This window comes from Lepidochelys kempii, chromosome 1 (assembly GCF_965140265.1).
Source record: "Lepidochelys kempii isolate rLepKem1 chromosome 1, rLepKem1.hap2, whole genome shotgun sequence".
Lineage (NCBI taxonomy): Eukaryota > Metazoa > Chordata > Testudines > Cheloniidae > Lepidochelys > Lepidochelys kempii.
The window spans coordinates 152,681,776-152,753,372 of NC_133256.1; the positions used below are offsets into that span (position 1 = coordinate 152,681,776).

Sequence of the window (71,597 nt, forward strand, 5' to 3'; positions counted from 1 at the left end):
TTTCATCTCATGGCGATTCAGTCCTGATGGCAGTCCTACTGCACCGTCTTCTAATGAGCAGCAAGGAGACGATGATGGCCAGCAGTCATACTGCACCGTCTTCTGCCGAGCACCAAGGAGATGACGATGGCCAGCAGTTGTACTGCACCGTCTGCTGCCAGCAAGATGTATAAAGATAGATGAAGTGGATCAAAACAATAAATAGACCAGATTTGTTTTGTATTCATTTTCTCCTCCCTTCCTCTCTCCCTCCGTGAAATCAATGGCCTGCTCAACCCAGGGTTTTGAGTTCTATCCTTCTGTTTCTCCTTGATGCAAAGCCACCCCCTTTGTTGATTTTAGTTCCCTGTAAGCCAACCCTGTAAGCCATGTTGTCAGTCGCCCCTCCCTCCATCAGAGCAATGGAAGACAGTCGTTTCGCGCCTTTTTTCAGCGCAGACGCCATAGCACTGGGAACATGGAGAGCCGATTAGATCACTGCGGCAGCTATGAGCATTATAAACACCGTGCGCATTACCCAGCAGGATATGCAGAACCATAACCTCCAAGAAAAGCAAAACCAGGTGAAGAGGAGGTGACTGCAGTGCAGTGATGAGAGTGATGAGGACATGGACATAGACGTCTCACAAAGTACGGGCCCCTGCAATGTGCACATCATGGTGTCAATTGGGCAGGTTCATGGCGTGGAATGCCGATTCTGGGCCCAGGAAACAACCACAGAGTGGTGGTACCGCATAGTGTTGCAGGTCTGGACAATTCCCAGTGGCTTCGAAACTTTCGCATGCGTAAGGGCACTTTCATGGAACTTTCTGACTTGCTTTCCCCTGCCCTGAAGCACAAGAATACCAAGATGAGAGCAGCCCTTACAGTTGAGAAGCGAGTGGCAATAGCCCTGTGGAAGCTTGCAATGCCAGACAGCTACCGGTCAGTTGGGAATCAATTTAGAGTGGGCAAATCTACTGTGGGGGCTGCTGTGATCCAAGTAGCCAATGCTATCACTGAGCTGCTGATATCAAGGGTAGTGATTCTGGGAAATGTGCAGGTCATAGTGGATGGCTTTGCTGCAATGGGATTCCCTAACTGTGGTGGGACCATAGACGGAACCCATATCCCTATCTTGGCACCGGAGCACCAAGGCAGTGAGTACATAAACCGCAAGGGGTACTTTTCAATAATGCTGCAAGCAGTGGTGGATCACAAGGAATGTTTCATGAACATCAACATGGGATTGCCAGGAAAGGTACATGACACTTGCATCTTCAGGAACTCTGGTCTGTTTCAACAGCTGCAGTAAGGGACTTTCTTCCCAGACCAGAAAATAACCGTTGGGTATGTTGAAATGCCTATAGTTATCCTTGGGGACCCAGCCTACCCCTTAATGCCATGGCTCATGAAGCCATACACAGGCACCCTGGACAGTAGTCAGGAGCTGTTCAACTATAGGCTGAGCAAGTGCAGAATGGTGATAGAATGTGCATTTGGGCATTTAAAAGCACACTGGCGCAGTTTACTGACTTGGTTAGACCTCAGCGAAACCAAATTCCCATTGTTATTACTGCTTGCTGTGCACTCCACAATATCTGTGAGAGTAAGGGGGAGACATTTATGGGGGGTGGGAGGTTGAGGCAAATTGCTTGGACGCTGATTACGCGCAGCCAGACACCAGGGTCATTAGAAGAGTACAGGAGGGCACGGTGCGCATCAGAGAAGCTTTGAAAACCAGTTTCAGGAATGGCCAGGTTATGGTGTGAAAGTTCTGTTTGTTTCTCCTTGACAGAAACCCCTCTCCCCACCCCCACCCCGGTTTCACTCTACTTTCCTGTAAGCCAAGCCCCCTCCGCTCCCCCCTTCGATCACTGCTTGCAGAGGCAATAAAGTCATTGTTGCTTCACATTCATGCATTCTTTATTTATTCATCACACAAATAGGGGGATAACTGCCAAGGTAGCCCGGGAGGGGTAGTGGAGGAGGGAAGGACAAGGCCACATCACTTTAAAACTTTAAAACTTATTGAATGCCAGCCTTCTGTTGCTTGGGCAATCATCTGGGATGGAGTGGCTGCGTAGCCAGAGACCCCCCACTGCATCCTTGAGCGTCTGGGTGAGGAGGCTATGGAACTTGGGGAGGAGGGCGGTTGGTTACACAGGGGCTGTAGTGGCAGTCTGTGCTCCTGCTGCCTTTCCTGCAGCTCAACCATACACTGGAGCATATTAGTTTGATCCTCCAGCAGCCTGAGCATTGACTCCTGCCTTCTTTCAGCAAGCTGATGCCACCTACCATCTTCTCTCCTCATGGTCATATTGTGTTTTCCTGCACTCTGAGATTGTCTGCCTCCACATATTTTGTTGTGCTCCGTCAGTGTGGGAGGACAGCATGAGGTCAGAGACCATTTCATCATGAGTGCATTTTTTTCGCCTTCTGATCTTCGCTAGCCTCTGGGAAGGAGAAACATATGCAGCTGGTGGAGGAAAAAAAAAGAGAGAGTGGTAGTTAAAAAGACACATTTTATAGAACAATGGGTAGTCTCTTTCACGGTAAACCTTGCTGTTAACATTACATAGTGCATGTGCTTTCATTACAAGGTCGCATTTTGCCTCTTATTGAGGGTATGCTGGTTTGGTGTGAGAGATCACTCACGCAGGGCCAGGCAGCAGAATTCAGCTTGCAGGCAGCCATGGTAAGCCACAGTCTTTTGACTTCTTTAACCTTCATAACATGTGGGAATGGTTTCAAACAGCAGCGCCCCCATTTCCCATACGAAGTAGCCATTGGGTTGGCCATTAAAAATAGGTTGGCCATTTAAAAGGAGGGTCTGTAGTTTCCGGGTTCACATGCTGCAAAAACCCAACTAACCCCCTCCCCCACACCACACACACACACGCTCAATTCTCTGGGATTATGGCTTTACCCCTCCCCCCACCACGTGGCTAACAGCGGGGAAGATTTCTGTTCAGCCACAGGCAAACAGCCCAGCAGGAACGGGCACCTCTGAATGTCCGCTTACTAAAACCACCCTATTTCAACCAGGTGACCATGAATGATATCACTCTCCTGAGGGTATCACAGAGAGATAAAGAACGGATGTTGTTTGAATGCCAGCAAACACCAGGACCATACACTGCAATGCTTTGTTCTGCAATGATTCACGACCACGTGCTACTGGCCTGGCGTGGTAAAGTGTCCTACCATGGAGGACGGAATAAGGCTGCCCTCCCCAGAAACCTTTTGCAAAGGCTTTGGGAGTTCCTCCAGGAGAGCTTCACTGAGATGTCCCTGGAGGATTTCCACTCCATCCCCAGACACGTGAACAGACTTATCTAGTAGCTGTACTGGCCGCGAATGCCAGGGAATATTAATCATTAAACACGCTTGCTTTTAAACCATATATAATATTTTCAAAGGTACACTCACCAGAGGTCTCTTCTCCGCCTTCAGGGTCCGGGAGCCCGCCTTGGGTGGGTTCGGGGGGTACTGGGTCCAGGGTGATAAACAGATCCTGGCTGTTTGGGAAACTGGTTTCACTGCTTCCTTGCTGTGAGCTATCTACAACCTCCTCCTCCTCATGATCTTCCTCACCCCCAAAACCCGCTTCTGTGTTGCCTCCCACTCCTTGGACAGAGTCAAAGCACAGGTTTGGGGTAGTGGTGGCTGCACCCCCTAGAACAGCATGCAGCTCATCATAGAAGCGGCATATCTGGGGCTCTGAACCGGAGCGGCCGTTTGCTCTCTGTTTTTTTTGGTAGGTTTGCCTGAGCGCCTTAATTTTCACGTGGCACTACTGCGGGTCCCTGTTATAGCCTCTGTCCTTCATGCCATTGGAGATCTTTTCAAATATTTTGGCATTTCGTTTTTTCGAACAGAGTTCTACCAGCATGGATTCATCTCCCCATACAGCGATCAGATCCCGTACCTCCTGTTTGGTCCATGCTGGAGCTTTTCGGCGTTTCTGGGACTGCATAGTCTCCTGTGATGATGAGCCCTGCATGGTGACCTGTGCAGGTGAGCTTGTCTAGCTGGCCAAACAGGAAATGAGATTCAAAAGTTCGTGGGCCTTTTCCTGTATACCTGGCCAGTGCATCTGAGTTGAGAGTGCTGTCCAGAGCGGTCACAACTGAGCACTCTGGGATAGCTCCCGGAGGCCAATACCGGTGAATTGCATCCAAAGTACCCCAAATTCGACCCGGCAAGGCCGATTTCAGCCCTAATCCCCTCATCGGGGGTGGAGTAAAGAAACTGATTTTAAGTCGGAAAAAAAGATCTTCGACATGTGGAGGGGTACAGCATTAAATCAAGATAACGCTGCTAAATTCGACCTCAACTCCTAGTGTAGACCAGGCCCAAGGTACCACCTCTCAGAGGGGTGGGTTAACTACATTGATGTAAAAACCCCTTCCGTCAATGTAGGAGGTGTCTATACTGTGGTGCTACAGCATGTCTATATGACAGCCACTTAAGTGGCACAGTTATGGCACTGCAGTGCCATAGCATAAACACTTCTTAGAACAATGGAAGGGGTTTTTCCATCGATGTAGTTAATCCACCTTTCCAAAAGGCAGTAGCTAGGTCAACGGAAGAATTCTTCCATCAACCTAGCTGCATCTACCCTGGGGGGGTTGATTGACCACATTGCTGTGCTCAAGGCACAAAATGTTTCACAGCCAGGACTTGCGACACAGCTCAGATCCATCTCATTTTTAAGTGTAGACCAAACCTTAGTGTATGTGTAGGGCCCATCATTTTCGGTTTTTATTTTATTTAATTTTTCCAGGAGTTTATCAATGGTTATTACAACAACAACAAAAACAGGTGAAAATGGGTGCAAAAAAAACTATTAATTTTTCTGGGTAAATATGAGGGTTTATTTTGATGGATGGAAGGATGGGTAGAAAGTATTCAGTGGATTAATGCTTTGATGAATGGAATTCAGTGTGGTTTGCTGCAGAACTAAAACAGAACTCAAAACACAATGCCACCTCTGAGTTTAAGAAAACAATACATCGCTAATCCCCAAATAAAACTTTTCATTTTAATAAACAGTTTGCTGTTGTAGCCTTAGAACTAATCGCCTATAAATATTTACATTTAATAATTGGACCACAGTATTTGCAGCGCATATACTCAACTTCATCCTTTGCTCCTGTTTGTTTGTTTTTTTAAACTTTTGAATACTTCCTTGTGTTCTGAAACGTATTCCAATACAGATTTTTGTTTTCTTGCCATTTTAGTGTGTCAAATCTTTAAACCATTATCTGCTGATAGTTTGAAGTGTGTATGTGGTGGGAGTGAGATTCATCAGTATGTTCAGATGTGAATGCACTTCAGAGCAGTCATATGTGTGTGCCTGTTTGTTTACTGTGTGTATCTTCTAGACTAATACATAACCTTACTTCAACAGGCAGGTTTGCATATACAGACAGACTTGTGTATTATCGTAATACATATATCTCATATACTGTATTTTCCTAATAAAACAAGTTATTTTTTATATATTTGAATGATATAAAAGTAGGGTGAAAATCGGAAAAAAACAAATAATACTTTTAGTAAAACCTGGGATTTTTTCAGTAAAAATCAGTTTAAACTGAAAATGAAGGGGTATATGTATATGCAGATACACTGGCAAAAAGCTGCTTTTACCTGTATAGCTTATTTCATTCATGGAACCAGTATAAGCTATATCAGCAAAAGCACTATTGTCAGTATAAACTGTGTCTACACTATGAGAGTTTACCTGTATAGCTACAGCTATATAGAAAACCTTTTCTAATGTAGACTCTAATCCCTGATTCTGCAAAGATTTAAGCAGAAGTGTAACTTCACACATGTGAGTAGTCCCATTATTCACATGTGCCACGTCTTTCCAGAATTGGGACCATTGGGGACTGGACCTTGCTCATGGAGTGTGCTGGAATGCCTCACCAGTTCTACTGGATTGTATTTGATCCACTTTCTTCTCTGAAAAGTCTTTTTAGGAGGCTGAGAATGACAAGAACAAAACAACAAAAACCCAACATACTCAGGGACAAGCCAAATGTATTTGAGAAAAGCAGTGGTGACAATGTGAACAATATTTTTAAAAATAAAATAAGCTTTGAAAAAAATAATTGCATGAAGAAATAACTAATGAATGCCTGGATAATAGGTTCTGGATTTTTTTCAGTTGTATATATTCCTTGATTTTTTTAATAAATAAGTGCAAGGGTAGCTCAGTGAGCAGAGAGAAAGTGTTTGGGTGATTGTTGCTGAGAAAGAAATCTTTGAGTGGATAGCTGAGTGAGAGACATTTACTAAGCTAATTTTCTTTTCTTTAGAGCAGCTGAGACATAGGATTGAAATGGTATTGGAGGGGCTGAGAGAATTGGAGCTGCAAAAGAAGAAAGAGTTGAGGAAGAGGCCTGGAGTGGCACAGGGGAGTTAGTTGACAGAGAGCTTTAGAGCCATGGAGAAGCTTAGCAAGACAAGCACAGAAAAGCTGGAAGAGGTGAAACAGATACCCAGAGCAACGCGTAAGCTTAAAAAACAGTGCAGACCCATTGGCTTTAGCAAATATATAATGCTACAGTGACCTCACAGAGACCTTTGCAAATGTGTCTCTTTAATGTTGCTTGATTCTTTCACTGAATTCATTTTTTTACTTGCCTTGTTTTTCCATTCTGCATTTCCTACTGGGCCTCCTAACAACCAATTAATGACAAGGTTTGTTTGGTGGCAGTATCCCTGGTGGTTAGAGTCAGGGCAGCCTGTGCGTGCAGTCTTAGAAACCAAGAGCAGTCTGAAAAGATTCCCTCTTTCATAAAGATGACCTGACAAAGGAAAACGAATTTTGGTTTTGGCTTTTTTTGGTTTTGTTATGACAAGTCTGGGTGATGGGCTTTTTTTCCTTCTTGTTTTTACCTTAGAAATTTTAAGTTTCACCTGCTTTGTTTTTGATGTTTTTGCTCTATAGATAACTAGGGAACTAGTGGGATTATGGACTCACAGGAGACTGAAACCTGAGCAGTTGAGAGGGGAATGGAGTTTTAATCAAACCCTATAAAAGTCTTTGGGTTTTGTTTGATTTTATTAGCACCTAAACACCTGACAAACAAATAGGAAAAAAGCTCTGTTTATTAAAGACTCAGACTCCCCTACCCCTTTCAGCTGAGGGTCCAGAAACTCCCACTTCAGTTCTTTGGTCCTCTAAGGAGTCCTCCAGCAAACACAATGTATACAAAACTTTATATTCCTGATATTTGTAAGATAGAAACAACAACGATGACAAAAACTTTTAAGGCCTTTTGAAATTGGTAAATGGTAAATTAATAAGAGGGGAAAGGGGCATTTCTTTTCAGAACACCTTTAAATGCTTAGTGTATATACGTTTTTTAAACATGCAGATTGGCTGGTTATTTTTATCTGAAGTATAAGTTGGTTGGAAAATGGTAACTATATTTCATGAGAAAAATTGATAATTTTGAATTTTGTTATGAAACCTTTTGAAATTTTCTTTCTTTCAAATTTGGTTGCATGTGCTTCAATCTTGTTGAAAGCCTGCTTGCTCAATATTCAAGCTGTTCTCCACCTCTGATGTTATTCGCAATAATATTAAGCACTCTAGAACCTTAGGACACACAGAAAGCAGTGATATCAGGCTATAGCTTGATGCCTGGTTTGGGTCTTTACCTGGTTTTGTGAGGCCAATGATTTTTGACATGCATCAGATTTTCGGCAGTCTTCTTTCATTGATGATCCTTGTGCACAATTGAGCCAGCCAAGAGTGGGCGCATAGGCCAAGATGTTTCAGGAACTCTGCAAGGACATTGTCCTAGCCAACAGCAGTGCCAGACTTGATGTTATATAACAGTCCAATTCTGGAACTGTGAAAGATTCAGGGCAAGCTCTGGATTATGCTAACCACATTCATCAAAAATGGTTTTCAAAGAAACCTGAAAAGAGGCACGATTTTCCTTGACCTCACTCAGTGAATGATACAGTACGGCACACAGGTCAACTTGTTAAAATATCAAGAATCCTCCCACCATGGGCTACTGATGCCATCAAACTGTTATTCTGCGACAGACGGTTCAGGGTGCACATGGATGAGAAAAAAAGTGCTTCGAAAAAACAGATGAATGTGTTGCCCCAGGGGTCTATTCTAGGCCCTCCCCCACCCCAACCTTGTTCAATCTGTACATCAATAACATGCCATCAACCCAGACTTGAAAGTTCATCTGTGCAGACAACATCTGCTGCGGGCTACAGGCTCCAGCTTTCTCTGAGCTGAAGAAGACCCTGAGTGACAACTCTGCAAAGCTGGCTGACTGCTGCAAGACATGACGCTTTCAGCCCAGCACCAGCAAGACATTGCACCTCCACCAAGCCAACGCTAAGAGGGAACTAAACATGATAATGAATGGCCAGAGGCTGAAGCATGAAGCATGCCCAGTTTACTTAGACATGACCCTGACTGAACACTGACATACAAAAGTCACCTGAGCAAGATAGCAGTGAAGGTCAAGACATGCAACAACTTTCTCAGCAAACTGGCAAGTTCTTCATGGGGAGTGGATGCTCCAGTCCGAAGGGCCTCAGCCCTTGCCACCTTGTACTCGATACCAGAGTACTGTACACCAGTATGGATTTGGTTGGCACGCACCAAACGTGTTGACGTGCAACTCAACTCAACAATGCGCATCATCATAGGAACTCTCCAACTGACTCATCCTTCATGGCTTCCAGTTTTGAGCCACATTGTTCCTCCTTACATCAGGAGGGAGATTGCAGCTGGCAAGCTGCTTGAGTAGGTAGGTGTCAACCCAAGCTTTCCCTTGTTCAACGACCTTTTTAGCCCACCAGCTGCACGTCTTTCATCACGACACCCACTGTGGTCGAGGCTGCCACACTACGACATGACAGCAGAGTCCCTGTGGCAGGAAGACTGGTGCTTATCATCAACCAGCAATCAGTTCCTTGTCATAGACCCTACTACTTGCCCACCAGCTTTGACATGCCACATCCATGGGCCATTCTTAACTGATTCTGAACGGGGCAAGGCCTCTGTGCAGCCAACCAACACCACTGGGGTCTTTGAGACAATCCAAGCTGCAGCTGTGGCACAGATCAAACAATGATACACATTGTTGAGGAGTGCCTGCTAACCAAATTCTGGGGAGAAGAGGAGTAGGAGGAGGAAGAGGAAAAGGAAAAGGAGGGAGAGAAAAGGGGGGAAATGACCCCCGAACAGTTTTTGTTTTGAAATTTAAAAAAACATAAATTGTAGAAAAATTAAAAGTTAAATTAAAACAAGTTTTGAACAAAAAAATGTGACCAGCTCTAAGTACAAGAACCATAAAAATCCCTGCTTGAGGATGGTAGGTCTAAAAGGAGCAATAAACCTAGCAGAAAAATTAGTACTTGGGAAACAGATAGTGATTAGAACATAAATTATCTTATTTTCTTGTTCTACATACTGCATAAAGTAAACACAGCTGCACAAAAAAACCACCCACAGGGCTGCTCTATGATTACACAAGAGAGAGAGATTCTGATGTGAAGTTCAATTTAATTCCACCAATCCTACTTCAGAATGTGTGTTCTGTAACTAGCCGCAGGATCAAAATATCTAAGAGCATCAAAGCAGAAGATGCAATTAAAGTTCAGGGCTCTATCCAGCAAGAAGCAGCCTTTGTGGCTGCTGGCCAATAAGAAGTTCTGCATACCAATTTCTACACACACAGTGTGCTTTCCCGTTGGCAGTCTTACACAGCAGCCCAAAATTGCTGCCGTCTTTGTGGCAGAGTCAAAGCTCTGACAGATGCCCTAAAGTTGTGCCGTTGCAGGGGTGTATAATTGCCAGAGAGCAGGTCTTCCCCCAGCCATGTCCTGAAACACACCCCGCACCGAGGACTCCTGTGGAGGTGATGCAGAGGCTCCTTGCTTGGGGGGAGTCAGTTCCAGTGGTAGTGGAGTGTTGGCACACGAGGTTGCATTTTCCCCTTTGGGGCCCTCTGCAATAGGCAAACTTATCTCCTGCATGAATCAGACTGCAGTGGAACTAGCAACCACAGGGCTTGCGCTGCTTGAAGATGTGGGGTTTTTTTTCTTTTTTTCTTTTTCTGGATCAGCTTCATGCCTAGCACCTAAAACAAATAGGGAGGATTGTCCCCTTGAGACCTCCATATGGATCTCTCCCTTCTTGGTCAGAAGGAAAGTCAGTCATCTCTGTTCTACAATCCATCTCCAAGAGTCCACAGAGATCCATCTTTGGGGCTGGGATCCATGCGGGGCTGGGAATAGGCTATGTTGAATGGGGACATGGTTGAGGGACACACTTCATTCCCTCACTGGTCCTGAGGCCTTTCCAAGTTAAGAATAATACAACCTGGAGCAGATCCCCTGGAATCTGCATGATTTCTGGGTGGGCCCCTTGGCCTGGTTTGCTGTGGGGCAAATTCACACCCCTAACAGGGCAACGCAAGGGAGACACATGGTGGAATGTTTGTAGAGATTTCCTCCCCCAGAACCCCTCCTTATGAGTTGTACTATGACAGGGATGATCTGGCCCAATAGTTGCCTGTTTAAACCAGTTCAACCGCCATCTTCTTGATAGGGAGGACATAGAATTTAGGGCCCGAAGGAACCACCAGATCATCCAGTCTGACCTCCTGCATATCTCAGACCACGAAACACTACCCAGCCATCCGTATACCACCCCCAACAACTGAAATTAGACCACACTGTTACAACCTGTCAGAATCTATGATATTGTGTGCCAGAGACAGAGAATAGGAGGGATTGAGGTGCACCAATGCCTGAGGCCCTGCAATGTCAGGGAACTGATTAAGTAAGACATACCCAGATGATCCTGGTAAGTGACCCGCACCACATGTTGCAGAGGAAGGTGAACCCCCCCCCCCCCCGTCACTGCCAATGTGACCTGGGGGGAAATTCCTTCCCGACCCCACATACGGTGATCAGTTAGACCCTGAGCATGTCAGCAAGAACCAGCCAAGCCAAGTCCCCTGAGAGAGAGAATTCTTAGTATCATCTCAGAGCAAAGGCCCAGTATAGTGTTCCATCTCCAGCCATGGCCATTTCTGATGCTTCAGAAGAAGTAGACCAAAAAAAAACCCCAAAACAACATAGCACCAGAATACGTTGGGGGAGAGAAGGAAGCCCTTCCTAACCCCCGCAGGTGACTGGCTGAGGCCCTGAAGCATGAGAGCTTAGGAACATCAGACATAAACCAGAAGAGACCCCCAGGGCTGCCTGCTAAGGAGGCAGTCAGGAACACATTTCATAAAAAATGTAAGGCCTTTGATGAATAGCTCTTAATGTACATTGCATTTTTTTTTAATTCATTACCTGTGTGTACTGAGATCTAAATACACTACATCTCAGCTCTGGTAGATTAAAAAATTGACTAACTGTCATAAATATAAAGGGAAGGGTAAACCCCTTTGAAATCCCTCCTGGCCAGGGGAAAGCTCCTCTCACCTGTAAAGGGTTAAGAAGCTAAAGGTAACCTCGCTGGCACCTGACCAAAATGACCAATGAGGAGACAAGATACTTTCAAAAGCTGGGAGGAGGGGGAGAAACAAAGGGTCTGTGTCTGTCTGTATGCTGGGTCTTTGCCGGGGATAGACCAGGAATGGAGTCTTAGAACTTTTAGTAAGTAATCTAGCTAGGTATGTGTTAGATTATGATTTCTTTAAATGGCTGAGAAAAGAATTGTGCTGAATAGAATAACTATTTCTGTCTGTGTATCTTTTTTGTAACTTAAGGTTTTGCCTAGAGGGGTTCTCTATGTTTTTGAATCTAATTACCCTGTAAGATATCTACCATCCTGATTTTACAGGGGGGATTTCTTTATTTCTGTTTACTTCTATTTTTTATTAAATGTCTTCTTGTAAAAAACGGAATGCTTTTTCATTGTTCTTAGATCCAAGGGTCTGGGTCTGTAGTCACCTAGGCAAATTGGTGAGGCTTTTTACCAAACCTTGTCCAGGAAGTGGGGTGCAAGGTTTTGGGAAGTATTTTGGGGGGAAGGACGCGTCCAAACAGCTCTTCCCCAGTAACCAGTATTAGTTTGGTGGTGGTAGCGGCCAGTCCAAGGACAACGGGTGGAATATTTTGTACCTTGGGGAAGTTTTGACCTAAGCTGGTAAAGATAAGCTTAGGAGGTTTTTCATGCAGGTCCCCACATCTGTACCCTAGAGTTCAGAGTGGGGGAGGAACCTTGACACTAACTGTGTAATATGATTTAATCTTCTACATGAAAACTATCCTATCTTGTTTTGACCATTGGTTAAATATATGAAGACTTTGTATTACCTCACACTCTGGACTATTCTAAGCAGGGCATTTATTTATGTGCTATAGACATACAGCTTCAGTATTTCAATATTTTGTTTTTTTGTTTATTATTATGCAGCTGACATCCTGAAATAGAATTAATTGTAATTCTACTTTGCAAATATGACAGGAGGAGGAGGTTTACTCTTTTTTCTGTTTTTATTTCTTTAAATATTATAATAAAGCAGCAGGTCTGCTGCAGTTAAGGTCGAGTGCCACTTTCTGTCTAAAGGTGGACTTTTCTAAGTGTTCTAAAATCTACATGCCGACTTGGATTGTCATGAAATTGGCTGTGCCTCATAGGGATACTGGCTAGTGCTAGTGATCCAAGTTTGGAGTCATTTGAGCAAAGGGTTACCAAGTTACAGCCCCACAAAAACAGCATTTTAAAAAATCATCTCCTTTTGTGCACATACCTAGGGGTCAAACTGTGATTGTGATCCCCAAACTGACCTCAGTCACTTGGGATTTATCTCAGCTAGTGCATGTCATCTACTGGCCCTTTGGGGAAGCAATATTGAAAAAGTTATTAAGGGTAAAGTTTGTAATTCCAGGGTGCTGTATGTCAAACTGATGCTCCTAATAGAATGAACTTCCCCTTGGAAGTTTTGCCCTGAGACCAAAATTTCTGATAAAGAGCAGTATTTTAAAGTTCTCTAAAATTCACATGCAGACTCCAATTTAATTTAGAAGTACTGACATGGAAATTGGCATTAATTAAATAGGAGGAATGAGGAAGATTTGAGGAAGCAGTTAGGCTAATGTAATCATGTTTCCTGAACAATGGGACTGACTGTGATCAAAGGAAACAAGTTTCTGGGTCATTTGGTCCAGGTGTTCCTAATACACAGCACCCCTAATGTGAGCTGTTCATAACATTTTCAGATTCCTATAACATTTTTGGTACAAACATAGGGAATATGGGGGGCAGGGTGTCAGAGCAATGAGGAGTGTGTGGGGGGGGGGAGTTGGATCAGTGCATGAGTATGAGGGAATGGTGCAGGTAAAGAAGGGGAGATGAAGGGGTGGATGAATGGGGAGAATATGGGAAGAGGCATTTGGGGCTGTGGCAAAGGAAGGGAGGTTTCGGGGGAGGGGGATAAATGGGAATGGGTGGTAGGGGAGGGATTAGTGTAGCGGAGCAGGGTTCCCCACTCTAAACTCTAGGATACAAATGTGGGACCTGCATGAAAGACCCCCTAAGCTTATTTTTACCAGCTTAGGTTAACAACTTCCCCAAGGTACAAACTTTGCCTTGTCCTTGAACCGTATGCTGCCACCACCAAGCGTGTTAAACAAAGAACAGGGAAAGAGCCCACTTGGAGACGTCTTCCCCCAAAATATCCCCCCAAGCCCTACACCCCCTTTCCTGGGGAAGGCTTGATTAAAAATCCTCACCAATTGGTACAGGTGAACACAGACCCAAACCCTTGGATCTTAAGAACAATGAAAATCAATCAGGTTCTTAAAAGAAGAATTTTAATTAAAGAAAAGGTAAAAGAATCACCTCTGTAAAATCAGGATGGTAAATACCTTACAGGGTAATCAGATTCAAAACACAGAGAATCCCTCTAGGCAAAACCTTAAGTTACAAAAAGACACAAAAACAGGAATATACATTCCATTCAGCACAGCTTATTATACCCCATTAAACAAAAGGAAATCTAACACATTTCTAGCTAGACTACTTACTAACTAACAGAAGTTCTGAGACTGCATTCCTGATCTGTTCCCAGCAAAAGCATCACCCAGACAGATAAACCCTTTGTTTCCCCCCGCTCCCGATTTGAAAGTATCTTGTCTCCTCATTGGTCATTTTGGTCAGGTGCCAGCGAGGTTATCTTAGCTTCTTAACCCTTTACAGGTGAAAGGGTTTTGCCTCTGGCCAGGAGGGATTTTATAGCACTGTATACAGAAAGGTGGTTACCCTTCCCTTTATTTTTATGACAGGGCCAAAAAAAATCTGATAAGGTTCAGCAATGACAAGTGCAGAGTCCTGCACTTAGGACAGAAGAATCCCATGCACTGCTACAGGCTGGGGATTAACTCAGTTCTGCAGAAAGGGACCTGGGGATTACAGTGAACGAGAAGTTGGATATGAGTCAACAGTGTGCCTTTGTTGCCAAGAAGACTAACGGTATATTGATCTGCATTCGTAGAAGCACTGCCAGCAGATTGAAGGAAGTGATTATTCCCCTCTATTCAGCTTTGGTGAGGTCACATCTGGACTATTGCGTCCAGTTTTGGGCCCCCCACTACAGAAAGGATGTGGACAAATTGGAGATAATCCAGTGGAGGGCGACGAAAATGATTGGGGGCTGGGGTACATGACTTATGAAGAAAGGCTGAGGGAACTGGGCTTATTTAATCTGCAGAAAAGAAGAGTGAGGGGGGATTTAATAGCAGCCTTCAACTACCTAAAGGGGGGTTTCAAAGAGGATGGAGCTCGGCTGTTCTCAGTGGTGGCAGATGACAGAACAAGGAGCAATGGTCTCAAGTTGCAGTGAGGGAAGTCGAGGTTGGATATTAGGAAAAACTATTTCACTAGGAGGGTGGTGAAGCACTGGAATGGGTTACCTAGTGAGGTGGTGGAATCTCCATCCTTAGAGGTTTTTAAGGCCTGGCTTGACAAAGCCCTGGCTGGGGTGACTTAGGTGGTGTTGGTCCTGCTTTGAGCAGCGGGTTGGACTAAATGATCTCCTGACGTCTCTTTTAATACTAATCTTTTATGATTCTATGACCAGAATTTGGAGGGGAATGCACATAAAAAGAGAAGGGAAAATGGGGCAGCAGAGAACCCCAGCCAGTCCCAGAGAGGGCAAGGATCCCCCACATGTGAGCCAGGATCTAGGTGTACTGCCCCTCTGATGGGTCCTAACCCCCCATATGGGGCCCACTATGGGCGCATTTAAGCCCCTCTCCTTGCCCCCATGTGTGTGTTGAAATCTGAGAGGCTCTGCTGCTCTGGAGGGTTCTTAACCCTTCTCTCTATCCCCCTCCCATGTGACCTGGGGATCCCTGTTTGTCTAGGGGGCTCTGAATCACTCTCCCCCTCATGTGTGAGCCTGGATGAAGAGGAAGGAAGAGGAGATGAAAACACCGATGAGTTGGATGGATCTATTTGATTTAAAGTTTAGTCACCTCCAGGGGGTGTACTCATTTAGCTGAGAACATCTCATTGAGATGAATGGGCCACGTCACACCTCTCTGAACCTTCTATGCTGCAGATGGATATGTAGAGTCCCTTCTCCATACAGTAGGCCCAGATCTGGGACAGGGACTGTGCATCTCCATTCTCCTTTCTCTTCCTGCCTCTAGCAAGGAGTATGGCGCTGGTGTGCATGTGTGGTGCATGAACCAGGCAGAGCAGGAAAGTTGGTCAGAGCATTTGGAATGATGAAAGACTTGGAACAGTAGTGGGGGAGTCTGAGCAGTGAGGTGGAAATGTGTGTGGGGGGGTATCTGAACAGTGCAGGGAAGTGTGGACTAAAAAGGAGAGGGTCAGAGATGTATAGTGGGGAATGTTGGCGCGGCTTCATCTGTTCCCCCAAAACTCCCACATCCATGTCATCCCATGTCTGTCCCTTCATCTTCAAAACTGTCCCCATTGAATCCTTCTAGTCCCTAAAGTATTCCTGCGTTCTCTCCCCAGCTCTTCAGTGTGTGGGCTCTGGGCTTACACCTATCTCTCTGTGAGAGGGAGGGCTGAGAAGGGAGATCCAGGCTGTTCTGGACAGGCAGAAAGATAGGGGATGAGATGATGGACAGGGAAACATTGCCAACAAGCCAGAGGCAGCGGAGGGGAGAGTTGGACTATGGTACATGGGGGTACTGAGAATTCTTTTTTTTAAACCAAGGAAATTAAATTACCAAAAACATCGTTAACACAAAGATAAGGTTACCCAGTGGTGCCTTTTCCCATTCCAGAATGTGTGTATATCATCAGCGAAATGAGTTGCAACTCCCTGATTCTGAGGTGTGTTCTATGCTGACCGTGGTTCACTTAAGCAGCCTGTGGGCTGCTCTATACTACATCATCTGGATACAAAGGAGCATCCACCAGTGGAGAATACCTGAAATGCAGACTTGCCCCTTCCCATCCCCAATATGCTCCTTATGCCAGAGATTGTGGGGATGGAGGAGTGGCAAAGGAATTGGCTGAGTAGTCTCTATGGCCTTATCTAGATTAGAATAAAAGGTGTGATGTTAACACATGTTCGCTAACATGTTCTAGCTAAATACACTTTAAAAGTCTAATGTAGACAAGGTACACTGCCTTTAATACATGCTAAACTGGTCTACTTAGAGTTTAGGGGAGAGCCTAGGGATTTAACTCAACCAGCCTGATGTGCTAAAGTCTACACTGCCTTGTTTACCCTAGCCTTTTCAAATGTGTTCATCTAACATCATACCTTTTTTCTGAGTGTAGACAAGGCCTGTATCAGATGAGTGCTCTCCTCTGCCAGGGGAATCCTGATCTACAGTAGCTCTCCTGACCCTTTGCACTGCCAGAGCTGAGCTAAGAGACTGCAGCAGGGGAAAGAGTCTGGGCTTGAATTTTTTTATTATTATTATTTTTTTTTGCATGTTGTAAATGCTGATCTGGATGCACTTGCTACTCTGTTTCTCTACCTTGTTATAATATATAATAGTCTCTAGCTGTGGAGCTACACTGTGGATTTGGAGATCTTCTTTAACTAATGTGTTGGCTTTATCCATGCCAAATATCTAAACTGCTGGATTAAAGTCAGTGCTATATCCAGTTTCACCCACATGAGGTTGTTGAGCAGAGTCCAGAAGATTTGTATCCAAGGAGAGCATGAACATTATTTTTACTAGTTGTTAACAGTAAGCAAGTCTGATTTATTATTATTTAGTGAGTGCCGTCAGAGTGCTTAGTGTTCTACAAACATTCCCTGCTCTGAGGTATTAATACCACCAGACAGGAATGGGCACTAGATGGAAATACATTACATGAAATATTTCCGGGCAAAAAACTTTAAGGCAGAGTTAAGGTTGAGATTACATGGTATAAATTTACAGAAAACTGTGTTACTGAAATGCCATAGTTAAAAAATAACTAAATGATTAAAAGTGAAGTAATTCTCATTCGAGGTTCTTCTAGTTCTCCACCTATCCTCACCCAACCTCCATGTACTGGCCAGAGAATATTATCTTTTGCTATATTAAATTTAACTCTGCTTTTCTGAGTATATGAATGACACCATTATAGTCTTTTGTTGTATGATGCTAACTCACATCCTCCCTGCCAACCTCTATATGGAGTACGACCAGGTCTTCAGATCACATAGGTTGCATGGAATACTGGTTACCACAGCAATTGTGTTTAGGATGAACAAGTTACATGAAGTTCTCTGGTTTTTATCTGGAAGCTGGGCCTCTGACCCATACTGGAAATAGAAGAGCTACACCTGGGTGCCTCGACCATATTGTGAGCATGAAAAGAGTACAATGGGGTCTCCAGCCCATAGTGGGTTTGTGGGGAATGTTACAGAAGTGTTAATGCTGCTGTCTTTGCCTCCTACACGTAGAGTAAGAGCCAAGCTGTTTTGGACCATCTTTACTCTAGGAAAATTAGGTGTTTTTTTACAACGAAATAGCTAAATCTTAGTGTAGACAGGGTAAAAGTTGTAATTTGTCCTCAGCTTATTGAAGTAAATCCTAAGGGAGTGAGGATTCTTTAATGAAGATCTTAATGAGTATAAAAGTATATGCCAGCACAGCTAGGCCAGTGAAGATTATAACTTTTGAGACACATCTTAAAAGTCAGAGATCTCACAGAAATTACAATCTCTGCTGCCCTAATATATATATATATATATATATATATTATATATATACACACATTTCATAGCTGTGTTGGTGGAACTTGTAATGTTTATAGTACCGTATTAAAAAGAGGCCTACCGAAGTTAAAAGCTCTGCTGGCACAGACAACAATCATCATAAATCTAAACAAGGTGTCTAACAAAAATGGTAACCCCTGCCAGCATTTTGTGCTAGTCTAGGACTTGCTGGACAGTCCAACATTAGCTATTTTGTCTTAAAAATGTTTTCCATTTCAAAACAGAAATTTGTCAAATCAGTTCATGCTGTAGTTCTCAGCAAGGACTAGCCCATAGGACTAGTTGGAACTCTTTTATTGTAAGTTATTTTTAAAGGGGTACTCTCAACTTGAAATGCGTCCAATTTTTAAAATGAGTTAGAAGGAGGTAACACACCTGCCCCTTAGTTCCCTGGCCAATGGATATAGTTTTGTAATCACATTTTCCAGTTTTTTTCAGTTCTTTTCTTTCCCCTGTTGCTGGTGAAAGGATACAGATAAACAATAAGGAAACTGACTGTACTTGAGAAATGCTGAAACTGACTGTTTGAAAAATGCTGAAAATAAACTAATTTAAAAAATCCAGAAAATATTTTTTCACTAAATTCATTCAGTTCTAGTAATCCTAGGATATGTTAACAAAAGCAGGTTAAAAAATTCAGATTGAGGAATGATTTTGCAGGTGATGTCCCCGTAATTTAGTATTTAATTTGACCAAATTCCATAACTCACAAAAATAAATTTCTTCTGAGCTGAAATTAAGAATAAGACATTTAAATAAAAAAGGAATTTTTACAAAGTTAAAAGCAAGGTCAAAGCCAGGATTTAGCCTGTTGTAAGAGGGCTGCATGATGTAATCTCTGTCCTCTTTGTGTGTTCATGATTAAGGACCTGACCCAGTACCCTGAAATCTCTGGAGATAGTCCCATTGACTCCAGTAGGTATTGGATAAGGGCTAAATGAGAAAGGAGTTTTCACACCCTTTCACACTAGAGATATAATACATATTACACGTGATATACTGTTTCACTGCACTTATTAGAGCTGCAATCATAGGTGCCGAGTTCCCCTCTGCCCAGTGGGTACTTGACACCCGCCACCCCTCCCCTGCCCCACCTCTTCCCACCCCTGCACTGCCCTCCTCCACCCCCTTCCCCCAATTCCCCGCCCCTGCCCTGCCTCTTCTCTGTGTCCTCCCCTGAGCGTGCCACGTCCCTGCTCCTCCCCCTCCCTCCCGGAAAGTCCTAAGCACCGCCAAACAGCTATTAGGCAGCGGGAAGTGCTGGGAGGGAGGGGTAGGAGCAGGGACATGGCGCACTGGGGTGGGGGTGGATTGAACAAGAGGCAAGGAGAGGAGAGTTTCGCTGCCAGTTGTGCGGAGCACCAGCTAATTTTTCTCTGTGGGTGCTCAAGCCCCAGAGCACCCACAGAATCAGCGCCTATGGCTGCAATATAAGGCTCTAAACTTGGAATCATAGAATCATAGATTAGGGTTGGAAGAAACCTCAGGAGGTCATCTAGTCCACTCCCCTGTTCAAAGCAGGACCAATCCCCAACTAAATCATCCCAGCCAGGGCTTTGTCAAGCCTGACCTTAAAAACCTCTAAGGGTGGAGATTCCACCACCTCCCTAGGTAACCCATTCCAGTGCTTCACCACCCTCCTAGTGAAAGTATTTCCTAATATCCAACCTAGACCTCCTCCACTGCAACTTGAGACCATTGCTCCTTGTTCTGTCATCTGCCACCACTGAGAACAGCCAAGCTCCATCCTCTTTGGAACCCCCCTTTAGATAGTTGAAGGCTGCTATCAAATCCCCCTCACTCTTCTGCAGACTAAATAAGCCCAGTTCCCTCAGCCTCTCCTCGTAAGTCATGTGCCCCAGCCCCCTGATCATTTTCGTTGCCCTCCACTGGGCTCTCTCCAATTTGTCCACATCCTTTCTGTAGTGAGGGGCCCAAAACTGGATGCAATACTCCAGATGTGGCCTCACCAGTGCTGAATAGAGTGGAATAATCTCGTCCCTCGATCTGCTGGCAATGCTCCTACTAATGCAGCCCAATATGCCGTTAGCCTTCTTGGCAACAAGGGCACACTGCTGACTCCTATCCAGCTTCTCATCCACTTTAATCCCTAGGTCCTTTTCTACAGAACTGCTACTTAGCCCATCGGTCCCCAGCCTGTAGCAGTGCATGGGATTCTTCTGTTCTAAGTGCAGGACTCTGCACTTGTCCTTGTTGAACCTCATCAGATTTCTTTTGGCCCAATCCTCCAATTTGTCTAGGACACTCTGGATCCTATCCCTACCCTCCAGTGTATCTACCTCTCCTCACAGCTTAGTGTCATCTGCTAACTTGCTGAGGGTGCAATCCATCCCATCATCCAGATCATTAATAAAGATGTTGAACAAAACTGACCCCAGGACCGAGCCCTCCACTTGATACTGGCTGCCAACTAGACATTGAGCCATTGATCACTACCCATTAAGCCCGACAATCTAGGCAGCTTTCTATCCACCTTATACTCCATTCATCCAATCCATACTTGCTGGCAAGAATACTGTGGGATACTGTATCAAAAGCTTTGCTAAAGTCAAGATATATCGCGTCCACTGCTTTCTCCATATCCACAGCGCCAGTTATCTCATCATAGAAGGCAATCAGGTTGGTCAGGCATGACTTCCCCTTGGTGAATCCATGTTGACTGTTCCAGGTCACTTTCGTCTCCTCCAAGTGCTTCAAAATGGTTTCCTTGAGGACCTGCTCCATGATTTTTCCAGGGACTGAGGTGAGGCTGACCGGTTTGTAGTTCTTCCCAGGGTTCTTCTTCTTCCCATTTTTAAAGATGGGCACTATATTTGCCTTTTTCCAGTTGTCTGGGACCTCCCCCAATCTCCACGAGTTTTCAAAGATAATGGCTAATGGATCTGCAATCACATCAGCCAATTCCCTCAGATGCATTAGATCTGCAATCAGACCTGTGTGGGTGGACCGTTATGCCTGCGCAGAGCCCATATGAGCCTCTACAGATCAGTTTGCAAGTTCCCAGATTTTAACACACTGGTACTGGACAGCAGTGGAATTAAGCAAGATGGCAAATCTCTCCTCTCACAGCTGTTGGAGGTGCTCCATAGGGACTGTGGCTTTGCGTATTATGCTTATACTGTACCAAGACAATCTCAACTGTAGTTTCATCTTCTGACTGACAGTGAGAAAAATCACTGGCCTTTTGGTTCCCGGTATCCTGGAATTTTGTCTTGGGGTACAACAGACATAACTGGATGTTAACTCAACTCTTGCTGCTGGGTTTTTGAACAGTTATTTGCAGGAGGTTGAAAAATCCTGACTTTCCCTTTCTGTTGGAATAGGTTAAACTAGCTTGGAACCTTGTGTCACTAAGCAAATGTGCACAGTGATGTATATCTGTGTAAATAATGATTATTTAGTAGCATTCTCTGAAAAGGTGAAATCCACCCACATAATGCCTAAGGAATCAGTGTCTATGCAGGTAGAAGGCACTAGAGATTAAGTTGATCCCAGCGCCAGGACATAGATCTGCAGTGATGTGTAGTGCTCTCCCACCTTTCTGACAAACTACAGGTTAGAATAGCAGCACCAGTGAGGGGGTGTCTTGAACACCAGATCTGCATGCACATGTTTCCTCTGTGCTTCTTCACCTGGCTGTCATCTTTCACAGCCTTCTGTGTCTCCTGGAGCTGAACCAGGAGAGAGGTCTTCTCTACAGTAAATGTGGGAGTGCAGCCACTCTGCTGCAGGCCCCCTGCACATCCTCTACGCAGGGCTTACAAAGTGTGGAGGCCTTACACTGGCCTCTGCACAATGGGTGGATTTCACACAAAAGCCCCTGACCCTGCCGCTCACAACACATGGGTAGGCCTACACATGTATTGTAAACTTCAGGGTTGGGACCGAAGTTTGCACATAAATGGTGTTCTCCACGGACCACTTTAGGAACAACCTCCCACTCCCCTGACACACACACACTTTGTAAATGAGACTGTTTCTTGAAAGGATATCCTAAGATTAAATCTGACACATTGATCCTCTCCTGTCTCCTCTTTTCCCAGCTCCTCTCACTCCTGTCCAATTTTGCCGGGGCGGGGGGGGGCGGGATCGAATAAAGTATTGACTACTGTGCCTAATGATTTTTAAAAATATAAGTCAAAAACCTTTTCCCTTATTTTGTAGTAATGAAGAGTGAAGCTTTCCACCCTGTATTTTGTAATGTATCTCTGAGCCTGTATACTGTACTATTCTACAGCAATAAAAATCAAATTAACAAACAGAGTTTAGAATGGAAACTATATTTCAACTTTGATGGTGCACTAGACTTTTTTTGCTTTCACATTTTATTGTTGTATTATGTATAAAGGCCATGTAATTAAAAAAGAGACTGAGGGATTCTACTGATTTTTAAGCTTAAAAATAACAGCAATATCAATGACGTCACTGATTTTTGATGGAGAACTCTCTGGAGGACTTGAGAAATAGAGTAGGACAATGATATCATAATAGCCTGCAAACTGATCTCCAGCTTTTCCAGCCCTCTGCTGTGGGAGGGGATATTGACTTCTTCACAGAGGCCCTGTCCACACTAAGATTTTCTAAAAATCTCCCAGCATTGTTAACAATGCTTCAGCTCCACTGGTGTTAGTAACACTGAAAGCACTAGTGTGATGGGCTGTTGGCTGACACATGCATTAACACTATGTCAATTAGTCCTGCTTGAAGCAGGACCAGATGGCACAGTGTAAAAGCACCTGAGCTCTGCCTATACTAGGGCACCCACCACTGGTTTTATTAGTAGAGCTGCATTGGTGGTAGGGCACTGGTGGGAGATATCCTGTAAAAATGCAAGTGCAGGCAAAACCCAAGTGTGGAACTGAAGAGGAATTCCACTCTTGTAGAGTTTAAGAGCTCTGCAGGAACTTAGCTTCAGGCTTCAGCCCTCTACAGCTCCTAAGCGAAGTATAAACATACCTATTGTCCCTGCTCACAAGGACCAGATGGGTTTCTTGCTATGTAATTCTGCAGTAGTGTAGACAGGTTCACAGATTGATAGTTGTAAGGCGGTGGCAAAAGAAACTCTTGACCTGGTAGTTGCAACATCTCTTCCTGCAGGAAGAATCTTTAACAGGGCAGCATGAAGTATTCTGTATAAAAAAGGTTTTATGTATAAATAACTCCCTGGTGACAAGGGTAACAAATGAAGGTAATATATCAGAGACCTTTAGACTATTACAAATTATGAGGCAGGGGATAGGTTATGCCCTGTCAAATCTTCCATTATGAAACCTTAATTATATCTCATATCTGCAAAGGGGCAAACCAACTATTATATCAACACAGAGGGACAAGTGGTAATGCTTCCATTCACAGTGTAATGGGTCTAAAGAAGTTATAGATGTGCTGTGGTGTCAAAATAATTTTTTTGAAAGTATCAATTGACATCAAATTTCCTTTGAGATGGCTAAGCACCTCTTGATAAAAAGATTCATACTATTAAGAGCCACATTTTCAAAAGATGGAAATTCAGTGAGCTGAAACCCATGGAGCCACAGGATCTCATTATCCTTAACTGTTAAAACAAATGGATTTGAAATTGAGTTTCTGAAGACTGGTGACTTATGTGAAATAAATTAATTGTCTCAGTTCTGTTGCTGCTGGTCAGCTGTCCATATTACAAAACACCATCCCAACTGCCACCAACTAGAATCCTCCATGCCAGGGGTTCTGTGTGTTCCCCTGATTCCCAGGACTCTATATGCCACCCTTTCCCTCTGTAACAATATGCAAGTGCCAACAGACACTTTCAGGCAGCATACTGTTTCTTGGGGGAAACTGTTTGAAAGCAACACCTCCTAGGAAACTGTCTGAGAAGCCATGAAGCAGAAGAAGCCATGATGTAAGCAGCCACAATAAAGCTGGAGTTTGTAAATGAACCTTGTGACAGAGTGAGATCTTAAAATGCAAATGAACCAGACACAAAGCATAAAACATGGTGGCAGTGGTAATTAAATCTGAAACGGCAGGAGAGAACATTCAGAGCTTCACTGCAGAGGGCAGAATACTTCTGTGAGTACATTGTTTGTCTTACGAGAAAAGGCTAATAACAGAAAATGGAGAGTCTGAATGCTTCAGGGACATTAAATCTGCAAGCTAAGAATTTAGCTCAGGTATGTAAGAGCTGAAAAGAGGAATTTTAACCTCTATGTAGTTATTGCTCTGGCAGATAGAGGATGCTGTGAAAATGAAACTGTTTTATTACCATATTGGAGAAAGAGGGAGAAAGATAAGTGAGACTTTGTGCATGGAAATTCCCGAAGCTCAACGCACCTTAGAAAGAATAACAGGCTGTTTTGATATTCACTGAAACCCCAAGAAGCAGTTGCAGAGAGTATAGATGAGTACAGCATTGATTTAAAAGTGCTAGCAGCCAGTTCTAATTTTGGAATTATTAAAGATTCATTAATAAGAGATTGGACAGCATGTGGGATGAAACTCGTAAGTATGAGAGCAGTTGCTGAGGGAAGCTGACTTGATTTGGGGGAGAAACTTGGAAATATGTAGGGCTGCAGAGCTATACAAAAGATGATTAGAAGCCTGGAAAGGCAGGCAGAAGAAACTGCCCACACAGTATATAAGAGAAATAAAAAACAGATACAACATCAGTAGATGACAACAGTACAGGCACATGCAAATACTGTGGGAGAAAACATGTGAAATAGAACAAAAATAAATGTCTGACTTATGAGAAAAAATGCCACATCTATGACAAATTTAATCATTTTGCAGCCATGTGTATGTCCAGAGAAAAGAAAAACAAATCCAAGGCACACAGAGTAACTGAAGAGAACAATATTGAGTATGAGGACGTTATGTAGGTGACTGAATAGCGGGTAAACACAGTGAAAGGAGACCGACCCTAATAAGCACAAGAAACGGTTGTATGCAGTCATGTTACTCGGCAAGAAAGTGATACGATTTCAGTTAGATTGTGGTGCAAATTGTAACATTATCCCAATCAATCTGGTGAACCCAGACATATGATTGGAAGAGACTAACCAGCTGTTAACAATGTACAATCATACCACATTAAAGCCCATGGGAAAATGTAAAATTTAATTAAGAAATCCAAGGAGCAAAAAGAAATACAGACTGGATTTTGTGGTCATAGATGGTGAGACAGCAGTACCACTTCTGGGCAGCAAGGATGCCCAAGCCATGAACCTGATAAAAGTACAGTTCCAGAACATAATGAAAGCAGATAGCAGGGTAACTGAAGATACCTTGGATGGTATTACCTGGGCCCAGAAGATGATATAGAGGGCGCATGCAAGTGCGTTTCAGGGAGATGGACAGTGAGATGCTTTTTATAAAATAGAGACTGACACCGGTGTGAAGCCATTTAAATTGCCAAAAAGAAAAAAGTACCCAGTGCATTACTACAGCCATTAAATGAGGAACTGCTGAGCCTATGGAATCATACGGCCTGTAGAGAAGAACACAGACTGGATAAGCAGTCTCATGGTGGTAAGAAAACCATCTGGAAAACTGAAAATATGCATAGACCCAAAGCCTTTAAATGAAGCCTTGAAATGGGAGCATTTCCCTCTGCCAACAATTGAGGACCATTATTGAGGACAACTGAGGACTGATATTACCAAATCTGTCTAAAGCGAGACTTTTTACAGTATGCAATATAAAGAAGAGATTGGGATATTGAACTGGATGAAGAATCACATTACTTACAACAAGAAAAGGAGTACTTGTGGCACCTTAGAGACTAACCAATTTATTTGAGCATAAGCTTTCGTGACCTACAGCTCACTTCATCGGATGCATGCTGTGGAAAGCCACAGTATGCATGCTGTGGAAAGCCACAGTATGCATCCGATGAAGTGAGCTGTAGGTCACGAAAGCTTATGCTCAAATAAATTGGTTAGTCTCTAAGGTGCCACAAGCACTCCTTTTCTTATTACTTACAACCAACTCCATTTGGCAGATACCAATCAATGGTTAAAGATGCTAGTAGGAATCAGTCCGAGACAGAGGTATTCCAGAGCAGATTGACCCAAGCACTGGAGGACTTGATGGAAATCCAGACAATATCAGATGTGCTGATAGTGGGAGAGGGTAACAATCCAGAACAAACGCAACGAGATCATGACTACAAATTACTACAATTTTTAAAGCGATACATAAAAAAGAATATTAAATTGAATTTAGCAAGCTCAGGTTGACCATAACCAAGGTGCCACAGATTGGACATTTGTTGACCTCCAAAGGCCTGAAAGTAGACCCTGAGAAAGTGAGGGCAATTAGAGAAATACCAAGACCCAGCAATGTTAGAGGAGTCCAAAAATTCCTGGCAATGCCAATTATATGATAAAGCTTTTCAACCATCTGTCTGAGAGCTGCGAAATCCTGAGACAGCTGACACACGAAAACACCTTATGGGAATGGACAGACCAACACAAGCAAGCATTCCAGAAAGTAAAACATGATTGAGGAGGCTCTCGTTCTGAAATATGACAATACAGAGAAACCCCTGATGCTGCAATGTGATGCATCCGAGTTGGGGTGTCAGGCTACCATGTTGCAAGGAGGACAAACTGTTGTGATTACAAGCACAGCATTGTCTGTGACAGAGAAGGGCTATGCTCACATTGAAAAAGAGTTGTTAGCAATACTCTTTGGAATGGAAAAAAATCACCAATATACTTACAGTTGCACTGTGGATATATGATCTGACCATACACCTCTCAAAAGCATTTGGATGAAAGCCATTACTCAGTATAGCAAAGTGCTTACAGCAGACAATGATAGGACTTCAGATGTACGACATACAGATCAAGTATTGCTCAGGCAGAGACTTGGTTTTGGTGCACATCTTAGGCCCATGAATACTTGCCAGAACCCAGTAAGGAAGGATCTGCAGAGACTGAGAGGGAGAAAATAAATATGGTACAGTCCCTACCTATCTTGGAAGAAAGGCTGAGAGATATACATAGAGATACAGTGCAAGAGAGAATGCTGCAGACATTGAAACTCATGATCCCACAAGGATGGTGAGAGACAAAAGACCAAGTACTTAGAAAGGTAACACCATTCTTTCAGTAGAGAGACAAATTGTGCGTACAGATGATGTTATATTTCAGGGAAAAAGAGTAGTTATTTCAGCAGCTCTAAAGAATGAGATTATGCACAAAGTTCATTCATCACAATCTGGGAATTGAAGGTTGCTTAAAGTGAGCAAGAGAGACTTTATACTGGCCAGAAATGAATGAGCAATTTATGGATATTCATGTAAAAGTGTGAGGTATACAGATCCTGGGAAGACTGTCAACCAAAAGAGACCCTGCGGCAACAAAAATTCCAGAAAGACCATGGGCAAAGATGGGAGTGGATTTGTTTTACCTTTGGGGATGAAGGATACATGATTGTTGTGGACTATTTTTCCAGGTTCTGGGAGATAGACTATTTACCAAACCAGGACCCAGAACAGTCATATGGAAAAGAAAAGCACACTTTGCATGGAATCGCATACCAGGTATCATGTTTTCTGATAACAGACCACAGTTTGTTTCAGAAGAGTTCCAGAAGTTCAGTAAGAACTGGGATTTTGATCACATAACATCTTCACCAGGGTATCCTCAAAGCAACAGCAAAGTAGATTCAGCAGTAAAAACTGCTAAAGTAACTGTTGAGAAAAGCAAAAACTGCACATGCTGACCCATACTTAGCACTGCTAGATCATAGGAATACTCCCCCACAAGACCTAAATTGTACCCGTCCCAAAGACTGATGAGCCAGAGAACGAAGACACTCTTGCTGACAATCAGAAGGTTGTTAGAGCTTGGGTACTGCGGTGCTTCCCTTGGCGACTATGGAGGAACCAACAGAAAAAGACAAGTGTTTTACTATAACAGATCTGCCAGATCTGGAGTCAGATGACAAAGAGCATATACAACCATTAACAAAACAGGATAAGTTCTGGCACAAAGCTACAGTGGTGCAAGCAGGAAACCAGAGGTTTCATCTAGTCAACATGAACAATGGACAGATAGTGAGGTGAAACTGTAGGCACCTCAAGAAAACAAAAGAAACCTCTAATGACAATACAGACAACACATGCTAGTGTTCTACTGCAGGAGAATCCCAAGCCAGAGTTGTAGAAGAAGACAGTGTCAGAGGCCTACCAAAGGAAAAACAGGAAGAAGAGGGTCTTTTGGTGGAGACTCCAAGAACACCAAGCCTAGAGACTGTAGTTGACCAGATAGGAGGAAGACAGCACCAGGGCGGTACCAGTGAATCACACTGTACTAGAGGAGGGCAGATTGTTAACAGATCTGCTCATCTGGGGGATTTTGTGTGATGGACTTCCCAGTTGGACAGTTATATAGCTAAACAAACTCGTAAGGTGATGAATGCAGTAACTGCAAGAATGGTGAGAATCAGAACGGAATATGTTAGATTAGATTATCAGTTATTGCTGGGGTCAGGTGCTAGACAGTTTTCTTTTAAAGAGAACGGATGTAACCATATGAAAGCTAGCAGCCCCTTTCAGGCAGCATATTTTCTGTGGGAAACTGTTTGGAAGCGACACCTCCTGGGGAACTGTTTGAGAAGCTATGAGGCTGAAGAAGCCATGTTGTAAGCAGCCACAATAAAGCTGGAGATTGTTAATTAAATTTGTGTCAGAGTGAGATCTCATATGGCAGATAATCCAGACACAACAAAGCATAAAATCACATCAGGAACTCTGTATACTCCCTCCCCCTACGGCAGTGGCTTTGGGTGCCCCCGTGAAGGGGTCCACTCACTGCTGGTGCTTCGGTGTGGCCAGGCATGACATAGCAGCTCTCTCTCCACTGCAGGTCTCACACTAATGGCTGCTCCACTTCTGCAGCAACATGCCTCTTTCTGTGACTTGGCCCTCTGACCAGGTCACTTAAAAGTCTCTCCCCTTCCAGGGTTGTCTGTGAACAAAAAGCCAGGGGAATTAATGTAAATAAACTGAATTAATAAGAGTCGGAGGGGAATGAATCCCGCTCAGGGTGTGTCGAATCTGGCCCTCATTTCCCTCAGGAATGGCTTCAGGCAGTGGTTGTCTGGGAAGCTCCTACATTCAGTCAGTCCTTTGCTCAGGGGCTGAGGGTTGACAGTCTGTCCTCTTCCCAGATATACCCACAAGTGAGCTGCTCTGCCCCCTTTTTAATCTTCTCCTCCAGCCTGTGCATGCCTTGCAGGTCTGGCAGGCTAAGCCCAGAGCAGCCCCCTAACCCCTGGTTGTCGAGTGGGGAGTTTGTATACCAATCACACCTACTGTCATTTCTTTTGTTTCTGGCTCTGAGATAAGTCATTCAGGGTGTCAATATTTGAGATGGGGGTATTGTTACTGTGGAAGGTGGTAATGGCTGCCTTAACTGGATTCTGTGATCAATCTGGTTGAGACTGGTGGCTCTAACCAGGTGTCGGGGCTTTGTGTGTCCCCAGTTCTTCCATTTTCCCAATTTTCCCCTAAATCAATAAAATTCTGCCCAATGATGCCTTGAATATTCCCTGAAATTTTGCAGTTGATTGGACATGGTATTCAAATGTTATCATGATTCAGATGAGCAGAGAAATGCCTTTGAATTTAGTTTAAGGCCTCATAAGCTCAACCAATTATTCACACTGGAAGAACTTTAAAAAATAATGGTAATAATTTACGTTATTTATTTACTTTTTACATTGCACTTAAAACTATCAACTTTAAATCTAGACAATTAAAAATCAAAATCAAAAGTAGCTTCATGAACTACCCCTTCTTCTGACCCGCCCTTGCTACTTTTTGTGGTTGGGCAATCATATCTTCTTATTTTATTTTTTCCCTGTTGCTGTGTGAAAATCCCATAAAAATAACAGGGGAAACTGATGCTAATAATGCTGCGGACAGTTCCATATGGGCAGACCCCATGTTATGTACAGAGCAGCTTGCAGGATTGCAGCCTGAGTGACTGGCTATACATAAAGGGCTAGATTCACAAAGGTACTTAAGTGTTGCAATATCTAACCCCTATGTGCTCTGCTGCCTGGTGGAATTTTCGGCCCTGAGTGAGGCACCCAGGTTCTCCTTGCATTGTGTGGCCAGACTTAGGCATCCAAGAAAGGAAGTCTCAGAAGCCAACATGAGCAGGGTGTCACCTAAGTTAACCAGGAATGAAATGCACAAAACAGGGGCAGGGCATAGGACCAAATCTTCAAAGATATTTAGGTTCCTGACCAATGGACTGGAGGGAGGTGCCTTGTTCTGCTTGAGATTCTGAGCTGTGAATGCTCTCCTAGAGTAGGGAATCTAAACCAGCCCTTTCTTGTGAAAAAAACAGCAAGACCAACAACAGCCCATTGGATAGGGTGCTCACCTGGAATGTGGGAGGCACAGACTGAAATTCCAGCACTGCTTGATTTGGAGCAGAGACTTGAGCACTGGTCTCTCGCAGCTCAGGTGAGTGTCCAAACCAGCACGCTATTAGGTATTCTGGGGTGGGCTTCTCTCACTCTCTCCTGTTGGAAATGTTCCATTTTGTGTTAAATAAAAAATGGTTACCTACCTTTCTGTAACTGTTGTTCTTTGAGTCCATACCACTGTAGTTGCGTGCCTCGTGCTCAGTTGTCAGACAACTCTTTTCCTCAACAGTACCCATCAGGGTGGCTCAAGCACCCTCTGTCACCACACAACACTGTGTGCTGGTAAAAAAGGGCAGAGTTGACCAGAACCCTTCTCAGTTCCTTTGTACTGGATAGACTCAAACAGAGAAAGGAAAGAGGATGGATCATGGAATGGACATGTGCAACACATCTCAAAGAACAACAGTTATAGGAAGCTAGGTGACCAGTTTTTCTTGAGTCTTTGCACATGTCCATTCTACTGTTGGTGATTACAAGCAGACAAACATGGAGGTGGGCTCAGCCTCTACCTGAACAGTGATTATAAGCAGTAGTGAGCTGGAGCCGGTTCGCACCGGTTCGCGCGAACCAGTTAAATTTTGAAGCAGTTTTAGAACCGGTTGTTAACCTGCTTCCCTGCAGGGGGCGCTGAGGCTTTGATAGGCTCCAGCCAGGAAGTGATGTAATTCCTCCTCCGGCCACCGGGGGCGCTGCGGGAGCCATGTGGGCTGCTGCCTGGCCCTGGGCACAAACCCTGTTGCTGCTGCTGCTCCCCTAGCCCTGGGGCTCCCGATGCTGCCTGGTGGGTCCCCGGCTGCTCTGCTGGACCTGGGCTGCGTCCTGCTGCTCTCCTCGTGAGTACCCACCACCCTGCCCGCAGCCAGTCCCTGCCTCCAGCCACCCCCGCACCCCCTGCCTGCAGCCAGCCCCTGCCTCCAGCCACCCCCTGCCTGCAGCCAGCCCCCGTCTCCAGCCACCACCGCACCCCCTGCCTGCAGCCATCCCCCGTCTCCAGCAACCCCCTGCCCTGCCTCCAGCCACCCGCGCACCCCCCTGCCTGCAGCCAGCCCCTGTCTCCAGCCACCCCCTGCCCTGCCCGCAGCCAGCCCCTTCCCACAGCCAGCCCCTGCCTCCAGCCACCCCTGCACCCCCTGCCCTGCCCGCAGCCAGCCCCTGCCTCCAGCCACCCCCTCACTCCCTGCCTGCAACCAGCCCCTGCCGCACCCTCTGTCCTGCCTGCAGCCAGCCCCTACCTCCAGTCAGCCCCTGCCCTGTCTCCAGCCAGCCCCACACCCCCTTGCCTCCAGCCAACCCTGCACTCTCCTGTCTCCAGCCAGCCCCGCACCCCCTGCCTCCAGCTAGCCCTGCCCCATGCCCCTGTCTCCAGCCAGCTCTGCACCCCCTGTCCTGCAGTTCCCAGGGCAGTAACCCTGCACACCTGCTTCAATGAGGGGGGCAGGGAGCAGCTGGGACCCACACATGTGCACACCCTAGGGTGACCAGACAGCAAGTGTGAAAAATCAGGACAGGGGACTAATAGGAGCCTATATAAGAAAAAGACCCCAAAATCGGGACTGTCCCTATAAAATCGGGACATCTGGTCACCCTAGCACACCCCCAGGGAGTGGCGGGGACCCACACATGTGAAACGGAGCTCATTTCTAGCTCAGGCCCATCTTTTTAAAAAAGAACTTTAGGCAGGGTTAACATACATCCGTATTTTCCTGGACAGATCAGGCTTTTTGGTTCTTAAATCGCTGCCCAGGAATTTAAAAATTCCTCCTGGGAATGGTAACCCTGTTGGTACAAAAAATACATAACGGGGCACATCCCTTAAATCAGAACTTTTTATAGGGAACCGGTTCTTAAGATTTTGGCAGCTCATCACTGATTATAGGACAACCTGCCTGAAATTGGCATCGTCCCTAGACTGATGGGAACTGGCATAATGAGAAGCAAAAGTGTGGACCAATGACCAAGTTGCTACTTCACAAATGTCTATGATCAGTACGTGCACCAAGAAAGCTACTGAAGATGCCTGGAAGCAAGTAGAATATGCCAGTACTCTAGCTGGCGGGGTTATATTAGCCAATTAGCAGCATAAAAGAATGCATGAAGAGATCCAGATAATCAAGATGAGATTTATCTGAGTGGAAACTGGTTGGTCCTTAGCTCTGTCCACAACAAATAACTGCATGGAGGATCTAAATGACTTACTATGCGCCAGGTAGAAAGTTAAAGCCCTTTTCACATGCAGTGAATGAAGTCTCTCCTCATCTCCATATGCATGGGGGTTTTGGAAGAAAGTCAGCAAATAGCCTGCCCGGTTAACATGAAAATTAGAGATTACCATCATGTGAAATTTTGTGTGAGGGCGAAGATAAACTTTATCCTTATGGAAAACTGTATAAGGGGACTCTAGGGCTCTCAACTCGCCCACCCTTCTGACTGAGGTAATGGCAAATAAAAATGCTACCTTCATAGAGAGGTGGAGCAGAGAGCAAGTTGCAAGCGGTTCAAATGGTGGTCCCATCAACTTTGCTTGGACCAAGTTCAGATCCCAAGGATGTATAGCATCTTGCACATGTGGGTACAATCTGACCAATCCATTTAGGAATCTGGTAATGATAGGTTTGAGAAAAAGGGATCTATTATCCACTGAGGTATGGCAGGCTGAACTAGCTGCTAGATGTAGTCTTACAGAGCTAATCGCCGAACTCTGATGTTTTACACACAGGAGATAGTCCAGTATGAGGTTCAAGGGTGCATGGTGTAAGGATACACCTTTCTGACAGGACCACATGGAGAAGCACTTCCATTTAGCCAGGTACGTGCCCCAGTTGAGGGTTTTCTACTATTCCGAAACACATTCTGAACATCCTTAGAACAGGATTTCTCCAAAGGTATTAACCATGAAACATCCATACTGTCAGATGGAGGGCTCGCAGGTTGGGATGGAGCAGGCAGCCGTGATCCTGAGAAACCATGTTTGGCTCCAGTGTGAGAGACAACAGAGGCTTGATTGAGAAGGACAGTAGGGTTGAGTGCCAGTGTTGTTGGGGCCACGCCGGTGCTATAAGGATGAGATGCACATGGTTTTGTTTAGGAGTACTTGTGGCACCTTAGAGACTAACCAATTTATTTGAGCATGACCTTTCGTGAGCTACAGCTCACTTCAGACTAACACGGCTGTTACTCTGAAACCTGTCATGGTTTTGTTTGACTTTGAACAACACTCTGAGCAGCCAGGGAACCGGAGGGAAGGAGTGTGTCGCTCCAGGGTAGCAGAAAAGCATTTGTCAGTAAGCCTGGGCTGAGACCCGCCCTGGGAACAAAACTGATGGCATTTTCTGTTGGATTTTGTTGCAAATAGGTACACTTGGGAAGTCCCCCAGAGCTGGAAGATGGATCTGGCAATGTCTGGGAGTAAAGACCACTGGTGGTGCTCAGAGAAGGTCCTGGTCAGTTGATCCACCAACTTGTTCTGCTTCCTCGGAAGGTAAGCAGCAAGGTGAATTGCCTCTGGCATAACTGTGCTGAGGTGCTCCTTCCTGTCTATGTAAAACATAGTTGTAGAGTTGTCTGTTAGAATTAACAAGTTCTTTCCTACTATATGTGGGAGGAGAGCTGAATGGGCTAGTCATAAACCATTAGATCCTGAGATGACCAGAGACCTTGAGTCTGCAGGGACCCCATATGAGTCCCCCAGCCCAGGGCTGATGCATCTGTGACTAGAGTTAGGGTTGGTAGCAGGGGGATAAAGGGGATCTCCACACAGACTTTCAGAGGGTGCATCCACCAATCCATAGATGACAAAACTGACAAGGGCATCTAAACCACTTTGTCCAAATGATGACGACTTGGGACACACACTAATACTAGCCATGCTTGCAGATTAATAAGATGCAGCCTGGTGTGTTGAACCACATAGGTACAATGCTGCCATGTGACCCAAGAGACTGAGACAGCTGCATGCCATGGTGAGAAGTTGCAGCACCAAGCCTTGTACTGTTTGGAATCTGGATTGCGGTAGCAAAGCCTTGGCCTTTGTGGAGTCTAAGATTGCTCCAATAAACTCTATCCTCTGTACTGGTTTTAGAATTGACTTGCTCCAATTTACGAGAAGCTCCAGGACGTCGAATGTGGACAGGATGGAGGATACAGTGGATAACACCTGAGCCTCAGACCAATCTCTCATCAACCAGTAGTCCAAGGACAGGAACACATGAACTTCTGATTTTTATAGATGTGCTGCCACCACATCCAGGCACTTTGTGCACACCCGTGGACCAGCTGAGAGACCGAATGGGAGCACTGTGAACTGACAGTGGGATTCATCTGCCACAAATCTGAGAAACTTCCGAAGGTTGTGTCGTATTGCGACATGGAAATAAGCATCCTTTAAATTGAGGGCAATGTACCAGTCCCCCTATTCCAGGGAGGGAATAATCAAGGCTAGAGTAATCATGTGGAATTTTATTTTCTTCAGGAATTTGTTCAACTCTCTTAGATCTAAAATAGGCCTGAGACCTCCTTTTGCTTTGGGGATAAGGAGTTACTGAGAGTAGAAGCCTTTCCCCCAAGGCCCAGTGGGACTTCTTCTATGGATCCTGCCTGAAGAGGCAATTGAACCTTTTGCTGAAGGACGATCTCATGAGAGTGGTGGAGAAGGGGAGTGGGAAGGAGGGGTAGAAATGAACTGAATGAAGGGCATGTGACGTTGCACTCCGTGTTTTATGAAAATATGCTTATGAATGTGAATATAATGTAACTGGAATATGCTTTACGCAAAAGGTCTTTTGTAAGGTATCATTACAAAGCTTATAATTTACTGAGTGTGTTCATCGTATTTGTATGCATGTATCATCCTTGTTTCTGAAGCTAGAAATATGAAGTATAACTCTGAGGTCCTATTGTAACTATACAAAGTGTGGGCCATTAATGGTGGTTTAGAATTTTGATAGCTCCCATTGACTAGGACAATTGGTTGTAGATGGTTTATTTACCTGCAAGCCTTTCTGTGTATGTGTGGGCCAGCCTGTGGGTAATGAAGAATGAGGTCTTACAGTGACATGTGACCGTGTCACATGATACTGGAATCCATCTTAAATCTGGTGTCTGCTGGATGTCTGCTGGAACTAACAAGGACTCTACCAGGGGAAAGGATCGGGCCCAGACTAGGAAGGAGTCTAGTTTGTGAAAGAAGCTTATTGGAACATCTCTGAGGGTGAGATTTTACCTGTAATCAGTTTCTTAATGTATTAGGCTTAGACTTGTGTGTTTCTGCTTTATTTTGCGTGGTGACTTACTTTGTTCTATCTATTACTTGAAACCACTTAAATCCTAGTTTTTATACTTAATAAAATCACTTTTGTTCATTAATGAACCCAGAGTAAGTGATTAATACGTGGGGGGACAAACAGCTGTGCATATCTCTCAATCAGTGTTACAGAGAGAGGACAATTTATGAGTTTACCCTGAATAAGCTTTATACAGAGTAAAACGTATTCATTTGGGGTTTGGATCCCATTGGGGTCTGGGTGCTGGAGATAGGAAACCTGCTGAGCAGTTTTTAGTTAAAGTCTGCAGCTTTGGGGGCGTGGTTCAGACCTGGGTCTGTGTTGCAGCAGGCTAGCATGTCTGGCTCAATAAGGCAGGGTTCTGGAGTCCCAAGTTGGCAGGGAAAACGGGCTCAGAGATAATCTCAGCACGTCAGGTGACAGTCCCAAAAGGATCTCTGTGACTGAACCTGTCACAGGGCATATCCTAGTTCCACCATCCTTAAGACCCACCAATCCGATGTTATGTTGGTCTAAGCACTCAGGAAGTGGGTAAGTGATCTGTAAACAAAAGGTGGGAAACAGATGGAACTAGAGTAACTGATACATTGCCCTTGACCAATGAAACAAAATGTCTGTTTGAACGAGATGTCTGGATGGGATGAGCACACTGATGCTGAAAAAGAGGGTGGCGGATGTTATTTCCTATAACCCTTGCCCTTTCTTTTCAGCAGATCTTGAGATTGGGCTGCATTTACATCCTCCAAAGTGTCCTGCATAGCAGTTCTGGCAACTGGCTTGCCCTCATCCACCATTACTGCAAATTTTAGAATGTTCTCCCAGAAGATGAAGTCATAGTGCTCACGAGTCCCTGTTGGTTTGCAATTCTGAGTTGCAGACTACCTGTAGAATGAAGATTGCATCCAAACAAGTCCAGCCTCTTCACATTTTTGCCTTTTAGCATCAGTGCTTCGTGTCATCTCTCCCATTCGTAGCAGCTACCACCATCACCAAGAAATGTCGGGGATAGTGAAAGTACAAATGCTCATTCCCCTTAGAGGGGAAGTAGTACCTCCTTTCTGCTTGCTTTGCTGTGTGGGTTAAGGAGGATCATAGGCATAATCTGACTTCTATATTTGGGGGGGGCAAGGGGCTTAATATGAATCAGTCTAATTTCTGGATTTACTAATTGTTAGTGGTAGTTAAATTACAATGTACTTGAAATCACAAATACAGTTTATGTTCATTATGTAATCACCCTTTTTAAAATTTTAACTTAATTATTTGCCATGTTTACCAGCTACCAGTTAAAAATCAACATTAACATAAAAACAAATTATTGAATAAACAGAACCAGACACTTTAATGTAACTATGAATCATGTCTCCCTGGTTTTAGAGTTACATAAACATTGTCTTAATATAGAAATACTGTATTTATCTTAATGTAGATGCAATTGTCTTTCCCTTCTGTTAGCTTTTCTTGGTTTTAGATATAGTAAAATAATTTGATGGACCTAATTTAAAACAGAGTAATATTTTAATTAAATTAAAACTTTTAAAGGTCACAGAGTCACTTTTCCATAGATGTTTTGCATCATCCTATAGAACAGGGGTGGGCAAACTTTTTGGCCCGAGGGCCACATCAGGGTGCAAAACTGTATGGAGGGCCGGGTAGGGAAAGCTGTGCCTCCCCAACAGCCTGGCCCCTGCCCCCTATCCAGCCCCTCCCACTTCCCGCCCCCTGACTGCCCCCCTCAGAACCCCTGACCCATCCAACCCCCCTGCTCCTTGTCCCCTGCCCCCCCACCCCCTACCCAACCCCTCCTGCTCCCCATCCCGACTGCCCCGCCCCATCCAACCACTCCCTGTCCCCTGACTGCCCCTCAAAACCCCCTGCCCCTTATCCAAACCCCATCCCCCCACCATTCCCTGTTCCCTTACTATGCCTCTCAGAGCAGCAGGAGCTTGCAGCCACGCCACCCAGCAGAAGTGGCGGGCCAGAGTGCTGGTGGCGTGTGGACAGTGGGGGAGGGGCTGGGGACTAGCCTCCCCGACTGGGAACTCAAGGGCTGGATGTGGCCCGTGGGCTGTAGTTTGCCCATCTCTGCTATGGAATGTAATAGAAAATTATATCCTCGATATAGTTTTTTAGAGTAATTTCTCAAGGTGCTTCATCTAATTCCCACTGAAGGCACAGGAGTCTTTGGCAAGGTCTACACTACACCCTTACTGACGTATAACAACATCACTCAAAGATGTGAAAAATCCAACCCGTCTGACATAGTTATATTGACCCTAACCCACCTTGTGTCGACTGCGCTATGTCGGCAGGAGAGCTTCTCTCTTCCATCGGCTTAAAACATCCTCCCCAGACGTGCTACAGCTACATCAGTGCAGCTGCGCTGATGCAAATTTCTTGGGTAGACCTGCCCTTTGACCTCTAGCTCTTTCTATAGGAACTAGAAGAGGCTATAGAGCCCCGTGATGTTTCTAAAGATACCTGTTGGTTCCATCCCTATTCCACACAACTGCTCCACTTGGGTGTCCAGTGAGTGAACTTGGGTCCATTTGTGTATGAGGACCTGAAATCAGATGAACTTCAGTTGAATTCAGCTTTCAGTTTATTCCCCAAATTCCAGGCAAACATGCAGGAGGAGAAGAAAAGGGAAAGCAACATCAACAAAACAAGATTTGTACAGCCCACTCCAAACTGAGATCTCTATCTTGCACATAAGTTCTCCTTATGGCACACGTATCCTGCATGAAGCAGATCTGCTTGCATCACTTGCCACAGAGTTAATCTCATTTTTAATAACCACTTTCGATTTATTAACCTTACTAAACTGAAATGAAATCCTTATATGACATATGTCAAAATATGTCTTTCAGAAAGACTGGTAGATCGGATTTTCTCTTTCCCTATATTTTTAGAAAGAAATACACCCTGTTCTCCTGGGATGGAAGGGCTACTACCTTTTGTTGTTGTTCAATAAAATAAGTCTAAGATGTTTTCTCAGCACAAAACAGACCCTGTCCAGTAATCATGGTTTTCTTCAGCACATGCAATACACACATCAAACAAATGTATTGTTGAAGCCTGCCCCTGCCCCTCCATGCCAGGTGCACCAAGATAGTGAGCAAGAGGAACAGAATCTTGCACGCATCTCCAGCCCTGCCCCACAATCCAGGTGTGGGGCTAGCCTGGCAGGATCCAAGTATGGAGGAAGGGTTAGTGTGGGGGGATCCAAGTGTGAGGTGAGAGAGTTCTGTGTGGGGCAGTCTTGGTTTGGGCTGCTCAGTGTGGGGTCCAAATGCGGGGGGATTGGGGACCTGGGTGCACAGGGGCTCATTGGGGGGGTTCAGGGTGCAGTGGGAATCGGAATCTGTGGGGGGGTTCCAGGTGAAGGTGGCTGGGGCTCAGTGGGGGCTGGGTGCCGAGGGAGGCAGGGTGTGTCAGGGTGGCAAACATTGTAGGGGGAAGTTTAAATCCAAACAAAATGTAGAAGAAAATGAATTAAAACGCTTGTTAACAATACGTTTTCTAGAACCCTTTCCCCTCTAAACACTAAATTTGGGTTCTAAACTACCCAACAGTTTTCCTTTAATCTTAGGCACCAACAATGATGGAGACACACCTACAAACATTTAAATTACATAAATAGACACATCTGGGGGGAAAACAGACATGCTTTTTTAACTCTGTTGAGACACATTCAGCTAGGAGAGCTTTATGGAGGAACAAAGCAGAAGAATGGTAAATATGTTGCTTAAAAACAGAGATAATGCTCCTTAAATAGTTGTTATATGTCTGTGAAAGGGGCTATGTACAATTCATTTGGAAGGTTGTTTGCTTGTACCCAAGTCTGCTAGAGTTTAATCCTAGGAGAGGACTTCAAATTGTAGAGTTTCAATTTTAGGGAAGGTTGGGGGAAGCCTGTGTATGAATTTTGGGGTAGGAGGTGGTTGCAAATCACATTTGAATAGGAGAGAAAAGATTTTGATGCACAGGTGTTATAGGGATAGTACAAATAACAGTAGTAAGTCAACCTATGTTTATGATGCGGTAGGAATGCTCTCCTTCCCTGTGTTTGTAGAGGAAGAACCACTGTGAAATGGGTGATGTGGGTGTATGTGCCTCCCCCACCCCCAAGCTAAGGGTGTATCTACATTGTGAAAGTACCCAGGTCAAGTTAGAGCACTCACTTGGGATGGAGGAGACCCAGCTTCATTTTTCCCCCTGCTTACTGGGATGAAAGGATCTGAAGAGGGGACTTCCAGTCCCACCTCTTGGGAGTGTCCGAACCATAGGCTATAAGATATTCTGATGGGAGCGTGTCTTTTTCAGTCTCTCCTGTTGAAGCTGTTCCACAGTGATGGTTAGGACACTTCTCAAGAGGTCAGAGACCCCGGCTCAAATCCTTTTTGCCCATCAGGCAGAGAGGGGATTTGAACCAAGATCGCTGATACCTCAGGTGAGAGCTATAACCACTAACTAGACAAAAGGTTACAAGGGAGGCACCAACTCCTCTGGAGTCTTATATGGTCCGATGATCCAGTACATGTGCTCAGAGCTCACTTACCAGATCAGGTCCTGCAGGCAAGATGGGTAGGGTAATAGCTATCTTCACTGGGCTTGAGGTGCTTGCTGGGGCTTAAGTGTGAGATAGGTGTTTCACACATCCCCAGCAGTATTGTACGTGCCATGGGACCTCAAAGACAGTGGTTCTCAAACTTATTTAATCACCCCCCCCCCTTTCTTTGTGTCTGTACTAGATTATGCCTTTCCCCCTGCGACACCTAGCCAACAGTTGCCTCCCTTGGTACCCAGCTCTAAAGGCAGAGCAGGGAGTGGTGGCTGCTGGCCAGGTGTCCAGCTTTGAAGGCACCACTGCTGCCAGCAACAGTGCAGAAGTAAGGGTGGCAATCCCATCCCACCTTTATTTCTCTGCTGTTGCTAGGGGTGGTGCTACCTTCAGAGCTGGGTGCCCAACCAGCAGCCACTGCTCTCCAGCCACCTAGCTCTGAATGTGTGCAATTTCCCTCTGCTAAAGCTTCTCCTGTGTCCCCCCCCCCATACATTCCGTGCCACCCAGTATGAGAATCTCTTCTCTATGGCAAAAAGCTAGGGGCCAAGGGATGTTAAGCAGCAGCTGAGCAGCTTTTGAGGAATTTGGTAGTGCCAAACTTTTGGACTTAAGTGCCTATGGCCTTTTGTGAATCTGTGCCCTAGAGGCCATGATCAGTGCCCAGTTGTGTTAAGTCCTATACAAATATGTAGTAAAAGTTCAATTCCTGGCCCAGATAATTTACAGCTGAGGGCTCTGACCTACAAGTTGAGTAGTCTCATTGACCTTGATGGGACTACTCAAGTGACTGACATTACTAATATCTACAGGACCAGAATTCAAGGTTTGTGGATACAGCAGGTGGATGAAACATGTTTGTTTTACTGTTACTGCACTTTCTGCACACAATCATGCTCTTGCATAATAAACAAGAGCTAGTTGCCTGCCTGTCTAGCCAACACTGGCTAGCAATATGCCACAGACATTACAGCGCAGCTGAATCTTGAGATTAAGGTAGTGGGTGACTTTATGGATTTTGATGGGAACCATGAGAACAGTGTTTATGGCAGAAGCAGAGGTGAGACAAGGCTACCATCACTGCCAAACCAAAACTCGCAGCGGACATTGCTGCGAAATAAGAGATCTGATGGGTAGAGCGGGTGTCTCAAAAGACAAGCTGGTGCATTTCTGTGTAGGCCCTCCAACTTGGTCCCAGCCGGCACAGGCTGGCTGGGGTAGGCGCGCCTGGAGGTGTAGCCGCTGCGGGACGCTAAAGGGGGAGATGGAGGCAACAAGAGCTGCCAGGTTCAGGGCCATGTGCCGGGCAGACCATGGCAGCAGCAACGAGGCAGGGCGCCGCAGCCAAGGCCGGAGCAGAGGCGGCTGCCCGGATCCCCCCAGCTGGCGGGGGCAAGGCTGGATCTTCCAGAGCGGGAAGAAACAGCGACACTGGGGGCGGCAGGGACAGGCCGGCGTGGGCAGCTACCACGGGGCATTAGCCCGCGCGGGGGGGTCATCTCCCCCCGTTGCCCGGGCTCCGGCTCTAGGTCACACTCGGGCCGGGCGGGTCACGCCGCGCCCCGGTTACACGAGCAGTTTCTGCCCCGCACCCAACCGCGGCTCGCAGCGCTCGAGCCTGGGCCGGGCCGGGCCGCGCCTCCATTAGACCCTGCGCAGCAGCGCCGGCGAAGCTCATAACATGGCGGCTGGCCCGCGCCGGGCCGCCCACGTGACCTAGATTCGGGTCCCTTCTGGAGAGAACGTTCCGTAACCGCGCGAGAGAAGGGCTGACTGCGCGCTGTCGCGAGCTCTGAGTCGAGGGGGGAGGCGGGGAAAGCGAAAATATCTCGCGATACTTCGGGAGTCTTTTCTCCTGGAATCCGGGGGTGGGTGTGAGGGGACAGCTAAGGAGGTGATCTCGCGGTATCCTCCAGGAAAGCCGAGCGGCTCCGCTTGGGGTCATAGAAGCCCATGGTAGGAGATCTCGCGCGACGTCTCCGAAGCCTCCTCCATCGAAAACCGAGGGGACGAGCCTGCAGAGATATCGCGATAGTTCTGGATTCCTCCCCTCCCTTAATCGAGAGCTGCCGGTTCTCTCGCGGGATCCTTGCTGCAGGGGCGGGGGAAGGGAGCGAGCCGAAAGGGGGCGTAGTTTGCGTGCTGAAGTCAGCACGCTGGCAGGGAGGGGGCGGGGGTATATAAGGGGCGGGCCGAGCCGGGGGGGTTTCAGTTAGAGAGGCGAAACGATTCGAGGTGAACAAGCGGCAGCAGCAGCGAGTTCGAGACCCGGCGAATCTGACTCTCTAGACGCGGAGCGCGACCTCCCGAGACGATCGCTCGTTATGAGTCATGTGGCGGTGGAAAATGCCCTCAGTCTAGACCAGCAGGTGAGGGACCGCCGGGGCCGCGAGATAAGCGACGATGGGGGCGGAGGAGGGAGCAGTAGCATCGAGTCACGATTATCCTGAAACCTACGAACTCGGCCTCAATCCTTGATGATGACGTCGCGATATTTTTTCTTGCTTAGCCCCCCCCTCCCCCCGCCGGCTTCTTGCGCACTTAATTGTTGCGATTAATCGCCGCGGTGGTCTCGATCGCGGGGCCGGGGCGAGGGATCGAGGTTTCTCCCGGCCACCGGGCTGCGCGTGTCGCTGCGGCCTGGCGAGCAGGCCCCAAGCCCGGCTTTTGTGTGAGGCCGGCACCCCTGGCGGCGGCTGCGGGGAACGGCGGGCGGGCGGGCGGGGGGGGGCGACAATGGCGGCCATTGTGCGAGTGACGGAGGCAGGCGGCGGGCTGGGCCGGGCCTTTGTCTCGCGCGCTCCGGGACTGGGGGCGGGGGGGGGGGTTTCTTTGTTCTCGCGCCCGCTCCTGCCTGGGCCCCAGTGACGCAGCTGAGCCAGGACGTATCTGAGACGTTGCCGGCGAGTGTCACGGGCGGACCCGGCTTCGCGCTGCCGCCTCCTCCCCTCCCCCCGCGGGCGGAGCCTCTGGTGGCCGCATCTAACGGGGGGGGGGGTAAGCCCGGAGTCGCTAGGGGCCCGCAGGTCTAATGTACTCGTGCCGCGGGGTCGGGTAGTGACTCTGGCCACGTGCCTCAGCAGCGCTTTGGGAGCGCGGAAAGGAAGCGGGGCAAGTAGCCCGGGGAGCTGCTTGGACTGGCCTTGCTTTTTCGCGCTGCGCGCTCGCTCGTTTCCCGAGTCTGGCCCTCGCTGGGCGGCGCTGTGACGGGGAACCCGCTCCCCTCCTCCCGGCATTTGCCATTGCGGCAGCCATCTCAGTGCGGCGGTGCAGCAAGCGCTGCAGGCGGGGATTTCAGATACTGCAGGGAGCAGCCTCCCGGCTAATCCGGCAACTGGTCACGTGTTTCCTCGGAGCCGGGACCGGCTGTCTGTCCTACTTCGAGAGGAAAAGCCAGGACAGCGGCTGCAGCGGTTCCCGACTCCGCCCCGTCCATAAGCCTTAGGTTAAAATGGCAGGCCGTGTTAAGGATACAGTTGAAACTCCAAATCGGAGAAATCTCTGCGCTGGGTTACCTTCTCCCCCGATCCTGTCCCCAGAATTTGGAGTGACGCTTGCTTGTCACAGCAGTGGTGTCAGTGGGCAGCAAGTGTAAACACCATACCTCTGAAACTAACAGCCCATATGTTGTGTACTTCGTTTGCATAGGATTGGAAAAAAATTAGCAAATTTTATTTTGAAGTGGGAGTTGGGCATCTGTTACCTAAATGGAAACATTCCCCCCTTATGCAAGTTACATAGAGTGACATCAAGAACAGTGTGCATATGGAAGGTTTCTTCCACTTGGCTTTTGGCAGCATGCCATCTCCACTTACATAAAAAAAATTGTCATCTTACACAATCGTGGTTTCAGCGAACACTTGTAGACATTCTTGTAAGCAGGCTTAAATGTACTTCAGCTTTTCCAGGAGTTAGATTTACTCTGAATTTTTTTTATAAATGGTAGTTGGTTTGTGCAACTAGTAGGCTACCTAACCCCACTCCACGTTGAATCTCGATTTGTGACAACTATTGGCAAATCACAGCTTGTCTTGTAATAGCAAGATTTTTTTTGCCTGTGTTAATATAGATGAAAACAAAGCTACGAATACAGGCAGATTAATACATTAACACATAGTAATGTACCTGTATCAAAAGCTTGTATACCCACTGAATATATTTTAATCTTTCAATTTAGTATTTTCTATTGTAAAAGAAAACTTAAAATAAAATTCTAAACCAACCTTTTTCTAGTTCTTAAGGCCTAGATTGAATGCCATATAGTTACTTTGCAAGTGTTACTAAAGCAGTGGCTCCTTACCCCCATACTGTTTAGTTTAGTGACAGGAAGACAGCCATCTTATATGATTACACAAAAATCAAACTTTATTTATTGTGCCTTAAAACTGTTCTGTGCTCTTTCCACTTCTGGCACAACCATGGTTTTTTTAAAATTGTGTGTTTGGAACTTTGATATTCATTGTAGAAAACGCTGCAAGGATGCTTTCTAAAGTGTTCCCATGGTCCTAAAGAAAATTTAGTAGCATAAGAGGGAAATGATGGCAGTTTTTGGTTTGATAATCTTAATTGTTGAATTGCAAGTGCTGGGAGCTAAGTTCTGGTTACCAAGCAGCCATTGCATGTGGTGCACTTTTCATTTGTGAGTATAAAGGCATTCAAAAAGTGAATTTTCCCTGCGCTGTGGAAGTAGAATAGGACCAAAGATCATTCTCAACTCTTCTACAATTGTTCTTCCTGTACATTAGAAGCTTATTTGTTCTTATGAATCTCTCCAGTGCTCCAAATAGCAACCCAAGTTTCATTAGTAATCTAATTCTTAATGCCATGATATGAATTGATGGCAATGTGTTAATATAAACTACAGGAATGGTTTGTGTGTTTTTTTTTTTTTTTGGTAGTTTGCTGGTCTAGACCTGAATTCCTCAGACTCTCAGAGTGGTGGAAGCACAGCAAGTAAGTATATAATTTAAAAATGTACATATTCTCTTTTGGCTATACCCAGATACATAGGTAGAAAAATAGCTGTTGGTTGTTATGTACAGCTTTAAAAAACAACCTATTTCTGGGCTTTTATTTTAAGTGACTTAATGTAAGGAGGGAAATCAAAGGGGTTGACTGTTTTGGTGGGGAAAAGGGATGCACTGAATCAATGAGTAGCATGGGTTAATACTTCTCTGTTTAAAGGCAAAACCTATTCAGATCCTTAAGGATTTAACTTGACAGAAGCTGGTCTCCAAGGTTGAGACTAGTTGTTCTGGTCTTCACCACTGGATAAGTCTTTGAAGCAGGCATTTAGTTAGAAGCTAAGCTGCATGAGGGGCCCTTCAACTCTCAAATTTAGTTGCCTACTGGGGCTGTTACTTGTCTTGCATAGGCATCTTCTCATAGTGGTTCTGGGATGCCAGTCTACTTCCACTTTGTCAGTTAAGTGATGCTTTGAAGACATGAATTGCAATTTCTGGCACATGGAATTAATTGCATTTCTGGGAGGCTCTTTAACTGCACCACAGGATTGAGGCCCTGATATGGGTGGTGTCAGTAGGGAATCTTCCTTTAGACTGAATGGATTTCACATTTATGAAGCAAGGGTAGCTTGGTGTTCTCTTCTGCTGACGTAGTGAATTGGGAGCAAAGGAGCAATCATTTTGCTTCTAGTAGTACTCTGAAAGGGGTGGGGGTGGGGTTGTCTCTGGATATCTAGAGACATCAACATCTCCTGACAGCATCTGTATGAGACTGATGATGCTCAAGTAGTAGAGTACTATAGAGAGAGAACATCTTCCTATACTATACTCAAGCCCACCAAATAAACAGTCTTCTCTAGAGAGATGCAACAAGATGTCCTTTCTGAAAGGTCCCTATTGGGGAGGCCAGCAAGAAGCATTTCAATGGACTTACTAGGGAAAGTCCTCTAAAATGGTATTATGTAAGGCCAATGCTTCCTGAAGTGTCAACATGCTAAAACGGAGTTCTACCCTTAGTCTCAGAAGTCGAAAGTCAGAGGAGAGGGTTGGGTCAAATCTAGCTAGCCAAAATGCTGCCAAACTCCACTGACCAAGGAAAACTGGAGAACCAGCCAATTCTCTGCTATGAAGCCATAAAGCCACATAGCACTATTACATTTGTGTTGAATAGAAGGGGTTGGCAAATACATTCTTGTGAAACAGTGTACAGCACAATGCCTGTCATAACTGCATTGTCTTGGGCTGCTTTTGAAGCCTCTAGAATTCAGGCAGGTTCTATGGGCTTTAATTGGGATGGTGTGGTTGTATGAAGAGTCCCCTGACTAAGGCAGGTAGTTGAACCAGATTTTTCTCAGGATAAAGACCCTTTTGGTGGAGAAGACCAGTTTTAACAGATGTTGCTGCTACACATTTGTATGTGGTTCTTGAACAAAACTAACTATTTTTTCTTTTTTCCTTTTTTTAGAAGGTCGATACATTCCTCCTCATTTACGGAATAGAGAACCTTCAAAACAGGGTATGTGTTTTTGTTAATGTGGTGGCATTAATTAATGCTAATATACAGCAAAGAACAACTGCAAGTATCCAATCATGATTGAACGCTCATCTCAGTAGTAAGATATTTTTACACTACTCTTCATAGTGTAAATGACTATGTATACTGCTAGATTGTTCTTTACATAGTCATACAAGTCCTTGGCTTTCATTGGCTGCATCATTAGCTTAAACACTAAATTTGATCTTTGTTGTAGTTGAACAGTCACTTGATTATACTGCACAGGATGTCTACCAAGCTACTTGTGAAATGGGAGCCTGAGACTACATCAGCTTCCAAGTTGCGTAGGTCATAAACAAATGGACCATGTTGAAGCAAGATGGACTCTTAGTCTTACAAATGATTGTTTTGCTGTAGTGATCTGGGGTCAGCAGTTTTGGTTCTAATCCCTCATTGGTGCTAGTGTGGGGATAGCTCAAGTGCAGTGTGATATCTGCCAAAATTAGTTTAACTTCACTCCTGCTGTCGCTTCTGAGGAAGTATATAGTCGGGATCCATTTTCCTGTGGATAGGAGGCACTTCTTGATTCCGTACATACTGTTGCTGGCTGGCATGAGTAGTAAAAATGGTTCTGGTACACTTCAGTTAAGATTCTGTGTAATGTCTTTTTTTTTTAAAAACAAACCCATGGGTAATAGCAGCAGTGCAGTATCCGTGGTATACCCTTGTTGTTTTTCCTATGGTCCAAAACCACACACCTGTTTCCTGCTGCCATAGGGAAACATGGAATATATGATAAACTGTGGTTTATGTATGGCTTATGAAGAGGGCTGCTTACGGTACAATAAAATTGTGAGGCATCAGATAAAATGAAGCTGTCTAATCTTTACCTATTTATGGATAGTTCACAGTTTGGGAGGAAGCATAGAAATTGTATCCCTGTCAGTGTAATACATAGGAGGGGAATCCTGCCTTCTTCCATTTTTCTTTTCTATCTTAGTGAGTCTGAAAGAGGTAAGTCCTTCAAACAGCTCAATGAGTGGTATTTGCACTCCACTGCAGTAGAGTGTGGACATGATATCCACTTGAACAGGTAGAGCAAAAATGGCACGGGCATAATTTCTGACAATGGATTAATACAGGGGTAGGCAACCTATGGCACGTGTGCCAAAGGTGGCACGCGAGGGGATTTTCAGTGGCACTCAACTGCCCAGGGGTCTCTGCATTTTAATTTAATTAAAGCTTCTTAAACATTTTAAAAACCTTATTTACTTTACATACAACAGTAGTTTAGTTATATATTTAGACTTATAGAAAGACCTTCTAAAACATTAAAATGTATTACTGGCATGTGAAACCTTAAATTAGAGTGAATAAATGAAGACTCGGCACACCACTTCTGAAAGGTTGCTGACCGCTGGCCTAATAGTTAGAATTGGGCAACTAAAACTACAGAACCTGGCAATCAGCTGTGTCACATTACTTCCTGCAACTTGCTAGTGGAAAGAAGACTGACTAGCTCGAATCTGGTATCGTGCTAAATTTAGCAAAACCACAACAGTAATCCATCCCATAAACTCTGTATTCTGTTATTCATTAATTACAAGAGTATGACTTAAAATAGATTTTTATTGTCAAATCTTGACTAGTTAAAACAAATACAAAGCATCTTGAATGCTACTTGACTTAGCAACTTCTGATAACCTAGTGAACTCTGGAGATCCCTGTATTAATTCACTTCTCAACATTAGGTAGTCTGAAGTACTAGTATTCCTGGGATAATGGCACCAATTGATTTTTGGAGATACTGAAATGGAAATTAATTTGACCTTTCAGCCTAGTACTCCTGGAGCCATTTAGCACAAACCATAAACGGACTTATTCTGCTTGCAAGCACTTCTAAAATTCAAGGTTAAAACTGTTGAGCAGAGCACTTGCTAATCCCCAGGTTTGTGGCTGTTGAAGCATACCCCCCCATACTATGACTAACCTTTACCTTAACATTAAATTACACCTTTTCCCTAGGTAGGCATTGCCTAAAGCAGCACCAAGTCAGCCTGTTTATCAGTTGAATATGCTGGAATGTGTAGAGCCTTTGGGGCTGAAGAGTGGTCTGGTAAAGAAAATTGTCAATTCATGTTTAAATTGAAAATACTGCATATAAATAATGAATTGATAAGTAATAGGATGGGCCAGACCTAGTAGACTGAAGTCCCAAACCTCCCTGACTGCTCAGCTACAGGAAGGTGGAGCCAAAGTACTGCTGATACTTCCCCTTCTATGCATGGTAACTCATTCTAAATCCCATTGTCATTGCTTATGGACATGAGATTTTTTTTTCCCTTTAGCCCACAACTTTCCAAACTTACCCATGGCATAGCCCTGAGATTATGGGGATGCCACTACTTCACCTTACTACAGATGGCAGAAAATGCTCTAGCCTGCTTCCAAGATTGTTACAAAAAATACATAGCTTCTAATCTTCAGGATGCAGTTACTGATTGGAAAGTCCTGGTGCTGTGGATCCAAGGCCATGTTGTGGGGTAGAAGAGAGCTACTTCTGCATTTGCCTTATTTCTAATGTGGGTACATCCTTAAAATCCTCTTCTGAACTGCCTACGGAGACCATCTTGCTACCAAATTCTTCTCTGGTGGAGTAGGCGGAGTGTTCAAGTAATTCTGAAGTGGAAGTGATTCAAATGCTTGCTGGCCCAAGATAATACTACTTAAAGAAAGATTTCTACCATTGCTCTTTAATAGGGTTTACATATCACTAACTGGCTAAATCACTGTTCAATCTTACTGGATGAAATGAGATGCTATACTGTTCAGCTGACTCATGAATGTGCCAGCCACTGTCTGTGGCATGCATGGGAGAAAACAAAAGCCTTTAACTTGTGGAATTTTGTCTGTCCTCTAGGGAAATCTGTCTTTCCCCCTTTCTTTTGTAGCCATACCAGGCAGTTAAAATTTATCTCTGTACGTTTAGGTTCTCTGTAATGCCTCTTTGATCATCAGGTTGATGGAACTATGCTTGATTGGAGAAATAATAGAATACATTCTGTGTCTTAAGCTTTCTTTAAGCCTTTTGGTTTTGACTCTGCTATATCCCTGGAGTTTTCATGGCTCTCTTTACGACAGGAAATATCTGTAACTACATGAAAAACCACCATTCCAATTCAGGGCCACTACCAAGAAGCTGTAAGTCAATATCATCAGTGCAATGATGTATAACTATGCTATTCTATAGCATGAATTGGAACTGGCCATACAGCAGTGACTTAACGAACTAACAAGTGATATTTGAATTTGCTTTTTTTTTTTTCATTTTAAATAAATTGGTAACCATGTCCTTGCTGACAGCATTTCAGCTGTTTTGGATATACATGTATACTATCTGCTGCCTGGCTTAAAATGTTTTTATGTAACACTTTTAACAGCTTCTACGGACCTAAGATATATTTAACTACCTTAAAGTGACATATTAAGAATATACATGTATCTGGTATCCAAGCAAGCTTCCAAAACAAAGCATTTTGATGCTGGCTATTGTTCATGGGCTGTAATTAATGGTAACCTTTATACCAATTCTAAAGCAGAAGAAAGACATGCATATAGATGAGTTCTTGCTTTTCATGAGTACAGTGGGGCTACACTGGTAAGAAATGGCACCCTTGTAGACTTTTATCCTTAGCTAATTTGGCTAAAAGGACAACTATCCTAAGTCAGCACCATTCTGCATTTAATCACCACGGATGGATGAAGAGTAGGTTTAAAAGCATGTTTGATGGGTTTTTTAAATTGTTGTTTTTCCCCCTAAGCCTTTGTCTACTATACCATAGTACAACATTTAGCATGGCTTTCTCTAGAACTGGTGTCTGAGGCAATGGGGTCTAGTAGTAATTTGGGAGATGAAAGGTTGCCATTCCATTACTGGGAAAGCCTTGTAAAATGACTTTGGCAAAGATTGCCTGTAAATAGTTATAAAGCCAAGGACTCAACAAACACTTGCAGAGTAAGTCAACTCCCATCAGACTCTTATTTCTAACATTGCAGTTCTATTTGCACCAAGGTTTGAGACTTCTCTGTATTTGGAAACTGATGAAAGCCATCATGCATAATGAGACTCAAAGTTAAAATTGACTTCCACTGGCTTATTTGAGTTGCACTTCCTAATGTGGAGGAAAGTGTGTACCGTCTAACTTGGACACTTGCATGGGTATAAATGACACTAGGTAAAATCCTGCATCTTGCTTGCCATGTTCTTTCATCACTAGTGTAGTTCACCATTTAAAATACTGTCTCCTAGTTCTTGCACGTTAACTGCACAGCTCATTCCTTAAACTTGTAATCTGTTCTGCTTGCCTTCACAAGTTTAAGATTACAATTCACTCAGAGTGAAGACTCTCTCTGAATACTATTTTCTCTAGCTAGTATGACATTGACTGCCTTGGTATAGATGTTTGTCTTTGAGTGGCTGCATATCTCTTTACTAAGGCCTGGTTGAAACAAAGCTGTGCTATTTCAATTGAAAGCTGGACTGACTTTTAAAACTGGCACAGCTTTGTGTAGTGAGACTGGGTCTAAACCTTGCTGAAACTAATTCACTATGCCCATGTCTTGCTGCATCATTCCATATCGGAAATGAGGATATCAAAATCTTCACCTCCTAGGATCTGTTTCTTTCTGCACCAGTGAAATCTTAACAATTGAGACCTCTCCATTAATGTAGCTGTTAACTCTCTGGACCCAGTCGTTGATTCATTGCTAACCACATTTATTCCCCTTTCTCAAAACCATTCTTACTGTGAGCTGTCTTCCAATAGTGCCTTGCTAGTAAGACTTGTCTGACTAACCAGCTTCGCTTATGTGACACAGTATACTACATAATAATCCAAAATTCTTAGGAGTTCATCCTGTGTAACATACTAAAATCTGGCTTTCCTGACTCTTAAACCAAGCCGTCAGGCTTCCTTTATTCTAACCTGTTAACTAAGGAGCACATAAAGTTGGAGGGGAGAATCTTAAATCTCCTTCAATTACTATTTTTCAATTATCTTCATATGAAGTACTGGAGCTATTCTCAAGAACCCAGAGTTCTTGCAGCAGGCTCCAACTTAAGTATGACAATAACCATAGTGCACAGGATAGTCTTGATGTTTGCTCCAGGTCACTAACATTCTGACCTATCTCACTAAACTAGCTTTCAGAGAAGCCTTTTGAACAAACTCAGACTTGATTTTGGCTGAGTTTGGAATCTCCTCAATAAGAGTTAACAATTTGTGAACAAGTTTTTGTAAACTAGAAACTGTTCTTGCTATGGATCCTTCCCAATAGGTGGCCTGTGACCCCAATTAAGGATAGCAACCTAAAAGGATCCCCTGTCTTTGGAAGGATTCTGTATTGCTGCAGCTTTTTGCATTCTGGCAGTAAAGATTACACACCACCTCTGGATTAGTGCTATGGAGCTTGCAAACTGCTCACTGGCATGAGTGACATTTTTCCTTTAATTGTTTCACTTTTTATTCTCTGCCAAAGATTCCCCCAACTGGGACTCTGGTCGCGGAGGTAATGCCTATATGAATGGCTATGACCGAGACAGCCGGATGAATGGCTATGATCGTGATCGCAATGGGTTTGGATCTAGAGGAGGATCTGGACATGATGACAGAGGTGGGCGAGGGGATTATTAAACTGTCACCTTTCAGCCAATTGCACTCCACACCAAATTGCAGGAGACCTGATGAGAACTACTCTGCCATAACTTTAGAATAGTTTCACTGCTGAAAGTTTCAGTTCCCTTTAAGTTTGTAGCATTTGAGACAGATCTCACATGAATGCTTGTGGCTTATGAAATTCTGGTTTAGTGCTGATCTGCTTGTCTTCACCTACCAGGATACAAGCAGTAGGGCTTACAGGCCTTAATTGAGATTGGGATGCCATTGTTTGCTGCTGCTACATTATACATGGATAGAAGGTCTGATTTGAAGAGTTTACACTGTAAATGGAGAATACAAGAGGTGGGAGTTTGCTGCAGTTTACAGTCTAAAAGGAGAGAAATGCTACCAAAGTGACTTGCCCAGGGTCATGCAGGAAGTCTGTACTTAAACAAGGAATTAAACTGATTTCCTTGTTCCCAGTCCAGTGCCATAACTACAAACCAGTGTTCTAGCTCAAGTGGAGTAATCAAAATCTCAGATTCTTAACTTTGTCCCTGGAAAGCACCCACAAAATGACAGCATACTGTTGCTTGTGTGTAAGGGGTGCCTTTTCTAGTCATTAAACTGTCTTGCTAATAAAGGTTTTTGAGATGTTAAACTGCAGGTTGCCTGACCAAAATGCAAATATGGTCGTAGAACTATTCCCAAATCAAAACCAATGTGTCAGTGCTTTTAGTCTCTCTGAATTACTTACAACTATCACAAAACTTTAACTTTGTTCTTCATGACTCCATACATCTGCAAATCTGTCTTTAGCATTTGTGGTCTCATATTAGATATTTCACTCTTAACCCTCCTGGTGTCTTTACAGGAAAGGGGAGTTGTTTGACGTAGTATTTATTTCTTGTCTCAAAACAGGTAGCCAAAAAAAGATAGGGACAGTCTGTAGTCTGATTTTCCTGCTCTTGAAGGTCAGAAGGCTCATTCAAAGTAGATCCTACAGGTCACAATTTCAAAACTTCTGGATGCAAAGATATCATTTTACACAGACATACTGACCCCTTCACTTTTGGGTGGGGACTGGGGAGTTTTGCCTGCTTTTCTTGTAGGGGTTGGAGAAATTTTGTTTTCAGCAGCCAAGGGAGGTTGGAACTCAGACTTATGCACAAGAAGGGGGGGGGGGGGGGGATCTGCTTGATTCCCCAACTCCAAAGCTAGACTTTTCAAGGGTAGCAGTTTGCTAGTAGTTCCAGTTTTTGTTAACAATGTATGATAACATAGCGATTGAGCCAGTCATGGGTGTCTTATTATTTGCAGTACAGTGGAACTGTAAGGAATGAGATACTATGGCTGGGGAGTGGTGAAGAGTGGCTTCATTAAGTACCTGTGGACATTCCTTCCCAGAATATGATTAGACTAGTAAATTAGAGCTCAGTTTGCTTTCCATTGGGGCTTTTTTAAACTGCAACAATTCAGGTACTGATGTTATGAGCACAGCATACTGAGACTATTTTATACTAAGTCGGGTAGCCACACTTACTGATACTCCAAGCCACATACAACAGTCTCAGAATTCAAGAGCTGGGGTGCACCTGACAGGGCTCAGGGCTTCAGCTCTGCTCCTGTTACAGCCCCAAGCCTTGGCAGGTGCACTCCATGGGGCTGAAACTCCAAGACCCCCTCCCTATTGGACAGAAGTCCCAACCCCACCACCCTGCTGTAAGGCAGAGGTCCCAAGCTTCCCTTCTCCCTGCCCACCCTCCATCTGGTAGGTGGAGAATTTGTGGGGGGGGGCGGCGGCTCCAAGCTACACTTCAACACTAAGAGCTGTATGTGGCTCACAAGCCATACTTTCACTATCCCTGTACTAAGTCATTGTGTTTAAGTTGTGTAGTGTAGATTTAAATAACTGCATAGTTGGACTCCAAAATGTGAATCTCTTGCTTGACCTGTCATTTTGTTAATACTGTACAACTTTCCAATATCCTCTAATTACATGAGTATAGCGAGCCATGTGTCTGAAATCTCTCTCCTGTGCTAAATCACTAAAGTGTGGGGGTGGGGAGAATACACTCCGATGTTTTCTTTTTGGCTAGCTCCTAACCCATGTGCACCTTCATGGTGGCTTTAGATTGAAAGGAGTCTCTTGCGTGTTGAAATTGGCTTCTTACCCTGAACAGAGACGTACTGACTTTTTATGACTAGAAAAGTAAGCCTTTTCTTTTCCATGTCTAGGATTTGACAGTGGGTGGAATTCTGGTAGAGACAAGGATGCATACAGCAGCTTTGGTGCTCGGAGTGACCGTGGTGGAAAATCAAGCTTCTTCAGTGAACGTGGGAATGGGTCAAGAGGAGGCAGGTTAGTATCTTCTTGCTCCATGCAGTGCAAAACTTTTTTTTTTTTTTTTACATCTGCACTAATACCAGTTTTATGGTACAACTGTGATCTTGCCACACTCTAGCTTCAGGTCTCAATATGACATGGAAACAGGGCTACTTATTAATTTGGGGCAGCAGAATGAGAACCCTGCTTGGAAAACTAGCCTTTCAGGGTAGGCAGGGTTGTAAATAACTTTAAAGCAGTGTTTCTCAACCTAGGGGTTGTAAGCAGGGCTGGCATTAGCAGGTAAGAAGCAGGGCAATTGCCTAGGGCACCACAAAACTAAAGTGCATGGTTTCAGCCCCATGAGGCAGAGGATTCTTGGAGCCCTACGCTGCAGGGCAGCTGAAGCCCCAAGCTTGAGGCAGGGGGTTGCCAGCACAAAGGTTGAGAAATACTGAGTGAATTGGCTTGAGTCTTTGGACTAGCTAATGATATTTGAGTTGTAGTGATTTGCCACTTCTGTGGAAATGGCAATAGGATGCTTGCATCATTGATGAACACTTACTAGTTATCGGGAGGAAGTGATTAATGTAAAATGACACAATTGAAGTTAGAATGTTCTCATTTTTTTCTCTTTAAAAGTGTAGCTGAGAACAATCTGAGTGAATTTAATAAAACAATTGGGCAAGACTCTTGCAGGTTCTCTCCCTTTATTTGGTCAGTTCTAAACACCTCATGTTTGTATGCACAAGTGTGGTGAGAGTGACCTTTTTCGACTCGTTAGTCCCGTATCCTGAATTTTCTCAAACGTGGTTTACCAGACCTAAAACTAAATGCAACCCAGGTAAGGACTTTTTTTTTCCTACCTTTTATCCAAAGCCCATTTTACAAAGAGGGAGCTTGCCTGTATAATGCACGTATTGACATGACAAAGGGCCATGTGTACTTCAGTTTGGAAAATTTCTATTTGTGTGAGGAATAAAATGTAGGAGCAAGTTAAACTTGCCAGTTGTGAATTTTTTTACTATAAAGTACATTCAATGAATTAACATTGCTTATTGTGCCTCCCCATTGTACAAAACTCTCACCTTTCTAGAACAGGTGTCCACTAAAACCTGTAATTCAAACTCAGGTAAAGGGAGAATTCTGAATTGCCATTCCTCAGGTAAACTCTCAGTTTCTCTCAACTTGCTTCTTAAGTAACAGTATTTTAAAAAAATTCTTAACTCCTATAATTAGCTTCCTATTTTGATTATTAGGCTATCCATGCTCTTGTTTACAAACAGTTGAACAGTTAATGTATGAAGCAGCACTATTAAGGTTTCCCCAAAAAATATCAGTCACTAACTTTTACCAAACAAAGGGTATATGTAATATACACCAGCTCAATGGGCAGGGCCCTGTTTTGTTGAATTTTATATTCCAAATCTGGAATCGCACTACCTTATTCTACCTACTGTGTGGAATTAATATGCAGTTAAACGTAATGGGCCTCAGTTTCCATGTCAGACAACCACCCTTGTTGAGCTAGATTTCTAACTAGGTTTTTTGCTGTATTTAGATTTGAGGACCGTGGAAGAGGCGGTGACTATGATGGCATTGGCAGTCGTGGTGATAGGGGTGGCTTTGGCAGATTTGACCGTGGTGGAAATAGTCGCTGGTCTGAAAAGTCAGATGAAGATGACTGGTCAAAACCACTTCCACCAAGTGATCGTCTGGAACAGTGAGTAATGTAACTCCATTTAGGTATCAGCATGCCAATCAAATCTAGGTTAACTAGTGGAATACTGATTTCTTCGATCTTCTTCTGCTTTCAGAGAGCTCTTCTCCGGAGGCAATACAGGCATTAACTTTGAGAAATACGATGACATTCCTGTTGAGGCAACAGGCAGCAACTGTCCTCCACATATTGAAAGTGTAAGCTTTTATAAATTTTTAATATTGAATCTAGACTCAGTTGCCATATACCAAGTAAACTTCCAGGTGAAACTTGATGAATCAGAGTTGGTTCTTCTAATGCTTACACTATGTCCAGCAACTTTTTCCTCCTGATACATAGTGGATCCACCATACTTCAGTGAATCAGAAAGCGTGACCAAGCAGTTGGTAAGCAAGCTCTGAATGGCGAGAGTCACTTGTTTGACAGCTTCCCTTATGTTTTAATAGCTCCATCATAGGTGTGCAGCTGGAAAGATTTCACTCAAAGCATATGTGGTGAAGTGTCTTGTAAGTTGTTGGGTTTTTGTGTGTGAAACCTGTTGCAGTGTGCTTATAGTAGATAACTGCACCTTGCACTTAGAGTAGAAGGTGGTGAGGGTTTATGGCCCTCAGTTCCTGGGAGACTTCATTCTACTGTCTCATCACCCATGGAGAAGGTTTGTCTCCTGTGCAGATTTTTTTTCCCTTGAATTCTGTTGTGTACTCCTGAGGGAAATCTGCACCAAAAAAAATCTCTGCACGGTATTTTAAAATTCTGCAAATTTTATTTGTCAAATAAAATGTAGAGGCTTCAGCATGGCAATGGGGAGCACCCTGTAGCTGGTCCTGCCTCCCCTTTCCTTCCCCCCCCCCCCCCCCCGCCCAACTCAGCAGTGAGACTGCACCCAACCTTGATGCAGCACAAGGGCCTGCCCCTCCACACCAGGTATGGGACAGGCTCAGCTCAGCAGGATCCTAGTGTGGGGTGAGAGGGTTCTGGGTGTGGGCAGCTCAGTGTGGGGATCTGGAGGCACAGGCTTGTTGGGAAGGTTCAGGGTGCAGGGACAATGGGATGCTGCACAGGGGGTGTCAAGGTGCTGGTTGGGTGGGGGTATGGGTTCAGCTGTTTGGGGATCTAGATGTGGGATGCTCATTGGGGCAGTGCAGGGTGTGGTATGGTGGGGGTGGAACAGACCTACAACTTGGCTTCCCATAAAATTTTGAATCCACTTAGAGTGAAGGACAGATGTGATATGCTCACAGTAGCTTGTGTTGTGAGGTGATGAGCTGCAGTGTCTTATACTAGCCAGAGTTTACAAAGTGTCGAAGGTTTTTTCATGCCCAAGTATGGTGTATTGCTGTAGTCCAGCTGAGAGATGACAGTCATGAATGACTGAGGCCAGGTCTTCACCACCATGGGACAGTCTCCTGGCCAACTGGAGATGATGATAAAAGCATTACTTGTGGCTATTGCAATGTGAAACCGTGTCCAAAAGAATCCAAATGCAATCCTAGGTTACATACTGAACTGACCCATTGTAAATGGGAACTTGCAATCTACACCATGGTTGTGAACTCAATAGTTTTCTCTGACCACTAGCACCACCTGTTTTGTTTTACCCAGGTTCAGCTTCATCCATGAGTTGGCCTCATCCAAGCACTGGGCTGTCTTGTGGTGTTTGTGCTGAAGGATAGGTAGAGCTGTCATCTGCATCTTGCTGTACTTGAGTCCATATGATCTTACAGTTCATCTGTTAGTTGCGTGTTGATATTGAAAAGGACCATCTTTGTACAACCCTGCAAGCAAGGGTTCTAGTGGTGCAGGTGTAGTTTCCATCACTACTCTTTGGGTGCATCCCTCCAGAAAGGACTCAGGCCACTTTAGTGCATTACCCTGGACTCATCACATCTCTAGTAAGACAGCTGCATTGAATGCTGCAGAGAGGCCAATGAGAATGGATGTCTGTCCTGTATCTATTGACTGAAAGTGGCACTAATGCTCTCTAAAGCTGTTTTAGTTCCATGTCCTGGCCCGAATCCAGATTGTGCTGGTCTAGAATGCGGTCTTAAGTTAGATGAGCTTGTAGTTGGTCTCGCTCGTTTCTCTGAGCTTGCTTGGGAATGGGAGTTTTGCCACTGGGCAGTAGATGGCTAGGGCTGAAATCTCCAGGTTGGGTTTCTTTGTTGGTCAGACTATTGTATGTTTGAAGGAGGAACAGAAGATTTCTCCTCTGAATCAGGTGTGCATGACCCATTCACAAGCCAGGAAGGGCAAGGATTGGATTCATGGGTCTTTCCTTGGAACTCCTTTAGGGGGTGTCCAGAACTACTTGATAAGTTCCTATGCTGAACTCTGGGAATGCAGGTAGGCTTTTGGTTGGGTTCATTGTTTCATCATGTCTGAGTCAGCCTTTGTTTTCCCACCACGGGCACTTGAGTTTCCACACCTCTTGTTTTTTTGGTTACCCTGCAACACATCCCCATTTTGTGTAGGCAATGGGGATGGAAGGGGCTGTTTGGAGGCCAGTGTAGAATGGTAACAGTTCAGTCCTGGACTCCTTGCCCTGTGGTTGGGGAGCTGTTGTCCTTTAGCAGGTATTGGAATTTGTTGGAATCCATAAGTGTCTGGTTGAATAGGGTCATTTTTATTTGTTGCCCAGGCTATGGAAGGTCAACTGCCATAATGAGGTAATTGTCCAAAGTTGTGGCTGGGTTGTAATGTCCTCTGTGCTTAGGCCTAAGGACAGGTGCAGGGTATGACCAGCTGTGGGGGTTGGACCAGAGGTGAAAGTCCTAGGGGGGAGGCAAGCAAGGAGGGGTGGGGGGGGGTGTCCCTTTTTAATGGACTCCATAGCATATTGTCTGAGCAGGCACTTCCAAGGCCATGACTAGGAACTCAGCAACTTGATATTTTAAAGTCTTTGCCAATCAAGTCTTCCTGGAAGTAGATCTCTGCAGCCCTTCTGCTCTTGAGGGAATAGTTTAATCTCCATGGGTGGAGGCATCCTCTCTATCCCTAGGCCACTCAGTTGTACACCTGCTTCCACACCATTGATCTTCAGGGCTTTGAACAAATGGAAATAAGCAAGTAGTAGCTATCCTAATAGCATCTTCCTAGCTAAGGCAAGAATGATTCCTGGACCTGCTTCACATCTGAGTGCCTTTGTCTTTCCCTTGTAGCGAATCTCTGGAGATAGCAGGACACTGGTACCATAACCCATCTCATTTCTATACCATAAGGCATAGTTCCTTAACTGGTTCTATGGCATAGAGTTGGACTACTGTCCTGAGGTTCAGTCCCTACTCCTGAGCAGCAAGGAGAGAACATAGCTACAAAAGCTGAGGTGCTTTCAAGTCTAGTGTATCCATCAGTCTGGATTCCTTTCTGAATCTCGCCTCAGATATACTTGATAACCCTGGTGCTTTATAAATCCAGCAGGTAATCACCTATGCTCTACTGCAGTTTACTTGGCTGCTATTATATAGCCTCTTATCCACCAGTCAAAGGACTTTATTTTTTTTCCTCAGCATGTTGTATTATCTGTTTCCTCACTTAAGGAACCCTCCGTTTGAACTTGTGGGGTCCTCCAGCTGTTCACTCCTCCACCTGTTCCTGAAGACTTGATTCTTAATCACCATAACTTTGGCCAGAGGGTAGGGAATCTGGGGGCACTCATGGCTGACCTTTTCTATACTGCCTTTTTACCATGACAAGGTGATCCTATACCCCATCCTTGTTTCCTGCTTGAGTGCTTTGAGAATTCTATATCAGTCCTATGATGGACCACCCATAGGGATAAAACATCTCCACTTCAGTTACTGTATAGATAGATAGATAGATTCTACTCTATGGTGAAGTAGGGCAGCAACAAGTGAACACTGCTTTCTGGGGTTTTTATTACTTTAGTGGTTCTCAGCACATGTGATGGCCTGCCAGTATGTCCATGATCAGGAGACCTGCCATGTAGTCAGTCCGCAAGAGCTTTGGGACAACTAATAAACTTTGGAATATCTGATTAGTGTCTGCCTTTCTAGCATCTCTTCATGATGAACTAATCATGACTTGCAGGTTTCTCAGTTGACCACACTGGTCTTTTGTGCAAGATTAAACTCTGAATTAAGGACCACTGCAGTACTTTAAAGACAGATTTCAAGGGAAGGGGGCAGAGAAGGAACTAGTGATGCTCTTCTGTGTGTGGTGTGTGTGGGTTTTTGGGGGGTGGGGCGTGGTTTAAATGCCTGAAAGACTTTACTGGAAGATGCCTTGGTCTATAGAAGTGGTGTGAGAGCTGCTTGTTGCTTTAGTTGTAGGGATGAGGTTGGGGTTTGTCACTTTTTAAAGCTTTCTAAGAAGATTTTTAGATGGGATGTCACATGATGATGAGACCACTAGTTCTATGGTTATGCATAAGTCTCATTTGCTTGGAAGCCTGACTTCTACTTGGTCTTAAACTTTTATGCTGCTTATACACAGGCAAAGAGGAACCAAGTACATCATTGAATATGTCAAGTTTAAAATGTTGCTAAGTTTGTTTTTTATGTACATGTACTGAGCAGATTAATCTTATGGATACATGAGTCACTTGGGCTGAGTTATATTTTCAGGTGAGAAGGTTCTGAAGTCAATTCTCCATTAACTCTCCTTTCTACTCCCCCCACCCCTCCATGTCTGTTACAGTTCAGTGACCTTGACATGGGAGAAATTATCATGGGCAACATTGAGCTCACTCGCTACACCCGTCCTACTCCAGTTCAGAAACATGCTATACCTATCATCAAGGACAAGAGAGATTTGATGGCCTGTGCCCAGACAGGTAGGTTTCTGACCTTGCACCTAGAACAATTTTGACTTTCCAGTTGAGCTTGAAATGGGTGGGAATTGGATCAAATCTTCAAACTGCAGATGATGATTAAAAATTTCTAAAGAAAGGAAGCAGCTGCTTGCTCATGACAGACAAACTTAGTGCTCCTGAGTTTCCCTCATACTGGGAACTGTAGCCTGCTATCCTTTGAGCAAGAGCACACTAGCGCAAAATCTGGATTGACCAATAATAGAGGTGGGGGTGACTGACTTGTCATGTCCTCTTCTGAGGGTGCCAGGTGCCTCTTAGTACTTAGAATACAGCATTTTTAAGGCTTAGTACATAATTTTAATGGCAGATGGTGGCTTCTGTCTATTGAGACAACTGCCATGTTTTTATAGTGTTTCTTTGGCCCATGTGGGATCAGTATTAACTCAGAATGTAGTGAAAGGTAGGGGGGATAAAATTACTTGCCTTGAGTACCTGGTTCTTCTTAGGCCTGGTCTACACTGGGCAGGGGTGGTGGCAGGCTAGCTAAGTCAGTCTGTTAGGCAGCTTCAGCTATGAAAATAAGCTTCTCGCTCCAGTGGAGTACCGGCATCAATGGGAGAGCACTCAGCAGTCAATTATTGTGTTTTCACTAGACACAATAAATCAACCCCCCCACCCCCTGCGGGATTGATCACACTGGCAGTAAGTGTAGATATGCCCTTAGAGTGGCTGCTCATGTCCATTCTATTGTGGGGGGGGGGGGGTGTGTGTGTGCTTACCACATGCACTCATGCCAGAAGTTCTTTCCCATCAGTGGTATCCATAGGGAACCAGCTCTAGCGCCCTCTGGAGTGGCACACGTATGCATTGGTATAAGGAGCATTGTCAGCTCCCCCACCCTCAGTTCCTTCTTACTGCCAGTGATGCTGCTGGAATGTCTCCTTGCCTCTGCAAGTTTACTCCTCTCAGCTGTGGCTAGTTAGAATTTTTATTTAATAGTTCTCTTAGTGTGGTTTTAGTGGATTTGTTAGTCCCAAACAGGACTTAGCCTAGGGACAGGGCAGGCCCTGGTCCCCAGGCTTCAAATCTTCTGCCTGTTGTAAGATACCCATGCCAGTGAGGTGAGTTCCCATAGAACAGGGATCAGCAACCTTTGGCATGCGGCCTGCCAAGGTAAGCCCCTGGTGGGTCAGGCAGGTTTGTTTACCTGCCATGTTTGCATGTTTGGCAGATTGTGGCTCCCACTGGCCACAGTTCACTGCTGCAAGAAGGGGCACAGGCTGAGGGATGTGCTGGCCACTGCTTCCCACAGCCTCCATTGGCCTGGGACAGTGAACCGTGGTCAGGTGGGAACCTGCACATGCTGCAGGTAAACAAACTGGCCTGACCTGCCAGGGGCTTACTCTGGTGGGCCATGTGCCAAAGGTTGCTGATTCCTGCCATAGGAGCTGTTTGAAGTGCTTAGCGGAAACTCACATTAGCTACAAATGTCACATTTGCAAGAGCTTCAGACCACAGAACACAAAGGAATGGGATATTCGTCTCTGGGTGCTCCTTAGCCTTGGAGCCAACCAGATTGGATTCTGCTCCTAGCACCACTGCCTGGTTGCGGAGCGTGCTGCTGGCGCCGGCCTCAGACAAGCGCCCATCTGCTGCTACTGGCTGAAAAACAAAGGCTGGGAGGGGATGTTCTCCTACATCCTGTAAAGGGAAGGAGAGGGCTGGAGAAGAGCAAAGATCTGTGAGGGCTGAGCAGTTGAGCACCTGAGCCACCCTCCCAGGACATGGCACCAATCCAGAGGATTAAGACACCAGTCCTTAGATCCCCATTGCTGGACCACTGGTACAGTTCACCACAAGCATGTCGGCAGTCTCAGACATGTCCGTCTACTCACATTCCTGCTCAACAGAACGGCATCCCTCACTAAGCACAGAGTGTCAGTTGCCAGGTTACTGGTGCCAGGATCACAGCACTGGGAGCCATCACCCTCATACAGATCCTCTGCAGAAGTTCAGGGCCAGAACTGATGATCAGGGTAGATAGGCAGCCTTGGCACCATCCTGGTCCCCCAGATGTGTATTTCCCCCCTCCTCAGGCTCCGACAGCAGGGAGGAGATTCTGCCTGTGGCCTAGGACCACCCATCAAGGGCACCAGCATTCCTGCCAGCATGGCCCCAGGGCCAGTGGCCTGCCCCCTGCCAACTCTGGAACCCCTAGGGATTTCCCCAACCATCGCAGGATCATAGGTATCCAACAAATTGTCAGCAACAGCCTCTCGCCCACCCCTGACACAGATGTAGAGTCAGAGCAGGCTCCCTGGGTTTAGCCAGCCTTGGCTAAGGATCCTGTGGCAGAGTTGGCAGACACATACCTGCCTCATCCTCACCTTATGAGGTGATAGCAAAGCCCTTTCACCCAGTTCCCCCCAGGACAATGCCAAGGCTCCCCAGGAGCTCTTGAAGATGGTCACCTCAAACATGGGGCTGGAGGTCGAGTTCTCATTTGATGTACTGAGTGCAGCAGCCCCTGCCAGTGGCATTGCTGGTGCACAAGGGAGTGATGAAAATCACTAAGGCCGTGGGGCAGGCACCTGCCTCGCTGCCCCCATTTCCAAATAAGCAGCGTTAACAGGGATGTAGTATGTTTATACCCACCCAGCCCCAAGCTCACTGATTGTGTCAGCAGCTAATGATCCTGGTTGGCCTTGTGTTATGCTCAACACTGAAGGAGGCAGCAAAGCGGCTCTACCTCTTTGGTAGAAAAACTTATTCTACATCTCCAGCTGAGTGGCAAACCACCACGCCTTGCTTAGCTGCTATAATTTTAATAACTGGCAGTCCATGGCCAAGTTCTGACTCCCTGCCAGAGGAACCCAGGAAGGGTTTCCTGGCTATCCTAGATGAGGGCAGGATGGTGGCCAAGGCAGCCTTACAAGTGGCCTCAGATGCAAGCCAGGGATACTGGTGCAGAGGTTCAGCCCAAACCATGGCCTCAGCTATTTCAATGAGGCGAGTGTCCTAGTTGCCGTTGTCAGGCCTTTCAGCACAGGTTCAACAGTTGATCCAAGACTTTCCATTCAATGGTCTGACATTGTTTTCAGAGCAGACAAACAGTAAATTGCACAGCCTGAAAGACTTGAGGGCTACCTTGCACACTGGGCCTGTACGTGCCAGTAAGGAAGTGGTTTAAGCTGCAACAGACCCATAGGTTTGAGAGCCAACCTCAGTCAGACCCTTTGTAAGAAGGGCAAGGGCTAGAAGCACCAGCAAGACCACCAGCCACCATCCTCTGCTTGCTTGAGCTCCACCCATAACCAAGTGGGTGGTGAGCAGGCATTTTGAGGGTGTGGTCAAAGGTGACTTTCCAGCCTGTGTCCTGGATCCTGCTCTCCTGTTTTCCAACTGTCTCATGGAACTGGCCATGGCCTCTGCCCAACCACCCAGACTTCCTGTCACAGGATCATTGTTGGGAGTGCAGGAGCCAACTGTACCTCCACCTCACAGCGTGGATGCTGCATTGCTGAATCCAGAGGAACAAGCCTGCTCTAGTCAGGTACTGGAGGTTTTCTCAGAAAGCAAAAAGCCCTCCGCCAGAGCAACTTACCTGGCAAAGTGGAAGCATTTCTCTTACTGGGCATTTGAGCGCAACATCTCCCTGATCCAGTTACCTTTACAGTTCATCTTGGATTACTTGCTTCACTTAAAGCACAAGGGCCTTGCCTTTTCTTCATTCAAGGTGCACTTGGCAGCCATATCAGCTCTCCATCCTCACATCCAATGTAAATCTGTATTCTTGCATGAGATGTCAGTCAGATTCCTGAAGGGCCTTGAATAGCTTTCTGCCAATGGGACCTGGGCTCGTTCTCTCCAGGCTCGCAGAGCCCTCCCTTTGAGCCCATGGCTTCTTGCTCCCTTTCCCATCTGTCACGGAAGGTTTGCATTCCTTGTAGCAATTATCTCAGCAAGGCATGTATCAGAAACTAAAGCCCTCACTTCGGAGCCACTGTATATGGTATTCTACAAAGACAAGGTCCAGTTGCAGCCCCATCCAGCTTTCCTGCCTACAGTGGTGTTGCATTTCCATGTCAACCAGGATATCTTCCTCCTGGTGTTCTGTGCATAGCCTCACCCAACCAATAGGGAGAGGCAGTTTCACACTCTGGATTTCTGGCATGCCCTGGCGTTCTACTGGGAGCACACCAAGCCTTTCCACAGACCAACCCAACTCTTTATCATGAGAGCTGGCAGAATGAAGGGCCTCCAGGTGTCCTCTTAGAGGATTTCAAATTGGATCACCACCTGCATCCATACTTGTTACAAGTTAGTGGAGGCTGTGCCTCTGATAGCAAAGGCTCACTTGACTAGGGTTCAGGTGTCTTGCACCAGGAAGGCAGCAGATGTCCCTATCCAGGACCTCTGCAGGGCTGCCATGCAGTCTTCACTGCACATGTTTACAATGCATTTCACCATCACTCTCAGCAGGCCAGAGATGACACTGACTTTGGCAGAGCATTGTTGCAATCAACATGTCCATGAACACCTACCTGCTTCCAGTGGTACTGCTTGGGAGTCCCCTACAATGGAATGGACCTCAAAGAAAAGACTTATTGTGACTGGTGCTCTTCAAGATGTAGTAGTCAGGTCTATTCCATGACCCTACCCAACCCCTTCCTCCCCACTATTGGAGTTTCCAACAAGAAGGAACTGAGGGTGGAGGGGAGCCAGCAGCACTACTTATGCCTGGGCATACATGTGCCACACCAGAGCCGTCCCCTGCAGATACCATTGGCAGGGGGGATTTCCAGTGCACGTGGTGGGCACACACTCCAAAAATGGAATGGACATGAGCAACATCTCAAACACCAGTTTCAAAAAGGTAACCGTTTTTATCTTTTGCCTTGTTAGCAATGTCAGGAGTACAGTCTAGTTCAGCTAGGTGTTTAGAATACTGTGTAAGGTGTTGTGGCTGATGACAATAAAAGCATCAATACTTCCATTGAGTTAAGATTAACCTTTGTATTTCTTATAGGTTCTGGGAAAACTGCTGCATTTCTTCTACCAATATTGAGTCAGATCTATACAGATGGTCCAGGTGATGCTCTGAGGGCTATGAAGGCAAGTTCTTAGATGTGCAATCCCAGAAATGTTAAAACAAGCTGAGTCCACCAAAGGATGCTTTCCTTGTCTGCAATTCTTGTTTCATCTTTCTAGAGATGTCCAATTATAGCATTCATACTAACAAGCAGTCTGTTTCAGAGAGGCCTGGGCCCAATTTCTTTGCCCTCTAAATTATTGGGGGCGTTTCAGAGAGCTGCTCATTTGTTGCTTGTCTGCTCACCTATAGGCATCATGGTCCTCATGGTTTTTTTTTTGTATTGGCTCACAAACAAAGCGTATTACCATCTAATGAACAAATCCTGTCTTCATTCAGACAAACATACATACTAAATTATAATTATTATATATATTATGTTAATTATAGTAATCAGGCTCTTATAACAAGAGGAACACCTTAAAACAAAACTGCTTGCAGCCAAATTTCTATTTAGTTTAGGCTGGTAGAGGACTACAGAGCCATTCTTGATAGTCTAGGGACCAAACTCTCCTTTAGGACTAGTCACATAATCTTCAAAAAGAGAGGATTGCTTGCAGTGTGGCTTCCAGAATGAAGGTTGAAAAAAACATACTGGTAATAAGCATGTCTTGTAGCCTTAGCCGTCTACCCTGAAATGTGGCTTTTTCTAAGTAAAGTTACTCCCTGGTGCAGCAATAAGACTTTTTTTTTCCCCCAATAAAAAAAAGTCCAGAGTATTGAATCCCTTTTTTCAGACTTAAAAATAAGTAATGTTCACCAGGGGTTTTTAAAATCTCTGCAGTTCTGCCCCCTAAAGACACACTGTTAGCATTGTCACCTGGTATACCTGATAGTGTACCTGGGACACAAGTCTTTAGAACCAGTGCCTAAAGCATGATTGAGACTTTCTGCAGTGGAAGACTTCCTGTACTCCTTTTTAACAACTCAGCAACAGGTCCTTTGAAATATAAATAACATTGAGAGCCTCAATTGCAGGTAGTGGTCCACTTTAGAGCAAAGAAAGCTGCCGATGGTCCATTTTGTCTGTGATCCAAGCTCAGCCGAGAGTGCTGTGCTGGTGGCAAAGTTTCAGAATTATGCGGGAAGCATGTGTGCAGGGTTTGAAATGGCTCTAGTTTCAAGTATTTATTCTAAATGTCTGTCTTCAGGAAAATGGAAGGTATGGACGCCGTAAGCAATACCCAATCTCTTTAGTCCTGGCTCCAACTAGAGAACTGGCAGTGCAGATCTATGAAGAAGCCAGAAAGGTATCTTTGGCAACTTGTCAGTACAATATCCTGAGCTTTTTAAAAAAACAGAAAATAACTAGTTCTGTTCTTACAGTTTGCATATCGTTCCAAAGTTCGTCCTTGTGTTGTCTACGGTGGTGCTGACATTGGTCAACAGATACGTGACTTGGAACGTGGGTGTCACTTGCTTGTGGCAACTCCAGGACGACTGGTTGACATGATGGAGAGGGGAAAGATTGGATTGGACTTTTGCAAGTAGGTGAAATGGTCTTGGAATTTGATAATCTTAGAAATGTCTATAGAATTTCTGACAAGATCCTGGGACTTAGCTGTTTGGTTTGTACACCGAAAAAACATCTAAATGTAAATAATAGTAATCCATAAGACTTTTCTGATGTTTTGCTAGACAGTTATTTAGGAAAGGCTTACTAGTTGAACAGTTAAATTTCACAATACTAATCCTTTATACCTGTTGTATGAATAATGAACATACAAATAGCACTCTTCACAGCACATTTACTCAGCACTGGCAAGCTAGGGGATGCTTTAAGCCAGTGTTTCTCAAACATGGCCACCAGAGCCTTCTCTTGGGTTCCCTGCCTCCTGGGTAGTGATGGGGGAGGGGGGGATCCCCTGGGCCTGCTAGAAGGAGTTGAGTCCTGCCCCCTCTGGAGCCAGAAATGCTGGAGGAGCAGGCAGCTAGTGTGAGTTGTCTACCTTCCTGGGGGCGGTGGGGCTTGGGCTTGTGGCTGCAGCCACATGGTGGTGAGCAGCAGGCCCCAGGCTTATCACTTCCTCGCCCCCCTTCCCCCAAAAAAACCCCACACCTGGTTCCTACTGCCTCCTTCGGCCCTGGACTTCAGCCACAGGGCAGCAGGCTCTGGCCCCAGCCATGCAGTGGCCTGTGTGTGCTGGCCCCAGGCTCACCACCATCTGCCTGTAGTCAACAAAAATGATTAGGGGTCTGGAACACATGAGTTATGAGGAGAGGCTGAGGGAACTGGGATTGTTTAGTCTGCAGAAGAGAAGAATGAGGGGGGATTTGATAGCTGCTTTCAACTACCTGCGAGGTGGTTCCAGAGAGGATGGTTCTAGACTATTCTCAGTGGTAGAAGAGGACAGGACAAGGAGTAATGGTCTCAAGTTGCAGTGGGGGAAGTTTAGGTTGGATATTAGGAAAAACTTTTTCACTAGGAGGGTGGTGAAACACTGGAATGCATTGCCTAGGGAGGTGGTGGAATCTCCTTCCTTAGAAGTTTTTTAAGGTCAGGCTTGACAAAGCCCTGGCTGGGATGATTTAATTGGGGATTGGTCCTGCTTTTGAGCAGGGGGTTGGACTAGATGACCTCCTGAGGTCCCTTCCAACCCTGATATTCTATGATTCTATGGCCCCCGCTGCCTCATCTATCCCTGGGCTCTGGGTGTGTAGCAGTGGACTCCATCCCAAGGCCCCAGCCACGGGGCTTTGGCCTCTGGTCCCAGGCTCACCCATCACCCTTGGCCCCCACTGCATCTTTGAGCTGCATGACAGTGGGCTCCTGGTCACAGGGCTTCAGGTGCTGGCTCCAGGCTCACCCCCCACCTTCCAAATCTGAGCTGGCCCCGCTACCTTCCTCCACATCCACAGCTTAATTTTCCCCTAGCTTGCCAGTGCTGAGTAAATGTGCTGTGAAAAGTGATATTTGTATGTTCATTAATATTTTTCACAGAAGCAAACATACAAATACCACTTTTCACAGCAGCAGGCTTACTAGCTAGCAAATGTGTGGCCTTTTTTAAAGGCCAGCAAAAGAAACAAAAGATAAGAGCATGCAAAACACCTTATTCTTGTTTCTGTTCTGTTTAGGCTAGGTAAAGAATAGAGACAACTACTTCATTTTTATTACTCAGTTAACAACAAAAAACCCAAACTCTTCATAAATTACAATGGTTTGGGACACTTATATGCATGTTTGGTGTTTTCCTAAAATTAATTAGTATTTTAGGAAAAATAGTCAGTAAGCCAAGAGTTGGTGGCCACGCTCTGAGGCAACCAAAATTTGTTGAGGAAACCCTACTCTAAGCTGAGGTTCCAGTGGGAATGATCATACTGGTGTGTGCAGAGAATTTTACTGACAAACATTTGTAGCTGTCAAATTAGCTGTCAAACATTTGTAAAAGGATGCCTTAATACTGTTAAATTGACTATTTCTGTCATTTTAAAGCTGCATATAGCTCATAAATACTTCCTGACTCACATTGGGTTGTACAAGCTATCACTGAATAATTCTGTCATACTATATTAAATAGTTAATGGTGGTTGGAAAAAATAGCCTGGTATGTGTGTGGATTTTTTAAAACACAAAAAAAACCCCGGTTTTCCTCACTTTAAGCAATTTTGATCCTCTTCATCTACTCCCAGATACCTGGTACTGGATGAAGCTGATCGCATGCTTGATATGGGGTTTGAGCCTCAAATTCGCCGTATTGTTGAACAAGATACTATGCCACCAAAGGGAGTTCGTCATACCATGATGTTCAGTGCTACTTTTCCCAAGGAAATCCAGGTACTGTCTGGCTTGAGGCTTTTTTGACCTACAAGCTTAATGTACTTTCTGAACTCCCCCAGTCCTTTGTGGGGGGAAAAATGGTGAATTTTTTTTTTTTGTCTGTCTACCTCCTAGATGCTTGCCCGTGACTTCCTGGATGAATATATCTTCCTGGCTGTTGGCAGAGTTGGCTCTACATCTGAGAACATCACACAGAAAGTAGTGTGGGTGGAAGAGTCAGACAAACGGTCATTTCTGCTTGACCTGCTAAATGCCACAGGTAAAGACTGTTTGGGAGAATTTCAACACAGCTCTAATGGCTCAGGTAATGAGAATCTATGTTAGGTGGAGGAAAAGCTGTTAGTCTTTTCCTCCCTGTTTTTTCATATGTTGTGAATGTTTTTGCTTTGACTTAAAACAGTATGCATGCAAATAAACTTCTTGGGTAATATAAACATCATGGGAGGGGGAATGGCCTTGGTACTCATCTCTCATTGAATGAAGTAATGTAATAAATACACAATTAAACTGCAACCGAAGATACAGAAACTACCTTTTACCAGTTGGGGGTGCTAAATATTTGCAGATGTAGCATTGCTGGTGGTAAATCTGTAGTTTTAACTTCTTGCATTAGGCAAAGATTCACTGACTCTGGTGTTTGTGGAGACTAAAAAGGGAGCTGATTCTCTGGAGGACTTTCTCTACCACGAAGGATACGCTTGTACAAGCATCCATGGAGATCGCTCTCAGAGAGACAGAGAAGAAGCTCTGCACCAGTTCCGTTCAGGCAGAAGCCCAATTCTGGTTGCCACAGCAGTAAGTCCCTAATTTTTTCTTTCTGAAGATGTATGTTAAATTTCACTTCATTCTTGTGAAGCTTTGCTAAGAGCTGACAGTTGAACTTCTTCACCATTAGGTTGCAGCAAGAGGATTGGACATTTCAAATGTGAAACACGTCATAAACTTTGACTTGCCAAGTGACATTGAAGAATATGTGCATCGCATTGGTCGTACAGGCCGTGTGGGAAACCTTGGTAAGACTCTTAAAAGTGAATTGTCTGCTAGAAGATGCTCTTCAAGTGTAGTATTCCAGTGGGTTATAAGTAACACTATATATAGATTAGCTATAGAGTAAACTTGAACTACAAAACAAAGCTTACTTGACCTACTGTTTCAGACAAACCCACGTCTAGTCTTTGTAGCAGTAATCTTAATTCCAGTTTTATTAAACTGAGCAAAATTCCATGCAAGTCTTTTATTGCTCCAGTTTCTCCCCCCCTTCCCCATGTCTAAAGCCATAGTAGAATAGGTAGGAAGGC

The 71,597-nt window shown here is 45.0% G+C and overlaps 1 protein-coding gene and 1 long non-coding RNA gene across 6 annotated transcripts in view; both read left to right on the forward strand.

Annotated features, from left to right (window-relative positions):
• Nucleotides 1-24,079: 24,079 nt before the first annotated feature.
• On the forward strand, nt 24,080-37,274 carry LOC140916791 (uncharacterized). Of its 2 annotated transcripts, XR_012160664.1 has the most exons (5): nt 24,080-24,272; nt 33,367-33,456; nt 34,003-34,128; nt 34,729-35,856; nt 36,643-37,274. It is a non-coding gene; the product is annotated as an uncharacterized lncRNA (long non-coding RNA). The 2 variants fall into 2 exon arrangements; XR_012160663.1 differs by lacking the exon at nt 36,643-37,274 and having other exon boundaries at nt 34,729-36,015.
• Nucleotides 37,275-42,689: 5,415 nt separating this feature from the next.
• DDX3X (DEAD-box helicase 3 X-linked) overlaps nt 42,690-71,597 on the forward strand; it is a 35,828-nt gene continuing 6,920 nt past the window's right edge. The window contains exons 1-15 of one of the 4 annotated variants that reach the window (XM_073358666.1): nt 42,690-42,862; nt 45,392-45,446; nt 46,923-46,973; nt 52,491-52,625; nt 54,848-54,971; nt 56,497-56,658; nt 56,753-56,852; nt 61,312-61,447; nt 66,456-66,541; nt 67,670-67,768; nt 67,845-68,005; nt 70,152-70,296; nt 70,414-70,603; nt 70,913-71,094; nt 71,195-71,312. In XM_073358666.1, coding sequence (XP_073214767.1) covers nt 42,818-42,862; nt 45,392-45,446; nt 46,923-46,973; nt 52,491-52,625; nt 54,848-54,971; nt 56,497-56,658; nt 56,753-56,852; nt 61,312-61,447; nt 66,456-66,541; nt 67,670-67,768; nt 67,845-68,005; nt 70,152-70,296; nt 70,414-70,603; nt 70,913-71,094; nt 71,195-71,312 — 1,789 coding nt within the window. In that variant the 5' untranslated portion in view covers nt 42,690-42,817. The remainder of the gene's footprint in view (nt 42,863-45,391; nt 45,447-46,922; nt 46,974-52,490; nt 52,626-54,847; nt 54,972-56,496; nt 56,659-56,752; nt 56,853-61,311; nt 61,448-66,455; nt 66,542-67,669; nt 67,769-67,844; nt 68,006-70,151; nt 70,297-70,413; nt 70,604-70,912; nt 71,095-71,194; nt 71,313-71,597) is intronic. The other 3 variants (XM_073358675.1, XM_073358685.1, XM_073358693.1) reach the window with 3 other exon arrangements.